Raw genomic sequence first — 72,089 nt, 5'->3', positions numbered from 1 at the left:
AAAAGTGTACAAGAGACCCTACTGTAGATTATGGACTTTGGGTGATTATAATGTGTCAGCATAGATTCACTGTTTGTGTGGGATGTTGATAATGGAGGAAGTTGTGCAGGTGTGGGGGCAGGAGGTATATGAGAAAATACTGTGCATTCTACCCAATTTTGCTGTGAATGTAAAACTGCTCTAAAAAATATAAAGCCTATATATATACAAAAAAAGCAGAGTTTTACCAAAACACATTGATATTCTAGCTCCTTGATGCTCAAATCATGGTCTTCAGATCAGATATGTTACATCACCTGGGAGTGAGCTTGTTTGAAATGCAGACTCTGGACCCCAGGCTTACTGTTTAATGGCGTCCTGGGCCCATCACAAGCACATGAGTTTGAGAAGCACTGGGCCAGGACACTGTTCTCATTCTTGGCTGTTCATTGGAACCACCTGGAGAGTTTAAAAAAATCTCAATGGCCAGGCCACATCCCAAGCCAATTAAATGAAAATCTGGAGGCTGGGGTTTAGGTATTACTATTTTTATAAATACTTCAGGTGATTTCAGAGTGCGCCCAAATAGTGTAGCATTGCAGGGATCATATGTAGAAGTTGACTAAAGACAGTTAAAAAACTGGTTTTGTAACTTGGGCCCTTTATAAAAACCACTGGTAAGGGCCAGGTGGTGAGGGTTAGAGGGGATTTGAGACGGAGGGTCTCCTTGGAGAGTGTAGGCATGCGTGAGCCTCCGTCCCCCCTCACCTCTGGGCCTGGGAGACTTGGTCTGTGCAGCCTGGGTGTGGGGATACAGTGGACTGGGGTCTGACTTCTGCCTGAGAAGAGGCTGAGGGAGACTGGTCACAAGGGGACTGAGCTTGCTTCCACCCAGGGCTGATCTAGGGGTGCCCTTTCTCATGAAATCAGAGTGAACCTCTGGGTGAGAACTCACAAACTGGCTTAAGGGAAAATTTCTCCCATGGCCTCTTCCCACTTTCGCTGTGACTGGAAAGGCTGTAGGAGAAAATGCATCTCCCCTTCAAAGCAAGTGCAGCAGGGGATTCCCATGGAGGTGCAGGCTCAGAAAGTCACCTTTAAATCATAGTGTAAAGCATTCTTGCAACAGTACCTGTCAGGTGGATACTCTGCTCTAGCTCGTATCCTTACTCCTTCTTCCTCTGCTTCCTCTCAAGACCCCCAGTCCTGGAAGGGCAGATGCCACAGCTACTGGCCAAGGAGATAGAGGAGCACCAGATAATGAAAGAGAGAACAAGTCATATGCCTAATGCCCACCCCCAGTTGCCTCCTATGCACAGCACCCCCTTCCTGCATGGGAGTGAAAATAAAAATCAGGTCTGAGGATTTTATTCTCAATCGGGGGCCTGGACACTTCCAACTGAGTCAGTATTTGGAACTTCAAGTGATTTTTATTATTTGAAAGTGAGATACAGGAAAAAAAATAATGCTCCAAGACTTTGGAATTAAATAACATCGTTCACTGAATAGAGTGTGAAGGACTGATGATGGGAGATGGGAGTAACAGAGACTACTGAATTCACTGTGTAATTCCAGCCCAGTGGATGGGCTACAGAAGGGTTCAGTCTGGAAAGAGGGGGGGTCAATTCACCAAAGAGGGCTACATCCTTCCATGTAATCGAGTGTAACAGAGCACAGAAGGAGGGGTCTTGGGGTGAGGGTCTGAGAGAGAGAGCTGGGAGAAGGGACTCAAGTGCAAGGCAAGGGCACAGGCTGGTTCCTGAGAAACGTGGACCAGGGGCCCTGCATGCTAGGCGTGTCCTGGTGTGTGGCTCTGAGAGTCACAGGCCACACACACGTATGTTTGGATGTCTAGAACCACGGCACTGCACTTTGGCTTTTTTTAAGCAAGACAAAGCAGTTGAATCAAGGATAATAAGGTTCTCTGTTCTTTGAGTTCCCTGGAACTTAAAAAAAGTTCCCTGGAACTTTGGACTTCCCTGGTGGCTCAGACCATAAAGCGTCTGCCTACAGTGTGAGAGACCGGGGTTCGACTTCTGGGTAGGAAGATCCTCTGGAGAAGGAAAAGGCAACCCACTCCAGTACTCTTGCCTGGAAAATCTCATGGATGGAGGAGCGTGGTAGGCTACAGTCCTACCTTTGTGGTAGGGGGTCACAAAGAGTTGGACACGACTGAGCGACTTCACTTTCACTCACTTTCTTTGAGTTCATGTCAGGATTAAATGACCCCCTCTCTTCCCTGAACCCCCCACTACCCACTGTCACACTTGGGGGCCAGTGAGGAGCAGACCTGTTCTCAGCAAGTCTGGCTGGCTCCTTAAGGGTCCACTTGGCCTCTCTGCCTTTCCCTGTTCAATAAGCAGGCAAAATTGGGCCCCTAAGCTGCAAAACAATGCTCTTTGAGGGGCTCCTGTGCCCCCACCCACTGTCTTCCCAAGGTGTCTCTAGGAAGAACTTCCAGGCCACTCTGGAAGTTGGGATGGTTTTGGACGGCTTGGGATGGTTTTCCCAGCTCCTCCTGTGCCTTGCCATCCACAGACTCCCACCCTTGGTCTCTTTCTAGTGTTAAAAAAGCTGGTTTGACTGTCCCGGGGGGAATTGAAAGTCATGTTTTTTCCATCCTTCAAGCTTGCTCAGGGGTCATCTGAGAGAATCCTACAAGCAGGATATATACTCTGTTCAAACTGTTGAGAACATTTTCAAAAATCATTTTTATTCCAGGTCACAAACACATTATCAATAACCTCTAAAATGTACAAACTGTATAGGTTACATTCTCTGACTAGAATTAAGAAAACTAGAAATTAAAAATTGTATGATAAACAATCAACAAAATTACTGAACCACTTTGGAAATTAAATATCACCTTTCTAAGTCACTCTTGGGTCTAGGCAGGAATACAGACAGACATCTCTAAGGAGAAGTATAGAACCAGTGATCATGATGACAACACAGAGAAAGAAATGAGTCAAACATTTATTTCCAGATGCCAAAAAGAGATGAAAGCAAACTACTACCACCACAACCCAAAGAAACAAGATGGTGAAGCTTATTTTGTTATTACAAAAGCTCCAGAAATTAATGAATTAGAGAATGGGAAACATAAATTGATAAATGCATTCAGAATCTGGCTCTTTAAAAAGACCGATGACTTAGAGAAACCATTGGCAAGGCTAATCAAGAAAAGGAAGATGTGATTGGGCAGATACGAGAAATGCTATACTATTAAAGAAAAATGTAGAGGAGTAGGTTTTACAACTTTATATTAATAACCTTGAAAATCTCAATGAAGAGGATAGTTTTCTGGAAAAATAAAAATTATCGAATTTGACTGAAGTGGTAGAAAAGATGCATAGATGAAAAATCCTAGAAGAAGCTGAGAAAGTTGTCCAAAAATGTATTACCCAGACTGTTTCACCAGAGGTGAATCAACAAACTGATCATCTCCATGCTGTTTAAATAGGGTTAGGATGTGGGAAAAGATGGGCAGCTGCCCAAGTCATTTTAGTAAGTCAGCGTTGCACACCGCTCCCCCACAACCCAACAAAAGCCAACCTGTCAGATGGACAAGAGAAGAACTGCAGCAGAGTTTCACAGTATAGACACAAAATAATAGAAAATTGAATGCAACCAAATGTGTAAAATAACAATAGACTATTGTACAAGCAGGACTAATATCAGCAAAACAAATGTTATTGTATCGCTGATCCTGTTTGTGACGCCAAGTTGCTAAACTCGGGGTAGGCAAGGCGCAAGCGGGAAGCTGGAAGAAAATTCAAGGAACCGTAGGAACTGCAGACATGTTTATTCTCTGCTGGTTGGCACAGCAGCTGTAGCAGCAGACGTACTATATTCTCCCCTCTTGTGGTTGACCCAATGGACACAGCTGTGATGCAGCAGTAATACCACCACTTTTTAGGTGGAGCTCACACATCAGTACCACAACCCCTGACAAAGGGAGTACCTCATGATGTGCATGCACAGTGCTATAAATGCACTCAACTGTTACATAGTCTTATTTACAAAATGTGGGGCAAGAGCAAGAGGCCATGGGGTGAGAGAGCCTGACCATACCATCTTGGCTAATTTGCTTTTCCCTACAGTTGTATAGTTTCAGAAAATCTCTTAATGTGATCAATTATGTTAATAGATCAAGGAGAATCACAAGACCACATTATTGCTGTCTTATGAGCTTAGGTTTTGAAATCAGAAAGTCTGAGTACAAATTCTGTCTTTTTTCAATTCCTAACTGTGAACCTTTTACACTTTCCCTATCTTCAAGTTTGGAAAATATTGTCTGAAGTCAAGGTCATATACAGATTAAATTAAATAATGAATATAACTCTTGGCACAGTGCTGAATGCATAAGCAGAGCTTAGTAAATGAGAATTTTAGAAAAATTCCAAGATATTGTCATCCATTCCTGGTGATGTTTTGTAAATAAAGCAAGAATTGAAGAACAGTCCTTTAGTATTACAAAGATAGTCTCTCTCAAACCAAAGCAATAATTAACTGTGGAAACATTTGTGACTTCCTAGTTAAACTCAGGAACAAGATATGGATGCCTCTGTCTCCCCACTATCAGTTATTAATGTTCCAGAAGTTCTAATAATGGATTTAACAAGAGAATAAAATACGAGTCACAAATATTCCCAAGGAAGCAATATTATCATCATCATTTTCAGGAGATATGGGTTTTTTTTTTTTTTGTAATTTGAACCTCTCAAAAAAATGGAAAAAGTCATAGAGCTAACAAGTGAGTTTAGTAGGGTAGCAGTCACAAAATACAGAATTAGATATGTAAAAACCAATACCTTTTTTTATGATAATGAGCAAGCTGTTAGGAACATATCATGGAATTATATTGCATTTACAGCAGCAACAACATTCATGGGAATTAACTCGACAAGAAATTGACAAGATTTACACAAAGAAAACATAAAGACCTTTAGAAAGAAACTTAAGATGAAGCTTAAAAGGAGATACAAACATTCTTTTCTAAGAAGAATCAACAATATAAGCTTTCAGCTGTTCTATTGAATCTATAAATGAACAAATTCCAATCAAAATCTCAATGAGGTGTTTTTTTTTTTCTTAGGGAAATCTTGACAAAATTATTGTAACTTTGTCTGGAAGACTAAAAGTGTGAAGAGGAAAATGGTGCAGGAGAGAAAGGTGGATAGACTTGCCCTACCAGGTATTAAATATAATTAAAGACTCCAACAATTAAAACCGATTCACTGGTACATAAAAACAGACAGGATTCATGGGACAGACTAGGAAGGTAGGAGCAAATCCAGATGTGCATGAAAATTTATTATTTCACAGACCAGTCAATAAGAAAATCTCAGCTTCTACTTATGTATGTTTTTATTTTTGATATTTTGTTTTGAAAAGATTTCAAGTTTTTTTTTTTTTAAGGTACAAGAAGAGTGCAATAAATTCCATTATCCTTCATGATGACTCACCAATTGTTAATATTTTACAATTGTTTACAACTTTAAGCTAATAAACTTATAAATCTTATGAATTCAAATCCTGGCTTTTTTCCACTTCTGACTGTGCCATGCACACACACACACACACACACACACACAAAGGAACATATTTTTTCTGTAACAATTGAGAGTAAGTTTCAGACCACATGTAACCTTTATGCTAGAGTGAAATTCTCCAAAGAACAAGGGTATTCTTTTATGTAACCATAACACAATGATCAAATTCAGAATATTTAACATTAAAACAATACTCCCAGGTGGCTCCATGGTAAAGAATCTGCCTGCCAAGCAGGAGACATGGGTTTGGTCCTTGCGTGAGGAAGATCCCCTGGAGAAGTAAATGACAACCCACTTCAGTATTCTTGCCTAGGAAATTCTATGGACAGAGGAGCCTGGAGGGCTACAAAATGTTTAGTCCATATTCAAATTTTACTGTTTCCCATTAATATCCACTTTAGATACCCCCCCTTCCTCTATCCAGGACTGGAATCTGGGGTCATTCATTATATTTAGTTGTCATGTCTTTAGTTTCCTTTGATCTGGAATAATTCCTCAGCCTTTCTTTGTCTTTCATGCTGCTTATATTTTTTGAAATATACAAAGCAGTAGTTTTGAAGAATCTCTCTCCATTTGTGTGTATCCAGCACTTCTTCAAAACTAGAATCAAGTTATGCATTTGTGTGGGAATACTGCACAAGGTATGTTATGTTCTTCTCGATGCTGCACTCTGGGAGGCACATGATGTAGGTTTTTCCATTATTGGTGCTGTCAACTTTGATTGATCACTTGGTGAAGTAGTGGTTAATGGATTTCTCCACTGTGCAGTTACTCTATCTTCTTTTGTGATAAATACAAAATCTGTGACATAATACTTGGAAGCTATTTAAATATTTGTTACTCATTTTGGCTAAATTAGTTGCTGCTAGGGTTGCTGTAAGGTGGTGATTTTCCAATTCTGTTATTCTTTCTGTATTTACTAGTTGGCCCTTACTGTACAGAAGAGCTTTCTCTCCGTGTTTTCCTCCCTCCTTCTCTTCTCTCTTCCTTCCTTTCTTTCTCCTCTGTCAGTGTGGACTCATGGATTCTTATGTTATTCAATGGGCCATCATCCATTACCATCATAATTCATTTTGATGCTGAAATTGTCCCCTATCTGGCAGCGGGTCTTTTGCCCTTGGGACCCGTTCCCGTCAGTTTTAAAGCTCTCCTTTGCTTTCTGGCACAAGATGTTCCAGGCTCATTTTGTACTTTCTCTGTCCCAGACTTGGAGTCAGCCATTTCTCTAAGGAAATTTGGTTCTTTTTATTGGGAAGTAGTATTGAGAAATAAAGATCAGGGCATAATTAAACATAAAAATTAAATCATGAAAGAACCAGAGATGAAGAGTTATATAATCTTTGGGTGAGAAAGAACTTTTAAATATACTATCAAAGCCAATACTCCTAGATTTAACTATATATAAATTTAGGGCCTTCTCTAGGAAGTCATCATAAACAAATATTAAAAGGTCCAAGCTCATTCCTTGGATTTCTTCTCTTCTCTTTCCATACTCCTTTCCTTGGTGATTTCAGGTGACGTTATGGCTTTAAGGATTAGTATATTCTGATACTTAACAATTTGCATCTCCAACCAGGATCTTGCTGCTGGATCCCACCCTTGTGTGCTCAACTGCACATTCAGGATCTTCACTTAGATGCCCGCTATGAATCCCAAACGTCTCTACCCCAGCCTCGCTTACTCATATCGCATCACCCCTCCATCAGAATCCCCATTGCCCCTTGGCTCTTACACCACTTGGAAGAGAAATCCAAGTCCTTATAATGGCCTCCATGCCTCAGTGTCACTGGTTCTTAACTATGGCTACACGCTAGAATCATCTGGAAATTTTAAAAAAAGTAGAGATGCTTGGAATAGGGCCAATTAAATGAGAGTCTCTGAGAGTGGGCCATCAGCATTAGGAATGTAGGAAAGCCCTTTGGGGTCCTAATGTGCAGATGGAGTGGAGAACTCCTGCCCTTCACCATCTGCCCTGTTACCTCTCTGTCTTCATCTCCTACAACTTCTCTTTTCTCACTTGCTTACTCCATTCCAACTGAATTGGCTTTTCACTGTTCTTGAGCACACCAGGCATGCTCCTGTCTCAAGACCTTTGCACAAGCTGTTTCCTCCTACTTGGAACCTATTTCCTCAGACATCTGAGTGGTTTGGCTGCCTCATTTTCTTCAAGTCTTGCCCTGACTTGAAGACATGCCCTTTCTCAGTGAGATCTTCCTTGTTTAGAGTTACAGTCCCTGTCTCCCTACCAGTACACTTTGTCCCTCTTCCCTGCTTTATGTTTTTTTCTCTAGAACCTCAATAATTTGACATTTTATATATGTACATTTTTATGTACTCATTGTATGACTCACTCCTCTAGAGAAGAGGTTAGCAAACCACAGCACATAGGTCAAATTCAGCTGCAGCCTGTGTTTTTATGGGTCAGCTCCGTAAGCTAAGAAAAGCTAGTCAGAGCACTTCTGCACCCATTTCCCCCTTAGCCTCCAGGGACTGCCTCCCTTGTCCCATATCCCAGGCCCCCAAGATCCTCTGGTTGACATCTCTGTGCTGTCGGCAACAACCAGGCACTGACTGGTGGAAGGAATATCAGTCTAGGAGACAGTGAGTCAGCCAGCAACCCCCCCACTCCCACCAACTGCTGCTCCGGTTGAGATGGCAGATTTTCTTGGAAAAGCAAACTGTTTTGAGGTTTGGTTGTCACTGGCTACTAAGTCGCTTCAGTCATGTCCGACTCTGTGCTACCCCATAGACGGCAGCCAACTAGGCTCCCCCGTCCCTGGGATTCTCCAGGCAAGAACACTGGAGCGGGTTGCCATTTCCTTCTCCAATGCATGAAAGAGAAAAGTAAAAGTGAAGTCGCTCAGTCGTGTCTGGAGCAGAGGGTAAAACTCTTCATTGCAGCTGCACTCACTCTTGTCTGCCATCCCCCTCCTTGAGGTGGTCACTCTTCTTCCCAAGAATGTCTGCAGTGGATGTCCATCAGCGCCAACTGTGCCCATCACCCTGGGAGCTGGGGTGGGGTGGGGAGGAGAGGGAAGTTTATCTATCGTTAAATAAGTACCTACCTCAAACTCGTCTACTGACCTGAAGTATTTAGTATTATCTAGTCCTTTTCAAAAAAAGTTTAGGACATTTGCCTAAGTTTCATGAGGTCATGGCTTTTTAATCTTATTTTGTTCACTAATGATTTTTCTGTATCTATTAGAGTGTCTGGCACATAATAGGTACTTTGCAAATATTTATAGATGAATGCAAACCAAATAATAAACTAGATGATAAATGATAAACTAAATGATAAGTACATTAAATATCACATGTAATGAAAAGCCTTAAAATACAAAGAGCCAGCATATATCATTAAGAAAAACTTGAATATAGTAAAAAAAATCAAGTAAAGACGAGAAGATAAAGATTCACAAAGTAGAAATACAATGACCAGTAAACATGAAAAACTTTAATACCAATCAAATAAATCCAAAATAGGAAAAGATTTACTTCTCAGGTTGGCAAAGACTAAAATGATGAAATTGCTGGTTTTAGGAAGGCAGTTTGAACTGATTAGTGTATTACTTTCTGGGTAATGAGATTATGAATGTGTTTTTTTCTCTTTATCTTATAAGAATTTTTGAAGGTTTTGTAACTGAGCACATATTGCTTAAGTAATGATCTAAAAACTTATTAAAGAACAAGAGGAGTTGCTGGGACAGCTGAACATCTATATGGAAAAAATAAATCTCAACATTTACTGCTCATTAAAGTTAATCCTAAATGAGTCATAGACCTAAAATAATCAAGTTTCTAGAAAAAAACAAAGGAGAAAATATTTGTGACATTGGCTTAGGTAAAGATTTCTGAAACAGAATATGACAAATACAAATCATAAAAGAAAAATGATGCAATGAATTTTATCAAAATTAAAAAATGTTGTTTTTTTAAAGACATGTTAAGAAAATGAAAAGGCAAGTCACACAATGAAAGGATATATTTACTAAACATGTATGGCCCAGGACTTGTATACATAATATTCAAAGGACTCTTACCATTTAATAATAATACAAATAACCCAATTTAAAAGTGAGCAAATAATTGAAGAGACATTTCACTAAAGAACACATATGAATGATCAATCTGTGTCCTCAGTTGCTCAGTTGTGTCCAACTCTTTGTGACCCCAAGGACTGTAGCCCAACAGGTTCCTTTATCCATGGGATTCTCTAGACAAGAATACTTGAGTGGGTTTGCCATTTCCTCCTGCAAGGATCTTCCCAATCCAGGAATCAAATCGGTGTCTCCTGTATCTCCTGCATTGCAGATGGATTCTTTACTACTGAGCCACTAGAGAAGCCCGACTGATCAATAAGCACATGAAAAGATGCTTGACATCACTAGTCTTCAGTGAAATGCAAATTAAATCCACAGTGAGCAACCACTATCTGCCTGCTAGAATTAAATTTAAAAGATTGACCATACCAAACATTGTTGAGGACAATCAACTAACAATTAGATTCATTACTTGGGAATGTAAGGTAATGCACCCACTTTGGTAAACAGGATGGTTCACCTTATCACGTGAACCAATCGTGTCTGACTCTTTTCGACTCCATCGTCTGCAGCCTGCAAGGCTCTCCTGTCCATGGAATTTTCCAGGCAAGAATACTGGAGTGGGTTGCCATTTCCTACCCCAGGGGATCTTCTCCCCCCAGGGATCGAACCCACATCTCCCACACCAGCAGGTGGATTCCTTACCACTGTGCCGCCTATCCAATAATCCCACTCCTAGATAGTTACCCAAGAGAAAGAACATTTGTCCACTAACATTCTTGTATGTGAATGTTCACAGCACCTTTTTTTCATACATGTCCCAAACTAGAAACAGCCTAAATGCTCATCAGCTGGCAAATGGGTAAACACATTGTGGAATTTCTATGTAGTGAACTTAGCAATAAAAAGTACAAAATACTGATACATACAATAGCATGAATTAATCTCAAAAGAATTATGCTGAATAAGAGGAGTAAAGCATAAAAGACCATGTACTATGTGATTCCATTTATGTGAAGTTCTACAAAATGCAAGATTATAGTGACAGAAAGTAGATGAGTGACTCTCTGAGCCTGTGGGGCTGGGGGAAGTGACTGATACAAAGAGACACCAGGAAAATTTTAGGTTGATGAAAACACTTTTTATCTTGATTGTAGCAGTGATTATATGACTGTATATAATTTCCCAAACTGATGAAGCTTTACACTTAAAATGAATATTAATGTGTATAAATTATACTCTAATAAGGCTGGTTTAAAAATCATGGGGGAAAAAATAGAAAAATAATAGGAAGGACATTCAAAGAAAATGGGACTGCTAGGAGACCTCCTGCTCATCCTTAGAATGGGAGGGGATCACTGGAACCTGAGTGATATTGTGTCCTGAGACAGAGAGCACAGTGCTTTTGGTAAGAAAGTGGTCTTAGAGTAATGCCTAAATTAACGCTGTCAGCTGTGGCCATACCGCACCAATATAATTCTCAAGAAAAATGCTGGCCTAGACAGAATTTTCCCCGTTTGAAGGGGAAATAGTAAACAGAAAGGAATCATCAAGAAAACTGGCACAACAGAGAAGGGAGAAAAGACACATAAAAGTAAAAGGTTGATGACAAATGCATATCAGAAAAAGAATTACTCTCGGAAACAGAGGAACATTTCAGTAAAATTTTCTGTCCATGATCTCAAAGAAATTAATGAGAACATGAAAACTTAAGAGGGAAATGGAAGACAGAGAAGAGATAAAAGATTGAAGAAGCAACATTAAGATAATGGAGAGAGAGAAAAAGTGAGCCAATGAAAATAAAAAAATAGAAATATAAGGTAATAATGTGTTAGAAAGATAAAAATCTTATCGACAACACACAAAAACTGAGCATACTTTTGAAAGCAAAGTAAGATACACAGTAGATAAGTATGAGAAAAATTTACAAAATGAAATGAGAACAAATATAAAAAATAAATTAAATGCTCAAAATGGATCAAAGGACTCCAGCATGTATGCAATTGTTGTTCCATTAAAAGTGATAGAGTAAATGGAATAGGAAAAATCCAAAAGTAAATGAAAACTAGCCAATTAAGGAAGACCTGAATGTACAGTTTGAACAAGCACGTTTATGTTCCTGAAAGAACACATCCTAGTGAAGTAATTAGGTATTAAAGCTAAAGAATCACTTGGGCAACCAGGAAGAAAAAGCAACTCACTCAAAGGAGAAAATAATATAAGCTGGCCTGAGGCTTATCTTCAGTGACATTCAGTAGCAAAAGAGAGTGGAGTTCTGTCTCGAGTTCTGAGGGAAGTATGACCCAACAAATTTTCACTCAGCCAAACTGTCACTCAAGTCTACAGGCAATAGTCATTCACAAACCTGAAAGTATGCCAGGACTATTACATTCTGTACTTCTTGAAAAACTACCTGGGGTTGGAATCCAGCTAATCAATGGAGGAGTCTAAATAAAGAACCCTGGAATTGAGAAACTATTATATTAGGTGGTGGGTGATGAATATTTAATAATAAATTTACGTATAGAATTATGTTTACATTTAATGTTATAAACATAATGTTGAAAATGTAAAAACTTGTTGCAAGCACCACTGAAATTTTGGGATTTCTTGTTGCTGCAAGCTAAACTAGCACAAGCTAATTGATACACCAATATTGGTCTAGTAAACCAGAATTTACTTGAATGAGAGACTGAGGGGATTTTGGGGAAAGAATAAGCTCTAAGATTATAAAGGTCTTGGTTGGTCTTAAAGAGGCTAAGGGAGTATAATACAGGGTGATGTGTATTACTTAAATATGTTCTTGGCCACATCCCGTGAAGTTACATCTTATCCCTGGGGGAAAGAGAGCCGAAGTGCAAGTAAAATCAAAATGTTTCACTAAAAATCTAAAAGGTATTGTGACTAGAGCAATGAGCTTTGAGATTCTCTCCCAGAGTACAGCACAATGGCAGAAGAAAGAGTCTGTCTCTCCACCCTGATCCTCTGATGACTTTGCATCTTAAGGATTCCAGAACACTGGTGTCTGTGCCCACTGGGAAGTGCTGTGGATAGGAGTCATGTTCAGGGGTGGAGATTAGAGTCCAGTGGGAAAAAGCATAGTACAATGCTTGTGTAGGGTGTGTTAGATGCTGGATGTGTGCTATACAGAAATGAAAGTGAAAGTCACTCAGTCGTGTCTGACTCCTTGCATCTCTATGGACTATAGAGTCCATAGAGTCCATGGAATTCTCCAGGCCAGAATACTGGAGTGGGTAGCCTTTCCCTTCTCCAGGGGATCTTCCTGACCCAGGAATCGAACTGGGGTCTCCTATATTGCAGGCAGATTCTTTACCAACTGAGCTATCAGGGAAGTCAGAAGACATAGCAATGATGCAAGTAGCAAGACTGTTAACACTGAAAACAATAAAGGATATTTATGGACAGTATATGTAAATGTCCAGCCATGTAGTGAGATTAAGGCAGTTAGATTTAGAAATCAAGTCACTTGGGACTTGATTTCTTTTCATCTCTCTGTTTTGGATGAGAATAGCTTCATCCTTCAAATGGTCTTCTTGTGTTTGCAAGTTGGCTAGGCTACCTCCAGTTCCTCGGTTGACACACATAAGTAGGTGAGAAAAACAAAATCACTGAACATAGCTCTAGAACTTCATTCTAATTGGACCGGTTTAGGCCATTTATCCAAGCTAATAATGTGAGAATGAGAGAAAAAGAACAACATTATGCAATTGGCTTAAACCAGCAGTTTAGGGTAGGATTGGGGGCAGGAGGAGAATTGGACTGGTTTAGGTCATTTATCCAAGCTAATAATGTGAGAATGAGACAAAAAGAATAACATTATGCAATTGGCTTAAACCAGCAGTTTATGGGTAGGATTAGGGGCAGGAGGAGAAGGGGACGACAGAGGACGAGATGATTGGCTGGCATCACTGACTCGATAGACATGGGTTTGGGTAGACTCCGGGAGTTGGTGATGGACAGAGAGGACTAGCGTGCTGCAATTCATGGGGTCGCAAAGAGTCAGACACAACTGAGTGACTGAACTGAACTGAACTGAACTGAGCAGTTTTCAAGCAAGGGCAATTTTGCCCCACAGAGGAAATTTGGCAGTTTGAAGGCATATCACCAGTGGTGTATGTGTAGGTGACTGGCATCTAGTGGATAAAGGCCAGAGATGCTGCCAAACATTCTACAGTGCACAGGGCAGCCCCACACCAAACAAAGAACTACCTGGCCCAAATTGTCAATAGTGCTGAGGTTGAGAAACCCTGGCTTGGACCAATCAGGATCCCCTTTAGAGTTGAGGTGGGGTCAGGACCTTCCAACTACCTGCCTGCTGCATGCAGGAAAGATGAAGTTGATGCTGAGAAGGCAGCATGATACCACCCCTCCCTCCCAGTAAGTGTTGATGGACCACTAGGTGGAAACTGGACTTGTGTGTAGCCATGGGTAAAGCATTCCTGGGGCCTCCCAGAAATACTTGGAATGGAGATTGTGAGATGCCAAATTCTTGCATGACATGGACCAGAGAAATCAAGGTTATTATCAATAGGGTGACTTCATTTGTTCCCAGAGGCTAGTGAGGCCTTGGCCAGCCCAGGTTACACAATTGTAGGATTTTAGAGTAAGAGCTGGAGGCTTGGATACAATTACCTGCTTGAGTTGGGGAGAGTAGTCTAGGGATGAGGTCTGGGGCAAAGGAGGAGCTGTAGAGGTGGGCAGCTTCACAATATGAGGCCTGGAGGCCTGGCCAGGGACGGCCATCTTTTCCCAAAACTGATAAGGATCCCTTGTGAAAGTGAAAGTCTCTCAATCATGTCCGACTCTTTGAGACCCCATGGACTATACAGTTCATGGAATTCTCCAGGCCAGAATACTGGAGTGGGTAGCCTTTCCCTTCTCTAGGGGATCTTCCCAACCCAGGGATTGAACCATGTCTCCCACACTGCAGGTGGATTCTTTACCAGCTGAGCCACAAGGGAAGCCCAAGAATACTGGAGTAGCCTATTCCCTTCTCCAGAGGATCTTCCTGATCCAGAATGGAACTGGGGTCTCCTGCATTGCAGCTGAGCTACACGGGAAGCCCCAAGGATTCCTTGAGAGATGTTCAAAAGGGGAATGACAGGGACTTCCCTAGTGGCTCAGTGATGAAGAATCCATCTGCCACCGCAGGAGACACAGCTTCAGTCCCTGATAGGGGAAGGTCTTACATGTGGAGGAACAACTAAGCCCATGCACCATAACTATTGAGTCTATGCTCTGCAGCCTGAGAGCGGCATGTACTGAGCCCACGCTCTGCAACTACTGAAGCCCGTGTACCCTAGAGCTGGGCTCCACCACAAGAGAAACCACTGCAACGAGAAGCCCTCACATCGCACACAACTAGAGAGTAGCCCATGCTCTACACAATTAGAGAAAAACCCATGCGGCAACAAAGGCTCACTCAGCACAGCCAAAATAATAATAAATACATAAAAATTTTTAAAAGGGGAATGACATCATCAGTTTGCCTTTTGTAAACATCACACCTTGTGTCGAGGAAGAATTAGGTTGAGGACACAAGGTGGGCAGGGTAGTCTCCAGTTAGGAGACTACAGCAGCATCCTGGGTGGGGCCAGGTGACACATGGGATCAAGAAGGCAGTGGAGAGGAGGACATGGGTTTGAGGGCTACTAGGTGGAGGCAGCTATAGGATTTGGAGATGGGTTGAATGAGGGAGGTAAGAGAAGAATCAAGAATATCTCCCACACTTCTGACCAAAACTGCTGGTTGGGTGAGGGAACCAACCAACAGAGATGGAGCACAGAGGAGGCACTGGCGTGTTGATATGGGGAGGAGACGGTAGGTTGGGTTTTGAATCTGTTGGGTTGGAGGGCCTTTTAGGATTTCGGTCTGGAGCTCAGGAGGGTCATCATCTAATCAACGGAACTGATTTGGTGGGAGGGGAATTGCGTGTAAAGGGAAAAGAAAGCAACTCAGGAGAGAAAGTTGGGGAAGGCGAACTTCTAAGGGTAGGCTAGAGAGAGCCTGAAAGAGGGCTAAGAAGAAAATCAGAGAGGGAAAGACACTTGGGAGAAGCAGGTCGTTGTCAAGAATCAGACACTACCAGGAAATCATGTACAATAAGGCTTGAAAGCGGCTGTTGAATTTAGCACCAGGAGGCTGCTGGGGACTTTGGAAACTAGTTTTCTTGAAGCGATAGAGGTGGAAGTCAGGTTGCAAAGCACTGGGGAGAGGATGGGAGGTGAGGAGATAGAGGCGGTGAATCCAAACCCCTCTAAGGAGAAGCTTGACTGGGAAGAGAGCAAAAGGAGATGATGGCAGGAGGAAGTGAAAATCAGATAGACAGAAAATTCAGAAAAACCTGAAAGCTGCTTCCATTAAATCTAAAAACCAAATAATTTTAAGAATGTTAACAGTGAGCTAAATTGCATTAATAAATGACTTCCTTTGAAGGAAAAAAGTGAGCATTAATACAGACTTTAGAAAAATCAGTGCTTTTAAGCCAATAATTTTAGCTTTTGTTATGTAATCTAGTATTTTCTTATTATTAATATAAAAGCAGTGCTGTGAGTAGTTCTCCTGGGTTCCCCTATCCTGTTGCTCTCTGCTTGAACTCCCCTTTCCAATAAAGTCTCTTGCTTTGTCAGTAAAGAAAAAAGAAAGCAATACGTGTCACTTAAAACTCTAACTTTAATTTATATCATTTATGTTAAGAATAATTTATGGATGTATTACATACTTATATATTTAGTATATATTGAATTATTTTATAACTTATATAATTGTTTCTCTCTTGGTTATTTTCATTTATTTGGATGTTCAGAACTTTCATGCTGAGGCAAAGAGTTAGTGGAGGGGAGGAGAAAATGAAGTGCCCTGTTCCAAGTTCATGATCCTCCTAGGAGATTGAAGCCTCCTCTTGCCAGCTCAGGAGCCCCTTTAGTTTCTCACACATTTGAGGAAGAGATAACTAAGGTCGAGGGATGAGCAAGCTTTTCAGTGGAAGTCACCATCCTTCTCCAGTGCCCAGGCTTCCCACCTTCCGAGTGAGATCATTTTCCAGAAATTTATTGCATTTGCTTTACATCCATGTTTCAAAATGTGCATTGTCAATACACTGAAAGCCTATAGTACACAGTCATTTCCTCATATGAGGCGGAGGAGTTTGGACTTGATCTTACAATATGAGTGAGAAGTTGGCTCCTATGCTAACCGCCCCCTGGTGTAAGCAGGCCTTCTCCTGCTGCCTCTGGACTGAATCTTCCCTCCTCTTAGGTGAACCAGCCAGAACAAATGCAAATGTTCAATCCCATCACTGCCTTTTTGAACTGATGACTCAGATAATACCCAAACATCACCCCAGGGTAATCAATCAATGTGCTGATATCCTGTAAGTGGCAGTCAGGACTGCAGACCCAGAGACAGCCGTGGGATTGCACAATTCTAAGTCATCATGAAAGCTGAGAGGGATCAGGAAGCCTGGCCCAATGCCATCCTGAACTTAAAAACTGGAGAGAAGATGGGTTATGGCAGAAGGTATTGTGGATGGGTGAAAAAAGAAAGTGGACAGTGCCAGGAACTGCTTTGGCTCTGCTCAAAAACATCCATGAAATTCCTTCATGTTCATTTTTGAAGGATTATGAATTGAAAGGAAGGGGTAGGCATGTCCATTTACCTGTAGTTTTTCAGGTCACCGCTGTAGGGTCAAATGGTGGCCCAGGGGCTGGGATGACCTAGCTCTTCTCTGACCCACCTCTTTCCTTCTCTTACAGCTGAGGCCAGGTGGATGGATGTCCAGCTATATTTATATTTATTTAGGAATATTTCCCCAGGAAATGTAAGGGGCTCAGTATGAATTTGGTTAAGTCAGCACCATTACCTCTTGTTTTCAACTTGTTCTGATTGAAAGACTCAGATTCAGAGATTAGGGACGTCCTTGAACTCAATCTAATATAAGGTCTCTCTTGTTCCTGAGACCTTTCAGGAACTCTGGTCCATCCACATGTTAGGTCTGGGTCTGGTCCTTAACAGTCTGCTGCATCCCCTCTTTCCAGAGAAATGTACATAGTCCGTCCACCAGGACTGCCAACAACGTCTGTGACATGGTCCTCTCTTGGGGCCCCTCTTCTTGCCAGGCCTCTCCAAGGCTGGCCCAGCCTTGGCAGTATCTACTGCCAGTCTACTCTCTTTCCGCTGGCCCAAGCACACTTCCTGCCCCCATGACAGCTGGTGTGTCCCAAGCAAACGGCTGTTCCAAACTCATGTCTGGTTTCTGATACCAGCGTTTCTACAGCCTGCTCCTGTTCTCACAGGTTGGAGCCAGAAGCACTAGTCTGTGGGACTCCAAGTGCCTGCCATTCCCACTGCCTCCTTATGAGGAGAGTGGCCTTGGGCAGCTGCTTGCAAGTGAATATTGGCTGTTATAGTCTGGGACCTTGCTCCTCTCTGGCCATGTGAATTGGCCCAGGAATTAGGACTTGAGCCCAAGGAAGCCATTTATTGGCGGGGCATGGGGAGACTAGCATCCCATGAACTAGCCTGGTGGTTAAGATTTTGCTTACAGGACAGTTGCATATTAGACAGTGATCAGCAGGCTCAATCAGGTCTCTCTTGGGAATTTTGAAAGTGAGATAGCTCATATAAATCAGGTAGTGAAAAGGAGAAACAAAGGCAAAGGAAGTGCAGGAGAGCTGCTTACTTCTGAGGTGGGGAAGATAACTTCTGCGGCCATGTTGAGCCTTCCTGGGTACCAGATAGCAGTCTGTTCCTCCACCTGGGAGCCAGACATGACTGAGACCCTGCTGGGGCAGGTTTTCCTCACTTTTCCATCTCCCAAGGTTACACTGAGCCAAGCTTTATTCTCACCCAGCCTCTGTAGGAGTGAATGGCCACACCCAGAGGGTAATTGAGGAGATGACTGTGGTCAGATGGAGGGACTTTTCAGCAGAATGTCTTGGCTTGTTATTGATTCTAGTAGCTAAAGAGATGAGGCGCAGATGACATGCTTATCGAATGATGGTGTGACCCAGGACTGAAGGGGACAGCGAATGGGTCTCAGGGTCAAAGATCAAAAAGGCTTAGTGTCAGGCTGGAGAGATGGGCCAAATGCAATGTGATGACACTCAAAGGACAAACAGGAACTTCTCCTCCCACCCACATGGTAGCAGTACAGCTCTTTAAAAATACTTGGTGTGTCTCATTGGCTGCGGGAAAAATAGCCCACAGAGTGAGGGAGTTGCTCCAAAGGGAAACCAAAATGTTTGAATCCTATAATAATGAGAGTATGGTCTCTAGTTCAACCTCCACCTGGTACTAAATGTCATGAGGCCCTATGGGCTATTCTAGTAGTGAGTGGAGCTTTCCATCAGAGGGGTAAAGGGGCTGATGGTGCCCGGGGCATCATCCTAATCTTTCCTTCCTAATCCTGCCTTTCTTTCCTTCTTAAGCCTTACTTTCTAAACCTTCTTCTTTCCCTTCCTTTCTTCATCCCTTCCTCCCTTCTCTCCTTCCTTTCTTCCTTTATCAAACACTGAGTGAACGCCTCTGATCTGGCACTGTGATAGGTATTTAATCTCACAGGAGAACAAAGAGGTCAAAGAAGTTTTACAGAGAAGTTTGTGTCTGGAGAAATGAGTAGGAGTTTCGTTTAGTCAAGCAGATTTAGGAGGAGGTGTGGGGCAGGGGAAGGTCATCCCAGTTGAATGGTGAGAAGTTTAAACTGGCTGGAGTTTTGAGAATGGAGGAAGAGAAGTTACGATCCCACAGTGAAAGAAGTCCTTGGTGTGCCAAGGACTGTGGCCTTTATCCTGAGGTTGATTATTAAGAGTTTTTGAGCAGGGACAACACAACCAAATCTGAGATTAAAGAGATCTCTCTGGTGGCAGATGGAGGATGATCCAGAGAGGACACAGATTAAGGGCAGTGATCCAGTTAGCCAGCATGGCAGTCTTCCTTCTCTTGCAGGCAGAAATCACTCCCTGGTAAAGGACTAAAAAGTCAGACACTGGCTTTCCCCATCTCCTTTGCAGCTAGATATGAACATATGGCCTGGATTGGCCAATGGGACCAGGGAATCCTCCTGGGGACAGAGTTTCTGGGGGAAAAACTTTTTTCCCTGATAAAAAGAGAAAAATGAGGTGAAAAATGTCTTCTTTGCCTTTAGACTATGCCTTGTGCAAATGTGATGTCAGAATCTGTGGCCATTGTCTTACACACTCAGGGGAAAGCCACGGGAATCAACGTGCATCTGATCCCAATCCCTAATATCTGAGTGGCTGAGTTAGCCAGTCCTACTTGCCTGCCTCTTGGCTACCTGTTGTGGAATAAGGGAGGTTAAAATTTATTGAGTGCTATCTCAAGAAATATGCATGTATTGATTCTTTAATTCCTGATAACCTCATAGGGAAATTTAAATATATATGTATATTATCATCTATATATTTAACACATGTAGGTTATTATCTATACCTTACAGATGAGGAATTGGATACAGAAGACCAAAGTGACTTGGACACAAAGAATGCAACAACTAATAATGAAAGAACCAGTATTCAACATTGCACTTGGTTAAGCCTCTGACAGCTAGGAATTTTGTAATTGACAAGCAGAGGCATGCTGACTGATGAGGGAGGCTACTGCTGTGGTCTAGGGAAGAGAGGGTCAGGTGAGGCAGGACACTGGGCCTAGCATGGTAAGAGAAGATGGATGAGAGAGATATTTGAGGGATAGATGATCAGCCTTCCTACTGGGTGTGGGAAGTAAGGGAGAGGAAGGAGTAAAGAAACTTCTTGACTGCCTGGTGAGGTTGTAGGGAGTGACAGGCAAGGAGGGGGGGTCTCTGGAGGAAGAGGAATTTGGTTTGGAACAATTGTCAGGTAGCACTGGGGGTCCAGCAGGCCCTTGAAAATTCTCCTGTAGGAGGAGGACTGGAGCTCTAGGCTGCAAGCTGCTGACACAGACAGGGAGCTATGCTAGGTGACATGAAGTTACACAGAATTGAAGGTTTGGAGGTGGGGTGGTTCCTTGAGATGAACCTTCTTCTCACCCTCTCCCCCACTGTGCACTCTCTCCCCTCTCCTCCTACTGCCCCTGTCCATGAAGGCTGCAAGGGCTTGAGGGAGCCAGCAGACCCACAGTGGTTCTGGGAATGTAGCCTGGGCAAAGGGCAACTTCCTCCAGGCAGCCTTCCCAGGTCGATGGGGAGCTGGTGGGCTCCCACACAGGTTCAGCTTGCCCAGTGGCCTCACTCCCCAGTACTTGGCCTGACAGCTTCATGTCATTACTTTCAGGGATCTTTGCTCTTCCCTTGGCATTTCTGAAGCAGATAGATGTCTGTCTGTGAAGATGGCTTTCTCTCCCAAGACTGGATCTTCCTTTCTCCCCAAGGCATATTCTGGGAGGGAGGTGGACTTGGAGGATGGCTGTCTGGGCAACCTCACAGGAGTTTACTGGAACTCCAGGGCAGAGTCCTCCTGAGGAGATATCGGGGAGACTGAAGGGAGGTGAGATGTACTTCCAGGGCTATGGAGGTCCTGAGTCCCACCTTCTGCCTCCGAAGCCTGGGACTTGGCTGAGTTCCATGCCTCCACAGCTGTCCTGGCTTGGGGGAGCCCTTGATGCTCCAGCTCCACCAGGCACCTGTCTGGAGGAGGTCATCATGGGGTCAGCTGTATCACCCAGCATGACATATCCCCCAGCTCTGGGGCTGTCAGCCCTTCCTGCCTCTCAGTCCACATCCACTTAACAAGGGAGAACAAGGTCCTTGGGGCCACTTTCCTCTGTGGGCAGCAGTACCTAGTGCAGACTAAATCCTGGTCCAGGATGGGCTCTGGAGCCAGACCACTTGGGTTCCTGAGTTTAAATCCTAGCTGTGCGGGTGCCAATAGAGCAACTTAAACCTCTATGAGCTTCAGTTTCCATTTGTAAAATGGGGTTAATAATTGTACCCAATCTACAACGTTAATGTAAGGATTTAAGTGAGATGATCCACAAGCCGGGTGCTATGGTGTTCTGTCCCTTGGTGCCATTGTTGGGACGGCCCTGTCCCCTGCATGTTCAGGGCACCCCCATCCTGGGGAGCAGACAGACAGGAGACAGCTCTGTCTGAGGAGGACTGTGCGTGTGTCCAAGAAGAGCTGATCCGTGAAGCGGAGCCTGGAATTCCCTACACTCATCTGCTGGATCCCAAATGGAAACAAATCCAAAACCTCTCTATAAACAAAGACGGCATCTTAAAAAGAGAACAAACCAATGAGCCAGTCTGAACTGGAACTGAACCTCAGAGTTTTCTGTCTAAATAGAAAACTCCTCTCCCCCCAGGGCCCAGGCCTGACTGTCCTCCAGGCCTGGATGGCGCTGGCTGGTGCACCTCCTCCCGCAGTCCAGCCACGTGCCGGGAACTCTCCGGCTGTGGGAAATTCTTCCAGCAGCTTCTCTTCCAGGGCCAGCCAGCTAGGAAGGGAGACGATGTGGTCCTTGCCCCTTGAGGGACTGAGGTTAGTGGATGCGTTCCCCCACTGAGGCGTCCCTCCCAGGTCAGTTCTCCACTCTGCCGGCTCCCTTCCCCATATAGCTCTAGCTCTGATTGCGTACCTGTCCCTGTGTGGGTCCCCATCTTCAAGAGAAGAAGATCAGGGTCCTTAGCTAGTGTTCAAGACTCTTTACAGTCTTTCTAATTTTCACTTAAGATTCCTGCTCCCCCATATGCTGCCCACCATGCATCCTCCTCTGGACCGTCAAACACTCCGAACACTCTCAGGGGGCAGTGGGCCAGTACAGTCACTGCTCCCAAATCTGGCTGTCTTATGCCCAGGCCTCATCTCATTGTTCTCAAAGTGTAGTCTTCTCTCACACCCCACCCCAGCCCCCCAAACGGGACTCTCCTGGAAGACATGGTACAAAGGCAGACTGCAGGGTCCCTGGGCCCCATACACTCAGACCCTCTGGAGTCACCTCTTAAGCCAGCTGCCCTGCTGGTGTTTCTGGTTCTTGCAGACCTTTGAAGAACCCTGTGGACATTGATGGAGACTGAGGGCTGGAGAGGGGCTGTTTCTCTTGGCTCTAGCCCTCAAAGCCCAGCGCAAACTCAAGGAAAATCTCAAACTCAAGAACTTAAGGAAAATCATGACCCATAGGAGACCTGAGCTTCCAGGGGTTGGGTCTGCCTGCAGGTGGGAACACTCATGTCAGCAGTGACTGAGGAGGACCTTAAATAGGAGGGACCCTCAAAACACCAGTTTCCTTTAAGGGAAGGGAGAAGATGGACAAGAGGTCCTCCAGGCCAGGATCCATGCGGGGAGCCGCCACCTTTTGATGTCCCCAACCCAAAGGGCAAAGGACACAGTCCTCATCCTGTGGGTGCAAACTGGAGAACACACCCTGTGAATCAGTTTTTTCTGAGAAGGTGACACATGTGGGGTCTCAGGAGGGAGGGACCAGCTGCCAGCGATTCCTGAGTGACTCCTGATGGTGGCTGATTCCTCCTCCAAGTCAACTGTTATTTCCTGTGAACAAGTGTCATGGCACACCCCCACTGCACCCTGCGCACCGCTGGAGGGAGGCTGCAGCCAGGTAGGTGCAAGGTGGTCTCCAAATCCCTTGGGCCTGAGGTGATGCTGGCCTTCTGTCCTCCAACCAGTTTCTGACCTCCAGTAGCCCAGGCTCCATGGGCCATCCCTCCCCACAGCCCCTCTGCCCTGAGGCCTGGCTCACTCTAATCCTGTTGTCAGCACTCCATCAGGGCCAGAACCACCGTGGTTACCGGCAGCACTCAGAGCAGCAGAAACAGAACAATGCGTGACTCAGAGGTCCACACTTCTGCTGTGGGTTCTAATTTTAGGCCATTGTTCCATTCCTCTCTTTGCCTTTCCCAGAATTCTAACGGGTGGGGGCAGACTGGCTTGCCAAGATGGAGACCATGACTGGGATGGGGTGCAGGGCTGAGGTGGGACTGAGGCATTGCTCTGAGGGCTGGGAGGAGAGCAGACGGTGAAGAAAGGTGACCCTGGGGGAAAAGGGACTCTGCCGTCCTCCAGAGAGCAGCTCGAGGGTGGGGAGACTGGCAGCTCTGATCCTTGTAACCTCTCTGTGATTACTCAGCAATGTCATTTGAGCTACAGGGAGGGATATCTGGAAACCTCATAGCTCTGAGTCACTTGGGTTCACAGGCCAGTGAAAAGTCCCACAAATCTCAGAACGACAGCAGGCTCGTGCACTGGTGGGTGAGCATGGGTGTGCCTGTGGTTCATGCGCTCTGTGGCTGCAGGACAGCTGAAGAACAGCTCCGTGGCCCCTCACTTTCCTCACCCCATCCACAGAGGGACCAGCAACAGCCCTGCTCACCAGTGGTCCAGGCATGAGGTGGATACCAGGGGTGGGTCTGCACTGCCAGGAAGCCATCTGGGCACTGCTTCCTTCCTGGGCTCTGAGCATCAGTGTTCATGATGAAGGGAGGCAGAGAGCTGGTTTGGAGTCTGACTGTCTGGTGCTCCTGTGTTTTTGGAAAGTTTTTCAGAGCCTGCATTCCCCTGAGCAGAATGTGGTATGTGATTCATAGCTCTTGCAGTCCGATACATGTGTGTGTGTGTGTGTGCACGCACGTGTGTGTCCGCGAGCGTGCACATGCATGCCAGCGCAGTAGGCTCCCTCCCTGAATTGTGAATAAACATGGTCCTTCCTGGAAACCATCTTTGAGCTGGGATGTGAACCTCCTCATCTCAACTCACCTCTCCTTTCTATCCCTCACTTCCTTCAAGGTGATTACTTAGGTGTAACCTGGTAGAAAGAATAGGGCTCGGTATCCAAGAGGCCTTGCATCCAGCTCCACCCATGGACTGGGTGTGTGGCCCTGGGCAGTTTCTTGTTCACCTTGTATTGGTTCTGCTGGAATCAGGAACCTTTTGTGCCCTTTTTTCCTCCTCGGAGAGCTTGGAAGGGAGAGCTGAGGGCCCCACTGTGTGTGGCTCTTGGCTCTGGGAGGGTTTCCCTGGCAAATGAGGGTGGTCCTTCTCCTCCCTTGCTGACTCAGGCAGGGGACACAGCAGGCTGGATGCCTAGAACCCTATAAGGGCTCAGGAAGCTGGCGCTCCCTTCTGCCTTCTTTTTGCTTTCTTCCCCTGAGCTCTCTGCCCCTTTACCCCTGGTTCAAGGAGGCTCTTTTGGCCCACATGCCTTCTGGACTCCTCCACCAGCTGTGCCCCCTCAGCCCTTTTCATCAACTTCAGGGTTCATTTTCTCCCAATTCAGTGCCCTTTCCCTTACCCTGCTTTCCTCCCCTCAAGATCAGAAACATTTCACTGTCTGTTCCCCTACAAATACCCTGTGCCCCTCCAACGTCAACACGAACCATGTCTCCATTCACTCCAGTCCACAAATGCCTTTTGCTCTTATCCTGTCCCTGAGTGGTCTGCCTCAGTTATCTACTGCTGTGTAACAAACAACAAAAGCAACCACTGTTTTGTTATACATCACAATTGTTTGGGTTGGGAATTTTTGGATGGAGCTCATTTGGACAATCTTTTCAATGTTTCTCATGATGTTGATTAAAATCTCTTAACAGTCCTTAGCTGATGAGATGGTTGGTCTGGAGGGTCTAAGATGTTTCATTCAGACGTCTGGTACTCCCAGCTGACTTGTCCCAGAGGGAGTGTTCCGAGAGACTTGGATGGTAGCTGCCAGACTAAGATCAGCTGGGGTGGTCACTTGGAGCACTTATAGGTGATCTCTCAGCCTGGTGGTCTCAAGGGTGACAGTCTCAGCTGAGCCAGCCCACAGTCAAGAGGAGGGATTAGATTCCATTCTTAATGCAGGGATTAGCAGAGACTTCCAAGTCACCTTTCATTTATCAGAACATCTTTCAGGTCTTGCTCTGAAGCTTCTCACTTTGCCCTTGCAGATGAGCTGTTGCTCTGTGACTCTTTCCTAGGTCCTTGATAGTCTTGGTTTTCCCAGCTGGGCTGTGCACTCTTTCAGGGAGTGAGGAAGAGGAGGTGTTGGCCAGGTGCTGCAGGCAGAGGCTATGCCCAGCAGATGTTTAACAAAGACAGCAGGAGAGGCTCTCAGGAACTGGAAGATGAGTTGTATAGGTTAAGCATCATGTCAATGATACATATTATCCATAAGCTATCCTCCAAACACCAGGAACAATCATGAGACCATGAAATCCTAGCTCAGCAGCCTTGTTAGGGAGTAGGTGTTTGGGCCCCCAGGCAGATGAAACAACAACCACCTGGTCAAGGTGGGCAGGGTGAGGGCTGCTTTGATGATGGCAGTTCTCATTCACAGGCTCTTGGCTCCTGCAGATTTTAAGTTGGCTGACTTCAAATGCTTCAGTGAAGCATCAGTGTGCAGGTGCTAGAACAACAGTGCTATACACAACAACAGCCTGATTAACCTATCTTTGGTCTCTCTCAACAATTTGTTTGATTAACAACAACAACAGCCTGATTAACCTATCATTGGTCTCTCTCAGCTATTTGTTTGAGCTTCAGCTCTACAGAACCTATTGTCAGTTACCATTTGGTTATCCACTTTCACCTTTCAATATTTTGTGACTGTTTACTCTTCTATTCTCTTTGTCTTTGTGGGTTTATACCTAAAACATTATTCAGTTTTGTTTTAGTGAGACTTCCAGTTCAGTTCAGTTGCTCAGTCGCGTCCGACTCTTTGCGACCCCATGGACTGCAGCACGCCAAGCTTCCCTGTCCATCACCAATTCCCAGAGCCTACTCAAACTCATGTCCATTGAGTCAGTGATGCCATCCAACCATCTCATCCTCTGTCGTCCACTTCTCCTCCTGCCTTCAATCTTTCTCAGCATCAGGGTCTTTTCCAATGAGTCAGTTCTTAGCATCAGGTGGCCATAGTATTGGAGTTTCAGCTTCAGCATCAGCCCTTCCAATGAATATTCAGGACTGATTTCCTTTCGGATGGACTGTCCAAGGGACTCTTAAGAGTCTTCTCCAACACCGTAGTTCGAAAGCATCAATTCTCCGGCACTCAGCTTTCTTTATAGTCCAAATCTCACATCCTTACATGACCACTGGAAAAACCATAGCTTTGACTAGACAGACCTTTGTTGGCAGAGTAATGTCTCTGCTTTTTAATATGCTGTCTAGGTTGGTCATAACTTTTCTCCCAACGAGTAAGCGTCTTTTAATTTCATGGCTGTAGTTACCATCTGCAGTGATTTTGGAGCCCCCCAAAATAAAGTCTGTCACTGTTTCCACGGTTTCCCCATCTATTTGCCATGAAGTGATGGGACCAGATGCCATGATCTTAGTTTTCTGAATACTGAGTTTTAAGCCATCTTTTTCACTCTCCTCTTTCACTTTCATCAAGATGCTCTTTAGTTCTACTTCGCTTTCTGCCATAAGTGTGGTGTCATCTGCATATCTGAGGTTATTGATATTTCTCCTGGTAATCTTGATTCCAGCGTGTGCTTCATCCAGCCAAGCATTTCTCATGATGTACTCTGCATCAGTTCAGTTCAGTTCAGTCACTCAGTCGTGTCCAACTCTTTGCGACCCCATGAATCGCAGCACGCCAGGCCTCCCTGTCCATCACCAGCTCACGGAGTTTACCCAAACCCATGTCCATCGAGTTGGTGATGCCATCCAACCATCTCATCCTCTGTCATCCCCTTCGCCTCCTGCCCCCAATCCTTCCCAACATTAGGGTCTTTTCCAATGAGTCAACACTTCGCATGAGGTGGCCAAAGTATTGGAGTTTCAGCTTCAACATTAGTCCTTCCAATGAACACCCAGGACTGATCTCCTTTAGGATGGACTGGTTGGGTCTTCTTGCAGTCCAAGGGACTCTCAAGAGTCTTCTCCAATACCACAGTTCAAAAGCATCAATTCTTCAGTGCTCAGCTTTCTTCACCATCCAACTCTCACATCCATACGTGACCACTGGAAAAACCATAGCCTTGACTAAATGGACCTTTGTTGGCAAAGTAATGTCTCTGCTTTTAAATATGCTATCTAGGTTGGCCATAACCTTCCTTCCAAGGAGTAAGCATCTTTTAATTTCATGGCTGCAATCACCATCAGCAGTAATTTTGGAGCCCCCCAAAATAAAGTCTGACACTGTTTGCACTGTTTCCCCATCTATTTCCCATGAGGTGATGGGACCAGATGCCATGATCTTAGTTTTCTGAATGTTGAGCTTTAAGCCAACTTTTTCACTCTCCTCTTTCACTTTCATCAAGAGGCTCTTTAGTTCTTCTTCACTTTCTGCCATCAGGGTGGTGTCATCTGCATATCTGAGGTTATTGATATTTCTCCCAGCAATCCTGATTCCAGCTTGTGTTTCTTCCAGCCCAGCGTTTCTCATGATGTACTCTGCATAAAAGTTAAATAAGCAGGGTGACAATATACAGCCTTGACGTACTCCTTTTCCTATTTGGAACCAGTCTGTTGTTCCATGTCCAGTTCTCACTGTTGCTTCCTGACCTGCATACAGGTTGCTCAAGAGACAGGTCAGATGGTCTGGTATTCCCATCTCTTTCAGAATTTTCCACAGTTTGTTGTGATCCACACAGCCAAAGGCTTTGGCATAGTCAATAAAGCAGAAATAGATGCTTTTCTGGAACTCTCTTGCTTTTTCGATGATCCACCGGATGTTGGCAATTTGATCTCTGGTTCCTCTGCCTTTTCTAAAACCAGCTTGAACATCTGGAAGTTCACGGTTCAAGTATTGTTGAAGCCTGGCTTGGAGAATTTTGAGCATTACTTTACTAGTGTGTGAGATGAGTGCAATTGTGCGGTAGTTTGAGCATTCTTTGGCATTGCCTTTCTTTGGGATTAGAATGAAAACTGACCTTTTCCAGTCCTGTGGCCACTGCTGCGTTTTCCAAATTTGCTGGCATATTGAGTGCAGCACTTTCACAGGCTGCATCTTTTAGATGAGACTTCCAGAGTGAGTGGCTATATGTGCCATGTTTAACTGGAAGTTCCGGGGCACATTATTTAGTCATTTTATATGATGCTAGTGGTAAAGAACCTGCCTGCCAATGCAGAAAATGTAAGAGATGTAGCTTTTATCCCTGGGTTGGGAAGATCCCCTGGAGGAGGGCATGGTAACCCATTCCAGTATTCTTGCCTGGAGAATCCCATGGACAAAGGAGCCTGGTAGGCTACAGTCCATGGTGTAACAGAGAGTTGGACATGACTAAGCAACTTAGCATGCATGCATAATGAAGAAACTTAAGCTCACAAAGGATGTGAGGTGTGTTAAGACACAAAAACAGTGAAGGAACTTGAACCCAGATCTGGTTCTAAATCTGGTGCTGTTTCTTGACCCACCCTTTGGTCATTCTCTAATGATCATCTCTCATAAGACAGTTTTGTGCAACATGTTTTGCTAAAGGTTCAAGAGGGTAATAATGGAAAGAGAGCTACATCACAGGGTATACAACTCAACATTGAGCATTATATATTTTAATACTCAGTTCTTCCCACAACTGAGAATTTATTTCTAATTACTTTTTCTCCTTTGGCTCCCTAACTGCTGTCTTCTTTCTTCTATTTCTCTCTGCATTTCAGGTGGCCTCATTATCCCTTTCTCAAGCTACCCATGAAAACTCAAAATTTCTCTGTTTTCTACACTTCTTCTGTGTTCTCTCCATGCCATGGAAGTAGTAGGAAGACAGGGAATGGGGAAGAATTGGTTTTGATTAACCAAAAATCTCATTGTATTAGTTAAGGTAAAAGGGTAAACTTCTGGGAAAAAAGGAATCCAAATTTATAGGACTGAAAACAATTTATTTCTCTTGTGTAAGGGTAGTTGGTGGAGGTCTATGCTTGCCCCATCCAATCATTCAGGGAACCAGGCTGATGGCAGCTCTGCCAACTTGAGTATTGACTTCCAAGGGTGCTCTAGTACTTGACATCTCAGTAAGCTGAAGGACTGTGGAGAAATGAATGAGCATGGCCCTCACCTACCCCATCCTTCTGGGCAACTGGAAGCCATTCTTAACAAAAATCTAGCAGAATAAAAGCAAAGAAAATAATCTTTTTGACCAGGATGAAACAATTTGAATATGATCCAGTACCTAAATTATTGCTTATTATTATAAGTCCTAGGGCTGAACAAATATGTACATCCTCTCTATAAGCAAACAAAAATCACCAGATACATGAACAAATTCAGCAGCTCCCAGCAAGGGATTCATTGAAAAAATAACACAATCTGAAACAAGTTTAATCCTTTAAACCCTAACTTAAAAAAGAAATCATCTATATTTATATTTCCAGGGAGATGGAGTCTGGAATTAGTTTCCAACAGTAGTTGAATCTCTCTTTACCTTTTATTTTTTTCTTTATCTTTACTTGGTAATCAATATATTTTCTTTTTTGGCAGGATCCATGTGCTCCTGATTGCATCTTCTGTCATTGTTCCACTCTGCAGTTACTTTGGAATGGCTTCTTTCTCAGGTAGCCTGTTTGCATGGTAGCCCAAATGGCTATTAGCAGCTCTGAGACTTTGCTTTTATAATATTAGCTTGATGCAAAAGTAATTGTGGTTTTTGCACTGTTGAAACTTGCATTTGATATTGAAACACATTCTGAATAAATGTGGTTATGTTATACATCATTTTAACGCTCATTTCTCACTTTTTTTTTTGCTAATGACTTATTACTTGCTGTGTATATTGTATTTATTTTAGACTATGGAAATGATGTTAGACAAAAAGCAAATTCAAACAATTTTCTTATTTGAGTTCAAAATGGGTCATAAAGCGGCAGAGAAAATTTGCAACATTAACATACATTTGGCCCAGGGACTGCTAATGAATGTACAGTGCAGTAGTGGTTCAAGAAGTTTTGCAAAGGAGACGAGAACCTTGAAGATGAGTAGTGTAGTGCCCAGCCATCAGAAGTTGACAATGACAATTGACAGCTATCACTGAAGCTGATCAATCCTCTTACAACCACATATGAGAAGTTGCCGAAGAACTCAGTGTTGACCATTCTATGGTCCTTCGGCCTTGAAGCAAATTGGAAAGGTGAAAAAGCTCAGTAATTGGGTGCCTCATGAGCTAACTGCAAATCAAAAAAATCATTTTGAAGTGTCATCTTCTCTTAATTCTATGTAACAATGAACCATTTCTCCATCAGATTGTGACATTCGATGAAAAGTGGATTGTTTACAAATGTGTTGATGATCAGCTCAGTTGCTGGACCAAGAAGAAGCTCCAAAGCACTTCCCAAAGCCAAACTCTCACCAAAAAAAAAAGGTCATGGTCACTGGTAGTCTGTTGCCGGTCTGATCCACTACAGCTTTCTGAATCTTGGCAAAACCATTACGTCTGAGAAGTATGCTCAGCAAATTGATGAGACGCACCAGAAACTGCAATACCTGCAGCTGGCATTGGTCAACAGCATAGGCTCAATTTTTCTCTGCAATAACACCCAAACACATGTCGCACAACCAATGCTTCAAAAGTTGAACAAATTGGGCTATGAAGTTTTTGCCTCATCTGCCACATTCACCTGACCTCTCAACAAATGACTACAACTTCTTCAAGAATCTCGACAACTTTTGCAGGGAAAGCACTCCCACAACCAGTAGGAGGCAGAAAATGCTTTCCAAGAGGTCACTGAATCCTGAAGCATGGATTTTTATGCTACAGGAATAAACAAACTTATTTCTCATTGGCAAAAATGTGTTGATTGTAATTGTTTCTAATTTGATTAATAAAGATGTGTTTGAGGCTAGTTATAATGATTTAAAACTGCCAATTACACTGAAACTGTAATTACGTTTGCACTAACCTAATAGCTCTAGCAAAATCAATGTCATTGTCCTGGCATCAGTCAATGCCTATTACATTACCTATCAGGTGGCCAAAGAAATACCATGCTTTTATTGTCATATATCTGTTCACCCCTAGGATCTGGGGATAGAGTCTCATTCTCTCAGCCCACATGGAGAAGGAGAAAGAGGTGTTTCCATAAAGGAAGCGATGGGTGTTGGACCAGCTGAAACAAATTTTACCCAACCTAATTATTCATGTGGAAGACAATGCAGAGACGTTCTTAGATACACTGGGATTCAGAAAGTAAGCTATTTATTGTTGTTGTTGTTTAGTCCCCAAGTCATGTCTGATTCTTCGCAATCCCGTGGACTGTAGCCTGCCAGGCCCCTCTGTCCATGGGATTCTCCAGGCAAGAATACTGGAGTGGGTTGCCATTTCCTTCTCCAAAACTATCTATTACCCTTTCTGAAAAGTTGTTTCAAGAAATATAACTAAGAAATGAATCCAAATAAGAACTCCAATATGGAAGATGTACTATAAAAGAAATGGTGGCAATCAATACAATTTAAGAGTTACAGTTAATGTATATATGACTACTAGTAACATAGAAATTTAATAAAATGAGAAAAATTCTTTAGAGAGCTAACCAAAGTGAAAAGAAATTTGTAGTAATAACTGACACCAAAACGTCTCTGGTTTGTTGTTGTTGTTCATTCACTAAGTCATGTCTGACTCTTTGCCATCTCAAGGACAGCAGGATGCCAGGCTTCCCTGTCCTTCACTGTCTCCCGGAGTTTGCTCAAAGTTATGTCCATCGAGTCGGTGATGCCATCTAACCATCTCATCCTCTGTCGTCCCCTTCTCCTCCTGCCTTTCATCTTTCCTGACATCAGGGTCTTTTCCAATGACTCAGCTCTTCGTGTCAGGTGGCCAAAAGTTTGGAGCTTCAGCTTCAGCATCAGTGCTTCCAATGAATATTCAGGGTTGATTTCCTTTAGGATTGACTGGTTTGATCTCCTTGCTGCCCAAGGGACTCTCAAGAGACTTTTCCAACACCACAGTTCAAAAGCATCAATTCTTTTATGCTTAGCTTTTATGGTCCAACACTCACATCCATCCGTGACTGCTGGAAGAAGTCTCTGGTTATTCCAATGAAAATCCTTGCATTAGGTTAAATCAGGAAGGGAGATTGATGGCAAAGTAGGAAAGAATAAGAGCAAACTTGAACCCACCAGATAGACAGGAACATGTGTGTCTATCTCTCCTTGCTCTAGTAAGCTGGCATCAACTGAATGTGCAACAGGGTTAGAATTCTGAGGAACAGGGACTTATCTGGTGCCTCCATGGTAAAGAATCTGCTTGCCAATGCAGGAGACATGATTTGATCCCTGATCTGGGAAGATCTCACATGGTGTGGAGCAGCTAAGCTGTGCGCCACTACCACTGAGCCTGTGCTCTGAAGCCAGAGCACCCCAGAGCCCATGTTCCACGAAAATAAAAACCACTGCCATGAGAAGCCCAAGCACCACAACTAGAGAAAGGCCCTTGCAGTAACAAAGACACAGCACAGTCAAAAATAAATAAATAAATACAATTATAAAAAAGAATTTTGAGGAGCAGGAAGAGACCCAGTAGAGCTGAGGGCCTGGCTGCTGTCCACACCAAGATCAGCTGGCAGGTATGCAGCACTTGTAAACAGTAATAGTACTGGCTCTACACTGAACTTTGGTTTAAAAACAAATGACTGCTCCATCATTCCTGCCTTCCAAATCTCATGTAAATATCTTTTGGGGCCCATTCTAATCCACAACCATATAAAGAAGAGAATTCTATGAAATGTAGTTCTTCCAGCTTAGCTAAATGGTCAGAGTACAAAGCCACCACAATAATGAAATAAAAGCAAACAAAAACAAAATGCATTCAACAGTTAGCTCAAAAACTTAGAGAACAATAATAAAACAAATCTAATGAAAGTAAAAACAAAGAAATTAATAAAGGTAAAAGCAAAACTTAATGAGTTAGGAAATGAAGACACAGCAGGCTTTTAAACAAATCAAAATTTTTATCTGTGCAAAGGCTGATAAAATAAAAAAATCTTTAGTAGTGCTAATAAAACAGAAAAGAGCAAACAAAATGTTATGAATGAGAAATAGCATAAAACCTTGGAAAGAATGATTTACCAAAAAAGTACAGCAATATACAATTGGAAATTCAAATTTAAAACACCAGTTTCAAGAGCCTTAAAACCTTAAAATAATTAAGGATAAATATAACACATTTTGTGCAAGGCCTGTACACTGAAAATTATAAAACGTTGCTGAGAAATTAAAAGCAATTGAAATAAAAAGAAAGATATACCATACTCATGAATTGGAAGACAATATTGTTAAGATTTCATTTGTCCCCCAAAGTTTCCACAGACTCAAAACAATCCAAACAAAAATTCCAGAAAGCTTTTATTTTTTGGAAGGGAGAGGTAGAAACTGACAAGCTGATTCTAAAATTTGTATAGAAATACAAAATACCTAGAATACCCAAAGCAAGTGGTAAAAAAGGACAAAGGATAGGACTTAAATTATTTGATTTCATGAGTATAAACCAATAGGAACCAAGGTAGTATGGTATTGATGTGAGGACAGATAAATGGAACATATATGGTCATTGTCTATACAGGTGCCATGGTAATTCAATGGGGATGCATTCTTCAACACATGGAACTGAAACAACTGGATATCCATATGTTAAAAAAGTGAACTTTGATCTTACCTCACATCATAAAAAGATGAACATGAAATAGATCATAGACCTAAATGTAAGATATAGAACTATAAGCTTCTGAAAGAAAACAAGGAAACCCTTGTGCTATTAAGTTAGGCAGATTTCTTAGGACACAAAAAGCACAAAGTGTAAATAAAAAATTAAATGAAACTTCATCAATATAGTCTTGCTGTTTGAAAGACACTATTGAGAAACTGAAAAATCATGCCACAGACTGGGAGAAAATACTTGCAAATATATCTGTTAAATAAATAATTCTTATTCATTTGTAATAAGAAGACAGAATAAAAAACTGAATAAAATGAGTAGAAGATTTGAATAAAGACTTCAAAATGAAGAGATGAATTTCAAAAAGCAGATGAAAAGATGCTTAATATTGTGAGTCATCAGGAATAATATACATTAAAACCACAATGAGATATTGCTATGCACATACAAAAATTAAAAAGACTGATCATACCAAGTGTTGGCAAGGACATGAAGCAACAAGAATTCTCATACATTGCTGATGGCAATTCCTATTTTTTTCCAAGAAAAATGAACAATATGACCATATAGAGACTTGTACACAGAGCTTTACATAGCAGCTTGATTTGTAATAGCCTCTGAATTGGTTTCCTGAGCTGCCCTAGTAACAGTTCAGTTCAGATCAGTTGCTCAGTCGTGTCTGACTCTTTGCAACCCCATGGGCTGCAGCCTCCAGACTTCCCTGTCCATCACTAACATCTAGAACTTGCTCAAACTCATGCCATCTAACCATCTCATCTTCTGTCATCCCCTTTTCCTCCTGCCTTCAATCTTTCCCAGCATCAGGGTCTTTTCCAATGAGTCAGTTCTTCACATCAGGTGGCCCTAGTAACAGGGAAGAGCCAATTTTCACTCCATGTTGGATCTGTTTCTTTTACTTTAACCCTTGCATTTTGTTGCTTTTGTTCTCATGAAAGTGTTAGTCACTTAGTTGTGTCCGACTCTTAGTGACCCCTTGGACTATAACTTCCCAGGCTCCTTGGTCCATGGGATTCTCCAGACAAGAATACTGGAGAGGGTTGCCATTTCCTTCTCCAGGGGATCTTCCCAACCCGGGGATAGAACCCAGGTCTCCCACATAGCAGGCAGCTTCTTTATCTTTTGAGCCACCAGGGAAGCCCTTTGTTCTTATAATCGTACACAATGTCTTGCCTCAGGGAACCCTGCCCCTCTGTGCGTGCTCAGTCACTTTAGTCTTGTCCAACTCTTTGGGATCCTATCCAGGCTCTCTGCCCATGGGGTTCTCCAAGCAAGAATGACTGGAGTGGGCTGCCATGCCCTTCTTGAGGGGATTTTCCTGATCCAGGAATTGAACCCTTGTATCCTATGCCTCTTGCATTGGCTGGTAAGTGCTTTACTACTAGTGCCACCTGGGAAGCCCCTCTGCTTGAGGGGGTAAACTAAAGTGGCTTTGTTCAGTTTACAGAGAGACAATCTGACCCTTCCCATCTGTGAAAGGATGTAGAAAAGAAGAAATTAACATACATCCCTTTCTGTTTTGCAAGATAAATGGCTTTTTTTTACTTTAATTCCTCAACACCACTCCCTTTCTGTTTTATAAAAAAACACTGGCATCTAGATCCTGATAAAATGGGTTTTTGGCGACACTAATCTGCCATCTTCTCAGTCTACAGGCTTTCCAAATAAAGTCATTATTCCTTGCCTCATCGCTTCATCTCCCAATTCACTGACTTGTTGTGCAGCAAGCACAGAGTCTGGACTAGGTAACATTCCAACAAATTGCAACAAACATGATGCCTTGAGACAACATACATTTATTCTCTCACAGTTCTAGAAGACAGATGTCCAAACAGTTCCCTGGAATAAAATCAAAGTATAAACATTGCCATAATAATTTTGGAGGCTCAAGGGGAGAACCCATTTCTTGCTTCTTCCAGCTTCTAGCGGCTATTGGAATTCCTTGACTTGTGGTTGCATCACTCCAGCATCTTCTCCCTGCTCAGTCTGCACATCACCTTCTCTGCTGTTTGTGTCAAATCTTTCTCTATCTCACTCTTATAAAGATAATAATAAATAAGATTGCATTTAAGGCCCACCCTAATCATCTAGGATAATCTTCCCACCACAAGATCCTTAATTTAATCACATCTGCAAAGATGTTTTTGTAACTTTTACAGGTTCTAGGGATTAGTATCTGAATATCTTTTAGAGGGACTTTTTTTTCCAACCGTAATCTTAAATTGGAAATAATCCAAATTTTTATGATCTGATGAGTGTATTTTGGTGTATACTTATGATAGAATACTACTCACATTTTTAAAAGGACCAAATTCCTGATATTTACATGTGTGAATCTCAAAAACATTACGTTGAGAAAATGAAATCAAATAAAAAGCACAAATTTTATCTGATTCCATTCCTGCAAAATTCTAGGAAAAGCCAAGTTACAGTGATAGAAATCAAATCAGTGGTTGCATGGGGCACAGGTTGGAAGAGGATATTGACTGCAAAGGGGCCACAGGGAACTTTTTTGCATGATGGAAACGCTCTATATTTTTGGTGGAGATTACAAGAATGCATTAATTTGCTAAAATCCATTAAACAGGACACTTAAAATGGGTGAGCTTTAAAGTGTAAATTGTACTTAAAGCTAATATTTAAAAAGAAAGACTAAAGGGCCAAGAAATGTGAAAATCTAGATGAATTGGTTGAGTTTTAAGGAAAATATAACTAAAATAGAGTCAAGAAGAAAAAGAAAGTTTGAACAGAGCAATGAACATGGAATAAATCAAGAAGTTTGTGAAGAACTTTGCTCCTTTTCCCAATATCCTCTAAACTGCATCATAGGAACAGAGAGTAAATCTGCTTGTTGTGATTTATTTCACACCGGAGAGAATTTCTATGCAACTTAAATTGCTCTAGTGAATAAATAAAGAAGGAAAAGCTTTCCATTTGTTTAATAAAATTTATTTAACCTTAATACAATACCTGTAAAACTGCACAAAGCAGAAAGCTACTGAATTATATGTACTTGAATAAAACATTAGCAAATTAAGTACATTCCTGTGTAAGAAGAATAACACCACTAAATTAGAGTTCATTCCAGACACGCAGTGTAAGTTTGAGGAACTGAGAAAAATAGGTTGAGATTAACTTTGGACTTTTGCTTCCAACCTCACCCTCTCCAAGGGTCCAAGACAGATGGTCTCTGTTGGGTGGGTGGGAAGTGGGGAGCTGTTTCTAGGGTGCAAAAGGTGAATGAAGCCCAGCCCCAAAGAGCTGTTTTGCGGTGTGAGTAGTGATTGAGATGGATTTCTTCTTAGTGCATTTCTTCTTCACCCAGGTCTCTTTTATCCTCTCAGCTCACTGGGACTCACATAGATAGGGGTCTGGCTTTGTACTGACTCAGAGACCACAACATCCTCAGAACATAAGCTGAGGTCCAAATAGCACAGTTTAGAATCACAGCCATTCCAAACAAAAAATAACATATAACTGGAGTACAGGTTCCTTCAGAAGGAGAAGTATTAGAACAGACAGACAAATAAGTTAGAATTAGACTAATAAACTGAAAGTGGTAAGGGACGATATTAGTGATATCTAACATCTTAGGATAAGAATAGGAAGACAAAGACCAAGCAGAAATACTAGTATGAAAAATGTGGCAGTTGAAATAAATGATAAAACAGCTTAGATAAATAGCAGATAGGATCTATGTGGAGGGGATACATTAATGATGTGGAAGGCTAAACTGAGATTATCCTCCCTTAAGGAAGGGGAAAATGACAAAGAAACAAAAAATATGAAATGAAAAGCCAAGACATATGGAAAAGTGAAGTTGAAGGGCTAACATTCAGATAATAGAAGTACCAGAAAGAAAGAAAAAATGGAGAGGAAGACATATTTGAAGAAATAATAATGAAAAATTTTCCAAAGTAGGGGGAAAAGAAGAGGATAAGAAGAAGGAAGAGAAAGAGGAAGGGGGAGGGGAGAAGAAGAGAAGGTGGTGGAGAAGAAAGCCTTTAGACTGAAAGAAACTGCAGAGAATAGATAGGCAAGATGGAGTGAAAGTGAGAGTCGCTCAGTCTTGTCTGACTCTTTGTGACCCCATGGACTAGACAGTCCACGGAGTGAATGTGATTTTAAGAATAGCAAAGTTGAAGAGAAAATTCTAAAAGTTTCCAGAGAGAAAAAATAGTTCACACACAAAAGAACAAGAGTTAGGTTTACCTTGAGAGATTTTTCAATTAAGCACTGGATACAGGAAATCAGAAGATTATCATTTAAAAAATATTAGAAGGAAAGAACTTAGGCTCTAGAATTTTATATTTAGCCAAGACATTTACATATGAGGGCATGATAAAAATATTCTTAGTCCCAGAAAGCTTCAGAAGGTTTGTCACAAAAAGATCCACACTGAAAGCTGTTTTGGATGAAGTATATAAAGAGGAAATGCAAACCCAGATTTGGCTACCATATTGAACAGCACAAGTACAGATCCTTGCTTTTCAAAGTGTCGTGTTTTGAACCAGCATCAGCATCACCAGGGAGCTTGTTAAAAACTCAAGTCCCACCTCAAAACATGCAGAATCATAATCTACCTTTTAACAAGAATTCTAGATGCTCTGAGACTTTAAGAAGCACAAGTCTAGACATATCATTATGATTGGGGTTAGGTTGGAGGGAAAACTAAGGGAATGTAAAAATGTGCTAAAATGCTTGTCAAATTAGAGGGCAAAGGATTGAAAAGAAACATTAAGTCAGACAACTGAAAAATTAAGATGGTAGAAACTAATCTAAATATATAAAAATAACTGTGAGTGGACTTAACTCACAAGTAAAAAGCAAATGTTGATAGGTGGAATTTAGAAGTTCAAATGTTATGTATTTACAACACATACATAAAAAGCTAAATGCAAGCCCAAGTTAATAATAAAAAGGAGGAAAAAAGATATATCAGCAAATATTAACCTAAACACAATTGTTATAGCTATATTCATATCCAAAGAAATAAAACTGACTTTAAGGCAAAGGGCATAATTAGGGATGGATAAAGCACTACATAATGTAATGATAAAGTGTTCTTTTTGCCAAAGAGATATAGCAATTTTAATGATGCATCTAATAAAATAACCTCAAATAGCTATAGAAAGTAAAATCCAATAAATAAAAAGAGGTCATAAATCTACCACCATAGTGGGAGATCTCAACTTTCTCAATTATATCAGCAGATATAAAAATATGAATAATATAAAAGATTAACTTTATCTAATGGGCATTTATGAAGTTCTGAATAAAAAATTGAAAAGTACACATTTTTCTTAGCACACCAGAAGTACTTACAGTTTCAAATAACAGATAAAACTCAGAACAGGATCTCTAACCACAGGATATGTAATTCTGGAGTAACCAGAAGATAAATAAGAAACCTTACATATTTGAAAACTTGAAAAATACACTGCTAATTAATTCATAGATCAAGAAAAAGTCACAATAGAAGTGTAAAAATATTTAGATCGTTAGTTCAGTTCAGTTCAGTTGCTCAGTCGTGTCTGACTCTTTGGGACCCCATGGACTGCAGCACGCCAGGTTGTCCATCACCTGGTTGTCCATCACCAACTCCCGGAGCCTACTCATGTCCATCGTGTCTGTGATGCCATCCAACCATCTTATCCTCTGTTGTCTCCTTCTATTCTCGCCTTCAATCTTTCCCAGCATCAGGATCTTTTCCAATGAGTTGGTTCTTTACATCAGGTGGCCAAAGTATTGGAGTTTCAGCTTCAGTATCAGTCCTTCCAATGAATATTCAGGACTGATTTCCTTTAGATCTTAAAGATTGTGAAGATACTAAATATCAGATCTTGTGGAACTTAGAAACAAAGTTAGCTTTAGCTATGTGTGTAGGAAAACAAGACAGCCTCAAAGTTAATGAGCTGTATGTCTAACTTAAGGTAGGAAAAAAACAATAGAATAAAACAAAAGGAAGGAGAAACAGATACTATGAATGAAAAGAGAGGAGTAACTTCACATAGAAATTTAAAGATAAGAATATACTATCGGCAATTATATGCCAACAATTTTGAATCTGGAGACAAAATAGGCAAATTCTTGGAAAACTGAAAGTGCTGCCTAAAAAGTAAAAACAAAGCCTCAGTTCCAGATGGTTTTACAGATGCATATTGTAACATTTTCAAAGAACTCATCATTCCATCTTATATAACTTTCATGTAGTAGAAAAAGAAGGAATATAACTTATACTATGAGGACTGCACCACCCTGATACCAGAGCCAAAGACATATTGAGGAAGGACAAAAGAAGGGAAAAAGGGAAATCTGATCTGAAAAGGCTATGGACAATATGGTTCCAATTCTATCATATTCTTGAAAAGGCAAAATTATCTAAACAGTAAAAAAATCAGTGGTTGCTAGAGGTTAGACTGGGAGGTGTGATGAACAGGCAAAATGCAGAGGATTTTTAGAGCACTGAAAGTAGTCTGTATGATAGCATAGTGGTAGATACTCGTCTTTATACATTTATCAAAACCCATAGAATATGTAATAACAAGAGTAAACACTAATGTATATTGTGGATTTTGGATGATTGTGATATATCAATGTAGGTTCATTGATTGTAACAACTGTACCACTCTGATAGGGGATGCTAATAATAGTGGAGGCTATGCATGCGTGAGGGGAGTATGTGGGAAATCTCTGTACCTTCCCCTCAATTTCACTGTGAACCAAAAATTGCTGTTAAAAAAAAGTCTTAGAAAAAGAGAGAGAAATTAAAACAATATGGAAAAATTTTTAATTAAGAATTTTAGTTCTCTAAAAGATTATTAAAAGAAAGGAGAAAGTCAATCTAGAAACTGAGAGATTATCTTTGCAATATTTACTGATGATAATGAGTTTGTATCAAGAATATATAAAGCACTCATACAAAATAATAAGAAAAGCACGTGTAACCCAATAGAAAATTACCCAAAGATATGAAAAGACATTTCACAGAAGAGGAAACACATATCACTCACAAATGTATGAGGAAATGGTCAGCATCATTAGTGACAAGAAAATGCTGATTAGCACTACAATGAGAAGCATTTAATACTCATCCAACTGGCAAAAATGAAAAAAGTCTGACCATACAGAAAGTTGGAGTGGATATGATTCCAAAGGATCTCTTTCTTAAACATTGCCAGTAGGAATTTAAATTGATATAACCATGTGGTTCATGGGGTTGTGAGGAGTCGGACATGACTGAGCGACTGAACTGAGCTGAACTGAACCATTGTAGAACACAATTCAGAATGAACTCCTAAAGTTTATCATCTTTTTTGAGCCAACAATTCTACTCCTGGCTATATACCTAGGAGAAATTTGCATATGTACAATAGGAAGTATCCACAAGAGTGTTCATAGCAATACTGTTCACAATAGCAAAATTCAGTGAATGATTAAATGGAGATACTTGGATGAAAAAGAAGCACATGGCCGATAAGACACATGAACTAACATGATACACAACCGTATGGATGAATCTTAATAGTATACTATTAAGTGAAAATTGTAAGGCCCAAAAGATTACACTTTTTTAACAAAAATAAAATATGTGCAATTTTAACGAATATATATGCAATCAAACTGTACAGAAAGAAAGTTTAAAAAGTGATGAATACCAGTTTATGAATGATGGTTAACTTGAGTTGGGACAGGAAGGGGAATAGAATAGAGAGATATGCAATTTTGTTGTTGTTGTTCAGTCACTAAGTTGTATCCCACTCCTTGCCACCCCATGCTAGGCTCCTCTGTCCTCCACTATCTTCTGGAGTTTTCTCATGTCCACTGAGTCGGAGATGCTTTCTAAACATCTCATCTTCTGTTGCCCCCTTCTCCTTTTGCCTTCAATCTTCTCAGCATCAGGGTCTTTTCCAAGAACTTGGCTCATCGAATCAGTTGGTCAAACTATTGGAGCTTCAGCATCAGTACTTGCAATGAATATTCAGGGTTGATTTCCCTTAGGATTGACTACTTTGATCTCCTTGCAGTCCAAAGGACTCTCAAAAGTCTTCTTCAGCACCACAATTTGAAAGCATCAATTCTTCACCCCTCAGCCTTCTTTATGGTCCAACTCTCACATCCATATATGACTACCGGAAAAACCACAGCTTTGACTATATGGACTTTTGTTGCCAAAGTGATGTCTCTGATTTTTAATACACTGTTGAGGTTTGTCATAGCTTTCCTTTCAAGGAGCAAGTGTCTTTTATTTTCAAAGCAGCAGTCATGTTCTACAGTGATTTTGGAGCCGAAGAAAATAAAATCTGTCACTGCTTCTACTTTTTCCCCTTCTGTTTGTCATGAAGTGGTGGGATGAGATGCCATGACCTTAGTTTTTTGAACATTGAGTTTCAAGCCAGCTTTTTCACTCTCCTCTTTCACGCTCATCAAGAAGCTCTTTATTTCCTCTCCTATGTAGTTAAATGCAGGTTATTTTCAAGGTCCAAGCTTTTGTTTTGGATGTTGTGTTCCCAGATGCGTATGTAATGATCAGAACTAAATAACCAACTAAGTAACTAATTTACTATCCATTTCAATTATTTATTATTACCTAACAAGTCACTCCAAGGTAAATGGCTCAACAGAACAGTTGTTATTATCATACCTCATGCTTCTCTGTGTTGGGAATTTAGATAGTGCACAGAGGGGTCTGTTTTTGTTCCACAATGGCTTGGGTCCCTTGAGATGAGTTCAAGTAGCAGAGGATGGGAACAACGAGGGGCTGACCAGGAATTTCTCTCTTTATCTCCATGGGGCTAGGCTTCCTCACAGTATGGCAGCCCCAGAGTAGTTGGACTTCTGCAGTGGCTGAGGACTCTAGAGTGAGGACTCTAGAGGTAGAAGTTACAAGGCTTCTTATGATGTTGCCTCATAAATCAAGGAAAAGGGAGGAACAGACTTCATCTCCCTCCACCTCTGGAGAGGCAGGAAGGATGAGGAAGAGAGGCATTGATGGCAACCGTCTTCGCATACAAGCCTGCAGGAAGACAGTATCATAAATAGATCTAGTCTCCCCTAATTAATCTATTACTTTGAAATGATTCTCAGCAGAATTCAAAGATCTAAAATTTATACAAAGTTTCAGTAAGATAGAATAGTTAAGAATATTATAAAAAAGAGAAGTAATGAGAAGATACTTTTTCATTCAGGTATATAATGCATGTTCTTGGGGAGAGGGAAGGGAAAGGGGTACTATAAAGACAGGGGATTAACAGATACAAACTATCCTGTATAAAATAAGCTACAAGGACATATTGTAAAACACATATATTTTATTTTAACTAAATATTTTATTATAACTAAAATTGGGGTAGGCTTCAACAATATGTGAACTGAGAACTTCCCGAAGTACAACATGGATTTAGAAAAGGCAGAGGAACCAGAGATCAAATTCCCAACATCCTTTGTACCATAGAAAAAGCAAAGGAATTCCAGAAAAACATCTACTTCTGCTTCATTGACTATGTGAAAGCCTTTAAGTATGTGGATCACAACAAAACTGTGGAACATTCTTAGAGATGGAATACCAGATCACCTTATCTGCCTCCTGAGAAACCTGGATGCAGATCAAGAAGCAACAGTTAAAACCAGACACGAAACAATGAACTGGTTCCAAATTAGGAAAGGAGTATGTCAAGGCTGTATATTGTCACCCTGCATATTTAACTTGTATGCAGAGTATATCATGTGAAATGCTGGTCTAGATGAATCACAAGCTGGAATTAAGATTTCAAGGAAAAATATCAACAATTTCAGATATGCAGATGATATCACCCAAATGGAAGAAAGCAAAGAGGAACTAAAGAGCCTCTTGATGAAGGTGAAAGATGAGAGTGGAAAAGCTGGGTTGAAACTCAGCATTAAAGAACTAAGATCATGGCATCCAGTCCCATCATTTCATGGCAAATAGATATGGGAAAAGTGGAAACAGTGCCAGATTTTATTTTCTTGGGCTCCAAAATTGCTGGCGACAGTGACTGCAGTCATGAAATTAAGACACTTGCTCCTTGGAAGAAAAGCTATGACAAACCTCAACAGTGTATTAAAGAGCAGAGACATCACTTTGCTGACAAAAGTCCGTATAGTCAAAGCTATGACTTTTTCAGTAGAAAAAATGATCTCAGTTCTTTCCAAGGCAAACCATTCAACATCACAGCAATCCAAGTCTATGCCCCAACCACTGATGTGGAAGAAGCTCAAGTTGAATGGATCTATGAAGACCTACAAGATCTTCTAGAACTAACACCAAAAAAAGGTGTCCTTTTCATCATAGGGGTTTGGAATGCAAAAGTAGGAAGTCAGAAACACCTGGAGTAACAGGCAACTTTGGCCTAGGAGGACAAAATGAAGTAGGGCAAATCCTAACAGAGTTTTGTCAAGAGAATACGTTGGTCATAGCAAATACCCTTTTCTAAAAATACAAGAGATGACTCTACACATGGACATCACCAAATAGTCAATATCCAAATCAGACTGATTATATTCTTTGCAGCCAATGATGGAAAAACTCTATACGGTCAGCAAAAAAAAGACCTGGAACTGACTGTGGCTCAGATCATGAGCTCCTTATTGCAAAATTCAGGCTTAAATTGAAGAAAGTAGGGAAAACCACTAGGTCATTCAGGCATGACTTAAATTAAATCCCTTATGATTATACAGTGCAGGAGATGAATAGATCCAAGGGATTAGATCTGGTAGACAGAGTGCCTAAAGAATTATAGACAGAGGTTCGTAACGATGTATAGGAGGCAATGACCAAAGCCATCTTAAAGAAAAAGAAATGTGAGAAGACAAAGTGCTTGTCTGAGGAGGCTTTACAAATAGATGAAGAAATAAGAGAAGTGAAAGGCAAAGGAGAAAGGGAAATATACACACAACTGTATGCAGAGTTCCAGAGAACAGCAAGGAGAAATAAGAAAATCTTCTTAAATGAACAATGCAAAGAAGTAGAGGAAAACAATAGAATGGGAAAGACTAGAGATATCTTTAAGAAAATCAGAGATATCAAGGGAACATTTCATACAACGATGGGCACAATAAACGACAGAAATGGTAAGGACAAGAAGCAGAAGATTTTAAGAAGAGGTGGCAAGAATACGCAGAAGAACTATACAAAAAAGATCTTAATGACCCAGATAACCACAATGGTGTGATCACTCACATAGAGCCAGACATCCTGGAATGCAAAGTCAAGTGGGTCTTAGGAAACATTACTATGAACATAGCTAGTGGAGGTGATGGAATTTCAGTTGAGTTATTTCAAATCCTAAAAGATGATGCTGTTAAAATGCTGCAATCAATATGTCAGTAACTTTGGACAATTCATCAGTGGCCACAGGAATGGATAAAGTCAGGTTTCATTCCAATCCCAAAGTAGGGCAGTGCCAAAGAATGTTCCAACTACCATACAATTGTGCTCATTTTTACATGCTAGCAAGGTTATGCTCAAAATTCTTCAATCTAGGCTTCAGCAGCTCCTGAACTGAGGACTTTCAGATGTACAAGCTAGGCTTAGAAAAGGCAGAGGAACCAGGGATCTAATTGCCAACATTCATTGGATCCTAGAGAAAGCAACGGAATTCCAGAAAAGCTACTTCTGCTTCATTGACTATGGGAAAGCCTTTGACTACATGGATTACAACTGCTACTGCTGCTGCTGCTGCTGCTGCTAAGTCGCTTCAGTCGTGTCCAACTCTGTGCGACCCCATAGACGGCAGCCCACCAGGCTCCGCCATCCCTGGGATTCTCCAGGCAAGAGTACTAGAGTGGGTTGCCATTTCCTTCTCCAGTGCATGAAAGGGAAAAGTGAAAGTGAAGCCGCTCAGTCGTATCTGACTCTTAGCGACCCCATGGACTGCAGCCTACCAGGCTCCTCCATCCATGGGATTTTCCAGGCAAGAGTACTGGAGTGGGGTGCCATTGCCTTCTCCAGGATTACAACTAACAGTGGAAAATTCTTAAAGATATGGGAAAGCCAGACCACCTTACCTGTCTCCTGAGAAACCTCTATGCAGATCAAGAAGCAACAATTAGAACTGTACATGGAACAACTGCTGACTGGTTCCAAACTGAGAAAGGAGTACGTCCAGGCTGTCTATTGTCACCCTGCTTCTTTAACTTATATGTATAGTACAGGGTGTTAAAAAGCAGAGAAATCACTTTGCCAGCAAAACTTGTGATAGTCAAAACCATGGTTTTTCAAGTAGTTATATATGGATGTGAGAGCTGATCCATAAAGAAGCCTGAGGGCTCAAGAATTGATGCTTTCAAATTATAGTGCTGAAGAGGGCTCTTCAGCGTCCTTTAGACTGCAAGGAGATCAAAGGAGTCAATCCTAAAGGAAATCAACTCTGAATATTCATTGGAAGGACTGATGCTGAAGCTGAAGCTCCAATACTTTGGCCACCTGATGGAAAGAGCCAACTCATTGGAAAAGACCCTGATGCTGGGAAAGATTGAGGGCAGGAGAGAAAGAGGAGACAGAGGATGAGTGGTTAGATAGCATCACTGACTCAATGGATTGAATCTGAAGAAACTCCAGGAGATAGTGAAGGATGGGGAAGCCTGGTGTGTTGCAATCTGTGGGGTCACAAAGATTCAGACATGACTTAGAGACTGAACGGCAGCAATATATTGTGCTCATGTAACTTATATAATATTGTACATCAACTATATTTCAATTAAAAGAAACTAAAGCAAAAAAGTGGAGTGAAGAGAAATTTCAGACCCAAACAGGTCTTTATAATGATTTAGCATAAGGTAAAGATGAGGATTATTTCAATAAGGAAAGGACAGGCTATCGGCATAATTGACTTCTTTTTTAAGAAAAAATATGATTGGATTCTCTTCCTTATTCCTTACTTTAAAATAAACTTCAAAATGAATACATATTTAAATAAAACAATTAAAAGAGAATGCAGAATATTATTTTCATTGTTTCAGAATGGGGAAGACTTTTTACTCTTGATGGTGAAAGCAATGAAACAAGATACTGACAGATTTGTCTACATAGAAAGTACAAATTTGTGCTGTAAAATTATCATTCTGAAACAATTAAAAGATAAAGATATCAAACTAGGATTTTTTTGCAATAAAGGTACATAAAGAGTTAATATTCTTTATATACAGCACTCTTAAACATCAGGAAGAAAATGAATAGTGTAACTGTAAAAACATTGGCAAATTACACAAGCAGACAATTTACCAAAGAGGCAATAAATATATGAAAAAAGTTAATATTCACTTAAAAATGCAAAATGAGATATCTTCTCCCCTAACAGATCGACAAAGGTTAAAAGGAGTAAAACTGCACAATGCTTATCTGAGTATAAAGAAATGGTCATAGTCACACCCCGTTGGTTTGAATATAAATCAGAGTTTTTTTATTTAAAAAATGGAGGGCATTTAGACCATCTCTACCAAAAGCCTTAAAATGCAAGCAAGCCCTTTGACAAAGTAATTCCACTTCTGGGAAGGAATTTATCCTAAGGAGATAATTGGAGAACTTCAAGTTAAACATGGTGGGTTGAAAAAAAAATGGGTTTATCCCTGCACATCTCCTGAAACCACACTAGACTGATACAAAGTTAAAAGAGAAGTGTAAAGTAACAAGGAGAGGACAGTAGGACAGAGTTGTCAACATAGCTTTGGAAGTTGAAAATGGATGAATGAACAGAGAATGGCAAACTGAACACATGCATTTAATTTTGCTCTCTTCCAAAAATCCCAGGAAAGCTACAGTAAAAGGATTGCTTAAAAGGACTTGAGCCCAGAAGGGTGGGGAGAATGGGAGAAGAGAAAGGAGGAACACAATTTTATAAGCTAGAAAGTCAATGGATGAGTCATAATTTACTTGGTGAATCTGAGAAAGCTGAGAACTCACCTGGTTTATACCACAGAATCTTCAAAGGACACAAGAATTAGAGGCCCCAGTTTCTCTGGAAGGAAGTGGGGGAAGGAATGTATGTGACTAACATAGGCAGGATTGTTTGAAAGCCACTTAAGAGGCAATTAGATCCCTATGCCCCCTCTTCAACTCTGTGTCACTGAGTTCCTGCCTCTCCCCTATGCCAGCAGATGACTGCAAGTTTATTCTCCTTGGAGAAGGCTGTTTGCATTCCTTGACCTGTGGCTATATTATGCCAGTCTCTGCTGCCATGGTCACACTGCCTCTTTCTGTTCTATGCCAGTCTTCCTCTGCATAAGGATACTTATGGTGGCATTTAAGTGAAAGTGTTAGTGGCTCAGCTGTGTCCGACCCTTTGAGACCCCATGGACTGTAGTCAGCCAGGTTCCTCCATCCATGGAGTTCTCCAGACAAGAATACTGGAGTGGGTTACCGTTCCCTTCTCCATGGAATCTTCCCCACCCAGGAATCGAACCCGGGTCTCCTGCATTGCAGGCAGATTCTTTACTATCTGAGCCACCAGGGAAGCCCATGATAGCATTTAGGACTCAGTTCAATAACAGAGGATTATCTCTTCATCTCAGAATCCTTGACTTGATCTCACCTGAAAAGATTCTTTTTTTCCAAATCAGGTAATGTTTATAGATTTCAGGAATTAGGATGTGAGTATCTTTTAGGGGACAATTTTTCATCCTGCCAAATACGCTAAATTAAATTTATTAATTTGCAAATGTTAAACTAACTTTCCATTTCTAGAATAAATCCTATTTTGATTGTACTGTATTATCCTTTCTGAAAATACATTGTTGGGTTCAATTTACTAAAAATGTTAATGGATGTTTTCTATGCCAAATATCATGACTATCACAAAGGACATTTGTCTAAAACTTTCTTTACTCTCTATTAGGTTTAGATATCATGGTTGTGATATCAGTTTTCATTTCATGCATTTTGAATAACCAGTTTTTGGTTTCATTGATTTTTCTTCATTGCTTTTCTACTTCTTTCTAAAAATTGATTTCTGTTCCTTATTATCTCCTTCCCCTTTTTAACTTGGATTTAATTTGATTTTTGTTTATTTGATTCTTTTAGTTTCTTAAACTTAAACCATTAGTTTGCAACCATTTCCCACCTTGTCCCCCCATATATAGTCATTTAATGCTACAAATTTCCCTCAAAACAATGTTTTACTTGTAACTTAATTATTTTGATTGTATTTTCACTTTTATTTAATTCAAAATATACTTTTATTTTGCTTGTGAATTCTTTGAAACATAGGTTATTTATAACTGTGCTATTTAATGTCCAAATATTTGGAAATCTCCCAGTGTTTTTCTGTTGCTGATTTATAGTTTAATTCTGGGTGGTAAGAGGTACTCTTAAATTTGCTGAGATTTCATTTTATGGTCCAGAATATAGTCTATCTTGGTAAGGACCCCATATGCCCTTGAAAAGAATTTGTATTTTGCTATATTAGATGGTGTGATCTATAAATGTTAATTAAATCAGATTAGTTGACAAGTCAAATCTTCCTTATTACTAATTTTCTACTTGTCCTATTCAGTTACTGAATGAGCACTGCTGGAAAATTATGCTTATCTCTTCTTTCAGTTATATACTTTTACTTCATCTGGTTTAAAGATTTTTATGTTCTCCTGATGAATTTGTCCTTTTATTCTGTCTTTATCCCTGGTAGCATTCCTGCTCTGAAGTCTACTATATATGATATTTAAGAGAGCAATTCCAGCTTTCTTATGAATAGTATTTGCAAGACACATCTTTTTCGTAATTTTGCTTTTAACCTGTGTTTTTGTATTTACAGTGGGTTTCTTAAAGAGAAAATATTATTGGGTCTTGCTTTAAAAGAAAAATTAAATCTGATAGTCTCTTCCTTTTAACTTGTATGCATAGATCATTTATAATAAATGTACATTTCAATATATTTCAGCTTAAATTTACCAACTTCCTCCTTGTTTTCTTCTAATTCCAACTGCTATTTATTTCTTTTTTCCTCTTTCCTTCCTTCTTTGGTTTAAATTTTTAAAATTTTATCCCCACTTGGCCTTTTACTCTACTTCTTTGCTTTATTTTTTAGCTATTGCTCTATGGTTTGCTATAAATGTCTTTAAATTATGTTTAATATATTATAGCATAATTAAAAATAATACATAACCTCACATGTATTTGTAGGAAACTAAAAATAGTATATTTTCATTACTTTCTCCATCCTTTATACTATTTTCCGTAGTTTCCCTTATACATATTTGTAAATGGAATAATAGATTGTTATTATTTTTCCTTTAATAACCTATCATCTTCTAAAGAGATTCAAATGTGACTTTCATCATTTCTAGTGCATTTTATTCTTTCAGTGGGCCCATCTTTCTATCCGGTTTCATTTTCCTTCTGCCTTATGATCCTCTTTTAACTTTTCTTATAGTGCAGGTTTGATGGCAATAAGTTCTCTCAGCTTTTGCCTGAAAATAATTCTTTATTTTCTTTTTGATTTTGAAAATATTTCTTTTTTTTTTTTTTGGCCATGCCACATGGCTTGTAGAATCTTAGTTCGCTGACCAGGGATTGAGCTCTAGCCCCAGCAGTGAAAGTGCTGAGGCCTAATCACTGGACCACTAGGAATTCCTGAAAAAAGGATGTTTTTCAGTAAAAATTCTAGGTTGACAGATTTTTCTCTTGTTCAGTACTTTAATTATATCTCACTTGTGTTTTCTGTCTTGCATAACCAGTAAACTGACAAAATCATAAAGCCCATTTTCTTTGTTTCCCTTCTCTCAGTTATTAAAATCCTGTACAACTTATTCCAATGTCTAAAATCCATTATTGTATATATTTGTCTTGTTTTCCAACTGTGTAAATTGAGACAGTAAATCTTGTCACTGCTACTAAATTGGCTAGAAGCTGAACTCTACTGTTATGATCATTGTTAAGTTTTTATTATGATTTCTTTTTGGATCATTATTGATTTTTGTTATTGAGTTCTAATTTACTTGCATTGTGATAAGAGATTATGGTTTGAAATTATAGCAATTTTTTGAAATATGTTAAAGCTAGCCTTATGTCCTGGTGTGTAGTTAATTTTGTAAGTTATTCACGTGTACCTAAGAAGTGTATGTGCTTTCTGATTATAGGATGCTGAGTCCTAATGAATATCCACTGAATCAAGCTACTATAGTGAACTGTCCAAATCTAATGTATCATTATTGATTTTTCTTCTTCTTTGACCATAAGTACTCATGAATGAGTTATGTTGAAATTATTCATTATAATGGTGAATTTGTCCATTCTCCTTGGGTCTAGCATCTATTCTATCAATGATAAGTATAGACTAGACGGTAGTTATTGTATCTTCCCAGTATATTAAGCGTTTTCTTTTTTTTTTTTAACTATGAAGTGATTCTCTTTATCCTTGGCAGTGCTTCTCATCTTAACATTTGTCTTTAATTGATATAGCTGACTAGCTATTTTCTCTTTGTAAGCATTTGCTTACAATATCTTTTCTTATCCTTTTACTTTCAAACTCTCTGTCTTCATGTTTTATGTATGTCATTTTAAAAGTCTAAATTGACCATATACATATTTTTACTATTGATGTTAGCCTATATAAATCTATAGTGATTACTGATATCTTTAAATCTTGTGCTGTGTTTTCCTATGTATGTTTTTCTCTTTGCTTTTTTAAAAAATATGAGTTTTGGTTGATTTGCTTGCTGTCATATTGTAGTGCCAATATTGGCATTTGCCCTTGGGAATCACTCTTTCTTTCATTTTGTTTATTTTTCAACTCTTGTAACTTCCTTTTCAAGTTCATTTTATTTATTTTTAATTTTTTGTTTACTCTTGTTTTTTTGTTTTTTTACCAAGCTGTAGATTTCATTTTATTTTTAAACCCCTGGAAATTATGATTCAGTATGATTCAATAATCCCTAGGGATGGGATTAATAGCTCTTTTTAAAATTAATATAAGACAAAAAATTCCCTTAGCTGATCTGATGCATAAGCTATTGATCTGGAAGAACTGTGGATTATTTATCGATAAATAATATAAGGAAAAATAATTGCAACTCCTGCTGATTAGCATGTGAATTAACTAATAAGGATGTTTTGAGATTTTCAGTTGAATGATTTGGCAGACAAAATAAATTCAAAGGCAAATGAAAGAACCTGAATTATTTGCTTCCACAATCTTTTTAATGTGAGTCACAAAAATACGTGGATTAGAAGGCAGTATCATAAAGATGTCAACACTACCCAAAATGTTCTACAGATTTGATGGATTGCTATCAAAATCCCAGTGAAGTTTTCTGCAGAAAGAGAAAATACTATCCTAAAATTTGGGCTTCCCTAATGGTTCAGTGGTAAAGAATCTGCCTGCAATGCAGGAGATGTGGATTTGATCCCTGGGTCAGGAAGATCCTCTGGAGAAGAAAATGGCAACCCATTCCAGTATTCTTGCCTGAGAAATCCCATGGGCAGAGGAACCTGGCAGGCTACAGTCCATGGGATCACAAGAACTGGACATGCCTTAGTGACTAAATCATCACACCATTCATCCTAAAATTTTTATGAAATTGCAAGGGACCCTGAGTAGTAAACAATTTTGAAAAAAAAAGCAAAGTTGGAGGTCTCACATTTTGTGATTATAAAACTTACAACAAAGCTACAGTAGTCCAAACAGTGTGGTACTTCAGACATGTTTAACAGTGGAATAGAATAGACAGCCCAGAAATAAACCTTTGTATGTATGGCCAAAAGGTTTTCAACAGGGTGCCAAAACCATGGGGAAATGCCAGTGGTTTCAAATGTTGCTGGGAAAACTGTACATCCACATGTAAAAAATGAAGTTGGGCCTGTACCTTACACAGTATATGCAAATTAATAAAAATGTATTAAAGACCTAAATATAAGAGCTGAAACTGTAAAACTCTTAGAAGAAAATATAGAGTAAAAATGACATGACTTTATTTGATTATGATATTTGAATATGACACCAAAAGCACAGGCAATAGAAGAAAAGTTAGATAAACTGGACCTAATAAAAATTAAACATGTTCATGCGTCAAAGGACATTATGACCTTAGTGAAAAAACAACCAATGGAATCGGAGAAAATACTTGCAAATTGTATCTCTGATAAAGGATTAATGTCCAAATTATATAAAGAATTTCTATAATTGAAAAATAAAAAACAGACAGTTAATTCTACTAAAAAACAAAAGACTTTAATAAACAGTTCTTCAAAGAAGGTATATAAACTGCCTATAAGCACATGAGATGATGCTCAATGTCAGGAATCATCAGAGAAATGCAAAACAAATCTCAGTGAGATATCATTTATACCCATTAGCATGACTACTATAACAACAACAATCCAGAAAATAGTGAGCATTGGTAATGATGTGAAGAAATTGGAATCCTTGTGCATTCTTGGTGGGATACAAAATGGCACAGTTTCTATGGAAAACAGTATGTGGTTCCTCAAAAAATAGTACACTCTGTTAGCTATGGTCTAACAATTTCACTCTAGGGTATATACTCCAAAGAACTGAAAGTAGAAACTCGAACAGATATTTGTACCTCTACATTCACAGCATCATTATTCACAGTTGCCAAAAGGTGGTGATGGTTTAGTTGCTAAGTCATGTCCAACTCTTGCAAGCCCTATGGACCCCTTGCCAGGTTCCTCTGTCCATAGGGTGCTCCAGGCAAGAGTACTAGAGTGGGTTGCCATTTCCTTCTCCAGGGGATCTTCCCAACCCAGGAATCAAACCCAGATCTCCTGCCTTGCAGGCAGATTCTTTACGAACTGAGCTATGAGGAAAGCCCTGCCAAAAGATGAAAATAACTCAAATGTCCACCAACAGATAAATGAGGAAACAAAATGTTGTACACACATTGGAATATTTTTAAAAAATTCTGACACATGATATCAGAGAACCTTGAAAACATTATTGCTAATGTTTTTTATGAAAAAAAAAAGCCAATTACAAAAGGATAAGTGTTATATGATTTCACTTATATGAGGTACACAGTGGAGTAAAATTCGTAGAAATAGAAAGTAGAATGGTAGTGGCCAGGGGTTGTTTCAGCTTGGGGAGATGAAAAGAGTTCTGGAGGTGGATGGTTGTTACGATTGCATGACAGTGTGAATATTCTTATAGCCACTGAATTGTACAGTTAAGGATGCTTAAATGGTGAATCTTCTGTTATGTGTATTTTACCACAGTTAAAAAAAACCAAAACATCATTTTGCACTGGACCAGGGGAAATTCATTACTAAAAAATCTATGCCCATCCTCATTGAAGACCGATTAAATCAAGTTCTAGAGTAACAGTATATGTTTTAAATCTCTGCCAGTGATACTAATGAAAATCCAGTATTAAAGACATCTGACTTGCCTTATAGATCTCAATGATGGAAGAATTGTTTCCTGACTTTATTTTTATTTCATTATGCTTTAGAGTTTGGATATAAAATATAAATTGTGTTTAAAGTAATTTTTCTAGGATCAGGCTATGTTTTAGTAGGATGCAACTTTAAACTATAAATTTAGAATTTTATATCCAGGGAAACTATTCATCGATCTTGAGGGTAGAATAAAAACAATTCAGACACATACTTTTTCAAAAATCTTATCTGCTCTTCTTCCTGAAGAAACCACAGGACATTGTGTCCCAACAAAATAAGAGACTAAACTAAGAAAACAAAAAAGGGGGACTAGGAACCAGGCTAGCCAACATAAGAGAGAAGCAAAGTGAATTCACAAGATGATGAAAGAAATACTAAAAAAGAGAAGTATTAGATGCTGCAGAAGTACATACAATGGTATGAAGTTTTCAAGAGCCAGACCAGATGAGAAGAGTAGGGTGAATACTTGAAGTGTTGATCTATTTAGAAAATTTTCATGGTTTTGTCAGAGAATTTGAGAAGAATTAGCAATAAATATTGAGAAAGTGAAATAAATTTTAAAAATGAGGCAATTATTAACTCTGGGAAGAATTGAAACTTTTACAGGAAAAGAAATGTAATCCTAGTATATTATATGGCTCAGATTTAAGAATATTGTAATTTAACCCAATTGGAAGATTGAAGAGAGGGGAAATGTTTGTGTGTGGCAGTACAAGAGCACTCCTTTCCCATCTCCTATAGTAGGAACTAAATAGACAATGTTTAAACTTGGTTAATTAAAGAAAATAGAATATTAAAAAAATTATATGTATACAGTTAAATACCAGGAAAACCACTAAAGGAACTGTGAATGTCTTGGGGGAGGGGGAGAAATGAGACAGGACTTTGCTGGTTTTCATTATGAGATTTTTTGACTTTTAAAATTATGTTAGGGTATTCCTCTGGTTAGAGAGAAGTTTTTCAAGTATATAAGTGCATAAAGATTTATTATAAGGATATTCATCTCAGCACTGTTTATGATAGTGGAAAAATTACTATTTGCAGAGATAATTCGAGTATATACCTTACATGCACTCATTCTGCCAAGGAAAATAACAGCTGAAGAAGACAATAGAAGGAATGTTTATGATTAATAGCCAGATTGATTGTTAAGTTACATGGCTGCAGGATTCTAGAAGAAGGAGCCTTCTGGCTGCTTTTGGTTTGGGAAAGTAGATGATGTCTGTGTTTGGCTCAGGGGCCTCTGAAGTTGGGACAAGGGGTATCAAAGGCCCAGAAGAAGACCAGGAGCCCAGGGTCAGGGAAGAATGGGCACACTTGCTTAGCAGGTTGGGAAGGGCATGGTGAAGAAAAGAGACCCATTCATGTAGGATGTTAGGGCTACACTGAAAAACAAAGGCTGTGAATGACTGGTGCAGTCTATCCACATGCAGCCAAGTGTCATTCCCACCAGGCCCTGGAGCAAGGTTCTCAGCGGTGTTTCTTTGGAAACATCTACATGCTTTTTTCCTCTACCTTTGAGATCAAACATGCAGTTTTGAAGTGGCGAGTGGCCAAGATTAGGTTCAGTGAAGCTGGAGGAGTTGGGATTAGGGTAAGTCTGTGGACAGACTTAGTGGTGAGTCTTGGCCAGGGTTAAAGTTCAGTCTGAGGCCAGTTCTAGGGTTCAGCCTGCGATCATTGTTAGGGTTTGTCAGCAGATGCTGGTTTCTGGTCGGATCTCATTTTTAACCCTGTCAATAAATGTTGCTTAAGTTTACGGATGAATTGCAAATTCCAGCCAGCTATCCTTCTCAAAGCTTTTCATACTGCCCCTTCTTTTGGCTTTCTGTCTCTCTCTTACCACACCACACATACAGGCATCTCTCCCAGCCCTCCCCAGGTCAAGGTTGCCCTAGTCTCAACCCAACACCTCTCCCTGTCCTCACTACCTAGGGTCCAAGCCCTCAGGCAGTAGGTGCCTGGCCTGTGTTGAAAGGAAGAGTCTGCATGGTGAGTGGTGGTGGTGGGGCTCTGGTCTCCTGCAAGAGGAGGCTGGCCTGCCCACCTCACCCCAACCAGTGGCTGGTGGCTCTTCTCCCCTCATCATTCTAGTTGCCTGCCTTACTCAGTGCCCAGGAATCCTGGTTCACATAATGCGTGGGTGCTTTCGAGACAGGTTACTGAAACTTTAATCCCAGCTCTCCTTTCATTCCTGATCCCCCCGCCCCAAGTGCCATGGTCTGTCAGGTCCCTCCCTTTCCCTGTCCCCAGCAGACACTCAAGGCCGACCTTGGAGGAGGACTCCTCATTGAGCCCAGTTCTGCCCTCTGGATGAGGGACTGTCCCTTGGCTAGGTTGGGCTGGAGTGGAGGTGTGATGGTGGGGGCCACGGGGCAGGGCAGTATCTCCTTGACCCAGTGCCACCCCTCTGGGTGCATGCGTCCCTGGCATCTGGTCCTCGGCTGCCTTCCAGTTTGGCCGCCTTCCTCCTAGGCTTCGTGCTTCAACACGCAGGAGTTTCAGGAGCGGCTTTGAGGATGCAGAGCCCAGCCTGGCACTGAGGCAGCCAAGGAGGGAGGGGCCCACGCTCTGGCTGCCCTTCTGCCTCTCTCGGCTTCGGTTGGCCTTCCTCTCTGTTGTCTTTGTTTGCTCTCTCTGGGTCCCTGCCCCACCCAGGTCCTGGCCTCTTCCTGTCTCTGCTTGCCCCTCTCCTCTTTCCCTGACCCTACTTCTGTCTATCCCTGTCGCCGTCTTGCTCCTGCTCCATATCTCTGTCTCCATCCCTCAATGGGCTCTAGCCCCTATCTTGTTGCTCTTCCTCTTTTCTGTCTGCATCTCTTGCTTATAGATTTTTAACTCCATCATCAGATTGGAGGGGCAAGTCTCATCCTCAATTACTTGGCAACAGAGACATATGACAAATACCTGTTGGTGATGATCATAATTTGAGGGACCCTTCCCATAACCTCATCCCACCCAATGATCCCCGTATAGGAAACCTCATCACCCACTCACTTCTTGGAGCTAAGGAATTCAAAACCACAGACTGTTCTCCACCAGGCAGGTAATAGCATTCTACTGGGGGTTGGAATATATTAGTAAAACAGACCTCCAGCCTCTAAGAGTTTGCAACAGAGTAGAGGTGGTGGTGAAGAACACAAATGCTGATGAGAGAAAAAGCAATCTATGATGAAAGTGACTGTTGAAGGCAATAATGAGACTTCTAGTGGAATGTGCAGGCCCATCTCCTCTACTGTTTTGAGGACTAAGGAGTCATCATGGGCTGAGGGAGGTTGTGAGAGCTGGGTGGAATTCATAGATGATTTGATTACACCTGGGGAGTGAGGTGGCCATTCCAGGGTGGGAAACGTGAGCAATGGTACGGAAGTAGAAATGTGCTTGGAGCCAGCACCCTAGGAAGTTAGCCTGCTGAGACCTTGGTGTTGGCGTTTGTGGACAAATGAGGAAAAACTGACATGCCATTTGAGCTCAGATAGCGGACTCAGACTGGACCCACTGGGCATTAGGAAGGCAAGGTAGCTGCTTGAACACAGGGCTGACAGGCATCAAGCAACCACCAGCAAGCAACTCCAGGCAGCCGTGTGCATCCTGCTTCTTCCTTCAACAGACAAGCTTGGACCCGGGTCCATGTGGACCATGTCCACAAAGGCAGCTGTACAGGTCCAACCACAGAGTCTGTCTCCAGCAGGATGTCTGCAGGTATGAGGACCACTGGGCATAGGCCCAGGTAGATCAGGAAACGTTGTGATGACTGTGTCTCCTGTGTTTATGCCCTTCGGTGGCTTCTCCTGGGCCTGGAATAAAGCTTAGAATCTGTGCAGAGGTCACAGGCCCTACCTGGCCTGGAGCTTGTGTCCTGTTGTGTCTCCCCCATATGTTTAGACTGTCTCCCCAGGGACTGTCTCTCAGCCCACTCCTTCCCACCAGGGGCTTCTGCAGTGAGGCCTTACCCTACCCATTGCAGATGAGGTTGGTTCTGCCCCTGTGTCACATTTCGAGAGTCCTGGTTCCTCTGCAAGCACCATCGGGTGGGGCGTCTAGTGGCTAATTGGTGCCTGTAAAGCACTTGAAAACATAAAGGATGACACCGCAAGGAATGCAGCTTCTAATCCCAGTGTCTCTTGAGTCAGAGGACAAACTGGGCAGGGGACAGTCCCAAGAAGCTTCTGGACTGGTTTCTTTTCCATCTTCAGGAGACATGCCCCCTCAAGGTCTACACCCATGTGGAGGGTCCCAGGAGACCCTCTTCCCAGGAAGCACCCCTGAGCAGTACACTGATCCTGGTTGCTTCTGAGGTGGAGAGAAGACCTAGTGCAGGGTCAGGAGACCCAGGGTCTGACTTCTAGAATGTCTGTGAGTTCATTAAAAGACACCTCTTGTATTTGAACATCCATGGCGACAAGTAACCGAAGGCCTGCCTCAAAGCAGCCTCGACAAGAGGGTTTGTCTTCTCACACAGCAGGGAGTCTCTGACATATATATCTGATATATAGGGTGACCCCAAGCCAACTGACCTAGCAGGGCAACTGTCCCTCAACCCTCAGGGATCTGGTACCCCTCATACTTTCTTTGCCTAAAGCAGTCATTGGCAGTGTTTCCGTCAGGGTGGTAAATAGTAAAATGGTGTCTTGCTTTTCAATAGTGAGAAAACTTTCCCTTACACTCCTCCTCCCAGGTCCTACTGACTAAGATTAGATGACACGTTCTGAACAGGGAAGTGAGACTCTGCACCGCTGTCTCTCAGAAGCAGAGTGTGGTGTATGGTGGTTGTCTTGGTGATGTGGATGCTCTGGCATTTGGAGGTGGGGTGCTGGAGATGGCCTGCAATGCAGGGGATGGTTTGCATCCTCCGTGAATTTTGACTGTCTTATGAGTCATTCGTGAAGGTGAAAAACCTTACTTTTATTGTTCAAGCCTAGGCCCTAACTCCATGTTATAAGAAGTGTTCTTGCCCAAGATTTACCACATAAATTGAGGGAAAATTCTCCATGGCTTAGAGTCATCCATCACTTTGGAAGATCCCAAAACTCAGGTGTGGCTGGATGGGCACGAGTGACCACCGCCCCTCGGGTCACTGCCTTTGCTGGTATCCCAGTACATCCTCTTGGGTGATCCTGCTTGACCACGTAATATATCAAAACACAATTATCTTATTGGCAATTGCTTTTCATGTGTTCCTCCTTTATGTTAGGTATGGCACTGTGTTGATTTTTTTCTTCAAAACTGTATTATCTATGGATTTCATTTCAGGGATAGAAAAGAGGTTGGCTCAAAGTGTCTGCTCTCCAAAGAGGGTGTGAGGTTTGAGAGGGTTGTAAGCCGCTGCCTTAGGCTGATGAAGCTTGTCCCTGAGGCAGAGAGTGGGCATCCTCCTTGGGCACCTATGATGATAAACTTTGGGACAAAATTGGGAGTTCTGAGCAACACACCTTCTGTGGGGTGGGGTGGAAAGTCAGGTGGGAAATTGTACTTATCCCATGGGGCCTCAATTTTCTCATCTGTGAAAGAGGTTGATAATTTCAACTCTGTTCACCTCCTCCCTTGTGAAACTAATGCAGGGAACCGTGAACTTTTCTGGAGAAGAGTGAAGTGCTGAAGACTAGGAGGGCCCTGCTGTGTCTTATGGATCACTGTTCATTCCCTCAGGAGCCCATATCTTCACAATCCCATATTTTAGACCCAGAATCATTAGTGCCATTAATGTCAAACAGAAAGGCTATTACCTGACATAGAGCACAAACTTGTGGTTGCTAAGGGGGATGGGTATGGGGGAGGGATGGAGTGGGAGTTTGGGATTAGCAGATGCAAACCAGTATACATAGAAGAATAAGCAACAAGGTCCTACTGTGTAGCACAGGGAATTATATTAAATATTCTATGACTGGGGCTTCCCTAGTAGCTCAGTGGTAAAGAATATGCCTGTCAATGTAGGAGACACAGGTTCGATCCCTGGTCGGGGAAGATCCCACATTCTACAGAACATCTAAGCCCATGTGCCACAACTACTGAGCCTGTGCTCTAGAGCCTGGAAGCCATAACTACTGAAGCCCACACATCTAGAGCCCATGCTCCGCAGCAAGAGAAGCCACCACAACGAGAAGTCCACGCACCGTAATGGAGAGCCTGCACTCTCTGCAACTAGAGAAAAGCCCACACAGCAACGAAGACCCAGCACAGCCAAAAATAAATAAATATTAGATAAAATTATTAAAGAAATTTTTATGATAAGCCATAATGGAAAAGAATATGAAAAAGAATGTATATATATATGTATGTGTAACTGAATCACTTTGCTGTACAGTAGAAATTAAAACAACATTGTAAATCAACTATACTTCAATAAAAAATAGATAAACAACAAGGTCCTACTGTATGGCACAGGGAACTGTATTCAATATCCTTTGATAAACCATAATGAAAAAGAATATATATATATGTGAATATATATATATAAATATATAAAACTGATCCTGGGTCGAGGTGGGCATGGTAACCCACTCCAGTATTCTTGCCTGGAGAATTCCCATGGACAGAGGAGCCTGGCAGTACAGTCTATGGGGCCGCAAAGGGTCGGTCACGACTTAGTGGCTAAGTACACACACAGCATATATAACTGAATCACTCTTCTATACATCAGAAACTATTATAAAACAACACTGTAAATCAAGTATACTTCAATTTAAAAAATTAATTAATTAATTTGATTTAAAAGATAATAAAGATAAAAAAGATAATAAGTGAAAGACAAAGGAAAAGAAAAGCTGTTACTGCAGCATCCTCCAGTCCATGGTGTTTCTCGATCTGGCTCCTCAGGAGGCTGGCACACTCTACTGGACTGGCCCTCCCAGAGCAGAACTGTGCAGATGGACCCTGTGTTCCATAGAAAAGAAAAAAATGAAGACAGTGAAATTCCAGGTACCAGACAGTGTGGAGATGGTGCAAGCGCTGCTGGCTGGCAGCCACTCTTCTCCCCTGGGATTCACTCCTGGAGACTTAGATACTGGCTCTCAGTTTCGTCCAGGAGGCAGGGGTGGGGGGGATGATGAGGATCATGGAGTGGGGCAGGGGGTGGTGGGGTGGGGAGAGCTTTGGCAAAGCCACAGCTTGCTCAAGTAGGGATGGGGTGGGGTCAGTCTCAGCCTTATGGGCATATAGTAATTAAGAGCAAGGCCGACCACCTGGATTTAAAACTCATGCCTGGACTGAAATGCAGGAGCCACATTGTGCCTCAGTTTCCTCATCTATAAATGGTATAATAACCTATATTTGGAGTAAAAGAAACAATGTGTAAAGAGCATTAGAACTCTGCCTGGTGCAGTATGTCTTCACCATCAGCTGACTTGCTGCTGACTCATGAAGTTCTAGGGTTGAGAGAAACGTGCTGCTGGGGTACCCCCATCCTTTGCTGGGCCCAGGAGCTGTAGTCCGAGGGATTATGACTCACAGGCACTCTGGGGGAGCCACCTTGGAACCTCTGCTTCCCCTCCCAGGCCTGGGGTGGCTGGGCCCAGGGAATGACCTCAGCCTGGAGGAATGAAGACTTTAAAGGGCTGTTTCCCCCTGGGGCCCTCTCGACTCCACCTGGTGCCTGCTCCCTAGCAGGTGACCCACAGGCAGCAGATTCCAGGGGTCACCCCGACGGCCCACTGAGTCCTCTCCATCCACACTCAGTGCATGGGACCGCCCCCCTAGCCCCTCCCTTCTGCAGCCAGCTCCAGTCTCAGATACATTATTGACTTCGACTTCTAGCTGACATCTCAATCCTGCTCTGAATGATGTGTGACCCTGACCTTTGACTGACCTCTAACTCTGGGCACATACTGACTCCTGGGCTCAGGCAGTTCCAGTTCTGGTCTTTGGCTGAGTTCTGGACCTGGCTCTGGCCTGAACCATCTCCCAGGCATGGAAGATGGTTAGGGGGCTCCTGGGATGAAGTCCCTCTCCCGGCACCACTTGCCTCTCCCTTCTGATCTCTGGGCTCTGGGCAGGCAGGCTCCATCTGCCTGGCAGTCTGACTCCCTGAAGGTGAGGAGTGCACGTCTGGCCCCCCTTGCTGGGAGTGGCCACACGGAGAAGGGACCTCGCCCTGGGAGGAGTAGATGCTGGCTTTTTGCTTTAGTCCACTTCTCAGTGATACTCGCCGGGGAACATCCTTCCTGCTTCTGACTACAGCTCCCAGGTGTAAGGGAACAACCCTCCCCATACCACACCCCCGTTAGCTCAGGAGCTCCCAACTGGACCAGGTTTCATAAGGAAGAATGGTGTCTCTTTCCTCAGACTGGGGCATCCCTCAAAGCTGGAGTTCTGTCTCAATCTAGAGATTGAGGGGTATCTTCAAGAAGGGGATTAGAGCAACTTAGGTGCTGGAGTTTACAAACTTGGATTCAAATCTTGACATTGTTCATTAGTCTGTGTTCTTGAACCAGTCCTTCAACCTCTCCTCAGCTCAGTTTCTTCACCAGCAAAATGAGGCCAGTGATATTATTTACCTCATAGGGTTGTGAGGATTAAATGAGATGAGTTTCAGGAAGTGTCTACCGTTTGTAAGTGCTCAGCAGACATCAGAAGTCATGGATATGGTATCATGTTAGGGGTTGAGCAAGTGCAGGTAGGCTCAGGGAAGCTGAGGTCTTTGCCTTCACCTCTCAAACCAGGTTTTTGTCCCTGGTAGGGGATCAGATGGCAGTGTCTGGGCTGGCCTCCCCTGCCTCCCTCAGGGACTCTGGGCCTATAGAGCTTGGTCCAGCTTCTCTGCAAAACTCCTCTCTGCCCTTTGCCCGAAGAAGGCTTCTCCTTGGCTTCACTCCTCTGCATCTACTCATTCTTCTTGGGTTGCTGGCCCAGCCCGACCTCTTTAGCAAGCCTCTTGAAGTTGACATCTGCCAGTGCCTAGATCTCTAAGGCTAAGTCACAGAAGCCAGGGCTGATCCTCCACTGCCGATGGCCTTGCAGTGATCCCTGGCTGCCTGGTTTCAGAGACAGTGAGGATCTGGGGCCAAGCCCACACTTCCCATCATGGACTCTAGGGCAGGTCTGGGGTAGAGGTGGGGTAAGTCATCTGAACATGAGACACTGTGCAGCAGACATCATCTCTGGACCCATCTTTGGACCCAAACAAGTGTCCAAACTGTCCTAGGGAGGGTTTGGTTTTTTCTCTCTCATTTTAATTTAGCAAATCAATTAAGTCATTTTGAATCACTCCAGTTAGCCACTTGAGGCTTTCTCTTTAGTGAAGCCTCATTCATTAAGACAACAGGTGAAGTGCCAAGGTCAGCCATGACTTCATGAGCCCAGGGCATACTTCCTGTGGGCAGGCTCGGGGGGTCCTGCCAACAGAACATTACTCAGGAGAGAGAAGAGCAAGGAAGGCACCCCCATGCATGCCCCAGGGCTGACTTCTGGAGGAAAGACCAGGAAAACAAGGATGTGATGCCCAATGGGGTCACTTGGTCAAAGCAAGGTATGAACTCAGACCACCCCAAAGATTGGGGAATCCAATTTTTCAATCAGCCACAAATGTTTCTTTGATGGTCTTCTAGATGCAGGTTTGGGGGAAGGTGAAAAAAAATGGCTCTATGACTTCTAGAGACTCCCTTTTTACCTTGGCTGTTGGAGAGCTCAGATATTAATTTAATCCTTAATCACAGTGATCTAGGTCAGCCTCTGTGTCTGACATATTTGTATCTTTTTCCTCTCGAATTTTTATTTACTAGTATTATTTATTAGTAGAAGCATAGTATTATGCATGTATTTTATTGTAAGTTACCTCATGTCCTCTTTGGAAGTAAGTAGAGTATAAATGGAAAATCAGACTGGCTCCAGTGGAGCTCAGACTATTCAGGGGGACTTGTGGGATCCTGTATCTTTAATTCTTGGTGGAAGGTGACCTCAGGCTAAAGAGTTGGATAAAGTGAATTTTCTGTGGCCTAAGGATCTGGAAACAAATTTCCAGGGAGGGCCTTGGCTCTCTGTAGAGGGAAAATGGTCTCGGTTCAGGGCCACAAGCCCTGACTTCTGGCTCCAGCTCCACTCTTCTGCAGCAGTGGGACCTGGGACAGCTCAGTTTGCTCCAGTGGGCCTCTGTTTATCTGGGTGTCAAATAGGTATGATGGGGGCTGATAGACTTTGGCTTTCATGGTGCTCTTCCATGGCTCCCCTGAGCCAACGGGCAATTTGAACAATTTCTCTGATCAGGACTGGTTTATCCATTGCTCTTGCTGCTCAGAGAAGGAACAAGGAGGGTTTTCTCAGACTTCAAGGATAGAAAGGCCCCCTACTCCCAGCTCCTAGAGGAGGAATACATGTGTTATAAGAATAATTGCTTCTGGCACCAGAAAGACACACTCCTCACCTAAGGCCTAGTCTCCTCTTCCCACTGCCTCCCCAAGGATACTGGCCTGTATCCTTCTATGTCAGTTCCCAGCATCTGATGGTGACCCTGTGCCGTAGCTGCCCAAATTCCTTGGAGCTGCAGCTGGCTTCTCAGCCTGGAGTGCCCTCCTGGGACTCTGAACAGGAGGAATCTGCTGAGCAAACTGACAAGAGCTTCCACGAGGATCTCTAACCTGGAAATAGGCTGAGTGGACTCTGACCCACCTGTCTCCCAGTGATTCTGAGCAGATTGTATCATGGGCACAGTCAACATTTACTGAGCCCACATCACATGCCATCTGCTGAGCTGAATACCTTATTTAATCTGCACAACATTCCTATGAGTCAGGTATCATTATTAGCTTCATGCTACAAATGGACAAACCAAGGCACAACAAGGTCGCACAGTTAGGAAATGGTGAATTACTCAAGTTCTCTTAACCATTACAATCTACAGATTCTCATTCATTTCACAAGTGTTTATCAAGTGTTTATCACGTGCCAGATGGTAATGATCCATTAATGTGTGAACCAGGCTGGGAGCCCTGCCCTCCTGGAACTGACATTCCAGAGTGGGGAGAAAGACAATAAGTAATAGAATACAGTAGACAAGTAAAATGTATAATACGCTAGAGGGTAGTAAGTGGTATGGAGAAAACAAGGAATAGTAAAGTGAATTAAGGATGCTGTGGGGGTGGGGGGAGTGTTGTAATTTAAGGAAGGCCTCACTTTTGGGAAGACTTGAAGGGGTAAGGGAGGGAAACCTGGGAGAAAGACACAGGGGCCTTGAGGGTCAACCTGGAGCACGCATGTGTATAAAAACAGCAGGGCGTCAGGTGTGACTGCAGGGAGGGGCATGAAGACAGAGAGGGACTGGGGGGCAGGGATCCTGTGTGCAGGTGTCTGATGGCCATTGTAAGGCCTTTTGTTTTTTTTTTTTAAACCAAGTTGGTTTTATTATACATATAGGAGGATGCCTGCATCCTCAGGGCTTTGGTTCTACTTTGAGAGTAATGGGTAGCCTTGGCAGAGTTCTCAGCCCAGAGGAACCTGATCAGACCTCCTGTTTACAAAGGCCCCTCTGACTACAATAAGGGTGGAACTGAGGGCAGGGGTTCAGGGGCTGGGCTCCTGCAGCTGCCCCAGGCAGACCCTGGGGCCTGGTCTGGTGAGGAAGGGGAGGTGCATTGAGGAACAGTGGAATTCTGGGTCTATTTTGAAGGTGAAGCCAAAGGATTTGCCCTTGGATTGGATGCAGATGGGAAGGAATGACAGGAGTCAAAATGTGTGGCCTGAACAACTGGTAGGATGAGTTGCCATTTACTGAGATAAGGGGTGGAGAAGTTTCTTTTCGGGGGTTTGGAGGATGATCCAGAGTTCAGTCTTGGGCGTGTTGAGTTTGAGCTGCTTTTCATTGCAGCCCAGGCCGAGCGACTGAGCTGGCAGCTGGACTTAGGGGTTTGGAGTCCGGGGAGAGGCCAGGTTGAGGCCTTGTCCCCGGGTGTCCTAGCGTCAGAGCTTAGGGATTGCTGAGGACCAGGGGTGGTGGGATGTCAGGCCATGCAGTAGGCAGAGAGCAGGGCTTGGACTGTCACCCTGGGCTGTCCCTAGGAAAAGGGGCGCCTTCGTTTACTGCTTCCTAGTGGCAGCCAGGTCAGGAGAGATTTGTGGCTGCCTGAGCCCACCATGCCCTGTGACACAGAAGGGTGCTGAGGCCCACATAACTCGCCTGGGCTAGCGAGGGTAGGCGGCAGAGCTAGACCCTAGGCCTCCCTGACACAGGATTCAGAGATCTGTGCGTGACAAGATAGCACTCGTGGAAGCGCCCTAATAGGTCTGGAATGTGGGAGTGAGTGCAGTGGTGATTATTGTTTGTCCCATTGGCTGGCCAGGGGTGCATTTCAGCAGGATTGCCCTCTCACCCAGTGAGCTCTAAGGACCAGCTCATGTGCTTCCTGCTGGGAGAGGCTCGATCCCCTGGGTGGGGGCCCAGCACTCAGTACCTGCCTCCCTGATTCATTACAACTCTTCTGGTAGCCTGAGTCACTCTCCAGGCGAGAGGTGCTGCCTGTTGGGCAAATCCCCGAATCCCTCACCTGCCCTGGATGCCTGTCCCAGCCTGGAATTCACTCACTTGTCTTACTAGCCAGCCAGCCAGCCAGCAAATCCTGAGTGACCATCTCTATTCAAATGCTCAGTATTGTGCAGGTTACAAACCACTTTCAAATTGTCCTATTTTGCAGATGAGCAGACCAAGCCCTAACTTTTCCAACTCCAAGAGCTCTTCTGTTTACATCCACTACTACCCTCAAGCCTGGCTGCCATTTTCCAAATCTTGGCCCCGATTCTCTGCTCTGGGAGGCAAACTGTGACCTTGGGGAAATCTGTGGATTCACCTTGTACTTTGGGTGGTAGGAGAAGGAGACAGGGGCCAGCGAGGGATAGCCTCCTAGATGACTGTGCAGCTGGGGCTGGACAGAGGCTCTGGGAGAAGTCTCGGTGGGTGGGTGCTTAGTAGCAGCTCCATGGAAGCAGTCAGAACATCAGAGAAGAAGTCAGCTTGTAGAAGGCATTCTAGGGAGGGAAATAACCAGAGGAATACACCAAAATGTATTCAGGAGCCAGGATCATAGGGTATGTGTGTGAGTGAGGGAAGGTCAACTTGCAGAAGTTCCGGAATGCCTATGGAATGCTCTGGGTAGTACTGGTGAGGGGCTAAGGCACTGCTTCTCCCAGGAAGTCTTCCTGTGTAAACTCTGCCAGCTCCTCTTCCCCAGTCAGCTCTCCTTCCTTCCCTTGCATAGCCTGTGCTTCAGAAGGAAAGCATGAAACTTCCATGCCCTCTCTCTCAGGGAACAGGGCATGGGGAAGCTCCCAGGGTACCCGTGTTACTGATAGAAACCAGAGACTTCCTCAAGCAGGAGTGAAGCTCAGAAGGAGGACCAGCCTCAGGACAGATGGGTTGTGTTTTACTTGAGGTATATTCAGACGTCTCTCCAAAGAGCCCCAACCAAACGTTATGTGCCTGGAATTCAAGATGTGGAGACTATTTTGGATGAAAGCACATCCCTTATCGTAGGCAGATTCCCTGGAGAAGGGTGTTATTGTTCCCATCACTACAAATGCCACAGTTTAACACTTTCCTCCCTGGTTGGGTGGTGAGGGTGGGATGGGGAGGCAGAGAAGAGGAGGGTGGCCTGAGAACCCCACAGGAAGGCTGGATGGCAGAGGAATCTCTGGCCACTTCAGACCTGTGGTGTGGGAGGACTGGGTCTGTTGGAAGGCTTCGCAATAATCCATTCCCACATTTCACTGATACCCCGGCAGGTGTGTCAACTTCTGCCATCCTTCAATAAGACTCTTGGTGGATCCTGGTCTTCCTTGTTATAGGGCTGTATTGTGGCTGATTTAAGGGGACCAAGACGAGGGGTCTTGAGTTCCAGTGCCCCTTAGCAGGCAGAGCCTAATTCAGGGAAAGCAAACCTGGGCACCTGTCAGGTAGCCAGTCTGTAGAGGGCACAAAAGAGTCAAATTGTAAAATGATGCCCTCTCAGGTTTCCACCTGTGACCCCATCCATAACTGCCCAATGCAAATTAGCTCCACTCCTACTGAAATGGACAGTGCCCTTGAGCAAAATTAAGAAAAAATACAAACCTATCTTGATATGTATTTCTGCAATAAGTATGCACATATTGCATTTGCATGTCACGCCTCTCACCTAGAAGTCAGAGTCAAAGCTGCAATTAGCCAAAATCTTGCAACCAAACAATGCATGGTGCATATAGCACGACTTCTGGGGAAGGAGGGATTTGTTTTCTTATAGAAAGTTAAACCTTTTGATATGACTCTCAAAAGCAAGTCTGATTTAGAAAAAGGCAGTCTGAGAACTTGAGGAATGTGGCCAATTTAAAAAAGCCAGAATAAAAAAAAATGTTTAGATATGTTGTGAATAAGGCTTAGTAATGACAAGTATGTGAGGTATTGCATGTGTGCTAAGTCGCTTCAGTCATGTCCAAGTCTGTATGACCGTACTGTAGTCTGTAGTCTGTAGACTGTAGTCTGCCAGACTCCTCTGTCCATGGGATTCTCCAGACAAGAATCCTGGAGCTCTAGCTGCTCCCTCTGCCTGCGGTGCCCCTTGTTCAGCTCTCGCTCAGACATGACTTTTGCCAGGAACCTCTGCTGCTCTCTGCAATGCCTCTGTTCTGCGTTGGCTGCTCTACTTAGTCCAGATTATGATAACTTCGTTTTATTTCTCACATGGGGCATGGGCGGAGGTCCTTTGATGTGACAAGGGAGGAACCGGGAGCATCTTGTCACCTGGGACTGAGCAACATTGAGGGAACCCTGGCTCAAGGCTTGTACTAATTTCAGGAGCTGATGGAGCACTGGGAACCCAGGACCTTAGACCTGCAAGGAAGAGGGGAGGAAGGTGCCCATGTAAAACTCCCCCTGTGTGTGGGCTCTCTTTGCACCATGATCTTTGATCTAAAGCCCCTAATGCAGTTGCAATTTTACTTTTCTTTGATGGACATCATTTCCACACCCAGACTAAAAGTTTTGAGGAGGCCCAGATGGTGTCCGTGCCTGGCCCCTCGCCTGAGCCTGGCACACAGCAGAGTTCAGCAGTTACTTTTGACAGACGTGAGAGTTCTCTCTTCCCAGCTGGCAGGCAGGAAGAGCTGTGCCTGCTCACAGCTTCCCCATCCTCTTCTAAATCTACACCTCTCAGCTGGGCTTATGCGGATATTTCCCCACTAGCCCACGAGGTCATGGCTTACTCGTTTTGCAGGAGGTTACCAGTGACTCACACCTGGTGTGGCTGGGCCTGGCTCCGAGGGAGCTCCCCGGAGACGGGGTAGGTACTCAGGAAACGTGTGCCGAGTTGAGTGTCAGCCAAGCTTGGAGGCAGAGGGTGGGACAGGATGGCCTGGTTGGAGGAGCGTGGGGCCTCAGAGGAGAGGACAGACAGGACAGGTGCCTGAGGTCAGGGTTCAATACAGGGTCAGGTGGCGGGGCCCGGGCTCAGGTGCTGGGGAGTCTCGGGAGTTCCACGCCCCATGATCTGGGCTGGGTGCTCCAGATAGGATCCTGGCACACCCCCAGCAGCCTGCCCCCACCTGCTCCTGGGGCGGGGGCAGCAGGTGGGGCCCACTTATCGCCAACCAGGCCAGCAGGCGGAGCTGGCCCAGCTCCGGGGAGATGACAATCACTCGGCACTCCTCAGTGGAAAATCACCTCACTGCACAGCCCCTTCCTGGGAATGGGGACAGAATGAACCTGGGAGACATGGGGGGCAGCAGGCTCCATCAGGTGTGGGGTCTGTGGACGACACTCAGACTCCTCTCAAACTGGAGGCAGGTGGGCCTCCTGTCTGTGGGACACACAGGTAGGCAGTGCTCAGACTGTTTCCTTGGGTCTTGGGAAGCAATTGTAGCTTCCTTCTAGGCCCTTGGGGGGTCTCTAAGATCACCCCTAATCAGTAGGCCTGGACCAATTTCAGTCATGGCCTCCTGAGATCTCCTTAGATGAGACAGCTTCCTTGTCCAGAGCCAGCGTGGGGGCTGAGTGCTTCAGATACTGTTTAGGGGGTCGAGGTTGCTGGCCTCCTATATTCAGGGTGGGCAGGCTGAAGAATGCCCACATCACTTACTAATTTGCTTAAAGACAAAGACTTTTACATAAAACGTGAACATACTGAGAGTATCCACTGCTATGTGCTTCCTCACACATGTCCACAAATGAAGACATGCTCTAAAGTGACCACAGACACAATCAGGCTCCTGTGCACCAATGCAGAGATTTCATGCAGTGGTGCATGCATGTACCAGTCTCCACTACCCTAGTCCTGTTCAGGAAGGTGAACAGTCATGCAGATCTTCCAGCCTCTTTTCTATACACTTAAAAAACATACTTGCAGTTGAACTGTTTGCATGATTTTGTAGCTCATGTCATGCTGCTGCTGCTGCTAAGTCGCTTCAGTCGTGTCCAACTCGGTGCGACCCCATAGACGGCAGCCCACCAGGCTCTGCCATCCCTGGGATTCTCCAGGCAAGAACACTGGAGTGGGTTTCCATTTCCTTCTCCAATGCATGAAAGTGAACAGTGAAAGTGAAGTTGCTCAGTCGTGTCGGACTCTTAGCGACCCCATGGACTGCAGCCTACCAGGCTCCTCCATCCATGGGATTTTCCAGGCAAAAGTACTGGAGTGGGGTGCCATTGCCTTCTCCGAGCTCATGTCATGAAACACTTTTTAAAAAACATCGGTTTAAATTATTGCATAATCTACTGTCACATACCTGGAGAAGAAAATGGCACCCCATTCCAGTATTCTTGCCTGGAGAATCCCATGGACAGAGGAACCTGGGGGGCTTAAGTCCATGGGGTTGCAAAGAGTCAGACATGACTGAAGTGACTTAGCACACTGTTGGCAGACCATAATTTATTAAAACCAATTCTTTGTTATTGAACAAGTAAGTCATTTTCAATTATTCACAAGACAGTGCATGAATCTCTATCCACCTAACAGATGATTTCCTTGGGCTGAATTTCCACAATTCACAATTCTTACCCTGTTGGAGGGTAAGACTTTTCCCCTCAGTTTTATTGAGATACAGTTGATGTATAAAATGGTAAGATTTTTGTAAAGGCTTTTGACAAAGATTGTCAAATTTACTTAAATAATCAATTTACATGTCCTCCAGCAGTGCTCATGTCCACCAGCAACTGCTCACTCCCTTGCCAAGCCTAGAAACTCTTATGTAAAAAACTATTAACTTCATGTGCAAAATTGTTTTTTGTCATTCTTGTAGTTTATCTTTGTAAATTATTAATGATTACAAACCTTTTTACATGTTTGTTAGCCATTTATACTTCTACTTTTTTTCTATTTAAGTCTTTTACCATTTATGTATTTTAATCCTAGCTTTTTAAAAATATTGATTTATAAGAACTCTTTGCATATGAAGGGCACAACTCTCCTTTTAGTGGCCATAGTTATATCAAATATTGTTTCCATGTTCCTTCTTGGTTTTATATTTTGCTTATTTTTTGACATAGAGAAGACATGCAATTTAAGCTATCAAACTTAAAATGTTTTTCATCAGAACTACTCCATTCAGTTTTAAGAATGCTCTTGCCCAATTCTAAATAGATGTTGATTATCACTTCTACTTTCTTGTTGTGTTTGTGTGGCTTAATTTTACATACAGTTCTGTAATCATAT

This window comes from Giraffa tippelskirchi, chromosome 4 (genome assembly GCF_054371585.1).
Source record: "Giraffa tippelskirchi isolate mGirTip1 chromosome 4, T2T-mGirTip1v1.2.pri, whole genome shotgun sequence".
Lineage (NCBI taxonomy): Eukaryota > Metazoa > Chordata > Mammalia > Artiodactyla > Giraffidae > Giraffa > Giraffa tippelskirchi.
The sequence above is the reverse complement of the archived record's forward strand: the minus strand, read 5'-3'. Positions refer to the sequence as shown.